This window comes from Nicotiana sylvestris, chromosome 8 (assembly GCF_000393655.2).
Source record: "Nicotiana sylvestris chromosome 8, ASM39365v2, whole genome shotgun sequence".
Classification (NCBI taxonomy): Eukaryota; Viridiplantae; Streptophyta; class Magnoliopsida; order Solanales; family Solanaceae; genus Nicotiana; species Nicotiana sylvestris.
Genome location: NC_091064.1, coordinates 44,487,075 through 44,559,163, shown reverse-complemented (window position 1 = coordinate 44,559,163; position 72,089 = coordinate 44,487,075). Strand labels below are relative to the sequence as shown.

The window sequence follows — 72,089 nt, the reverse complement described above, 5'->3', positions numbered from 1 at the left end:
TAGTGCTACGACGATCTACCTATAGGTGTTTTACCTCTTCATCTTTGGCATCTTTTAACATTGTTGATGACCCTTACTCGCCTTGCGGTAATCTTTTGCACCAAGTCTAACAAAATTCCTTACTCACGAGGGTGACACCTATTGTAACTGGCACACATAGTCCTTTAAGCTTAACTTTGCTCACATTGCTTGCTTTAGGGAAACATCTTTCTGAATGACCTTTAAAGGTTATTCTTCCATTGTCCATCCTTTTATTGCCAAAATGTGATCTCCGAAATTCTCACGATGCCGAATACTATCAGATCACTCAGTCCTTAATTCATGTTTAATTTATCTTGTTCACCAGTCCATACTAATTTCTATTACTCTGGGGTCTAACTTTTTCTTTTCGGTAATCACGTTGGAGTCACAAACTTATTTCTTGAAATGAGGATATGATTTTATGGCCTATACTTTTTTGTTGTCTCAAGTCCTGTCACCTCTCATCTTTTCCTTCACTTGACTATAGACTCTGTAATACTATCATTTGTTTCTATCTACCATTGTCATCCATGTATCACATCTTTTTCAAAATACTTCATTAACTCTCTTCTTATTTCCCTGCTAATATTTCTATCTATCACGTTATTATGAAAACTTCAACAAGAGATTCTTTTGCTTTTAGCTCCCCTTGCTCCATCTACTGGCTCTTCAGGTTGCCTAACATTCTCTCTCTACTAGGGACGTGAGCCATACTAAGGTAATATTTATCCTTTCCAGGATTCTAGTTCCTATCTTTGTAAATATTTTTTTGAACATTCTAGTATTTATATCTAGCTGTACTATTCTAGAGTGCACCATCTGGGTATCTCACAATGAGATCTATTAACACTTTTTAATATCTTTCGAAAATATCAACTAACGCAAACAATCCATTCACCATTTTGGGTTACTCTAACTCCAACAGGATCCTGATATCCCGTCCTTCTCTTAAACTACACCTGTTAGCCCCCTTAGGGCATAACTAAGACGGGTGTGGCCGATTGTACATGCATCTGTTACTGTTGAAGGTAACTCAAAATGCTTATATTTCTCTGCCTGAATTATAAATACTGATAATCTTCATTAACTGGGTGTCTCGTACCCTTCTTCACCTTGCTTCTCTTACTTGTTGAAACTTGTATCTACCTTCTGAATCTCTCATTTCTTTTCACCATATGGGTAGACAGATATTCTTGCCTTAAGGATCCTTATCAAGAAGCTTACACGTCTTAGTACACACATGATCTGCTGAAGACCTCACATTTACTCATCATAAGCATGATGCAAAATTGAGTTCCTCTGACTCAACTCTTCCACAACCACATTCAATCTCTTACCAACTGTCTTTTTGGATGTAGGTATTGTTATATTACAAATAGAATAGAATTTAGGAATTTGAATTTCTACAACTAAGCTCTACCACACGATCTAGAGTAAGAAGAAAATGTGATAATCCTAAATGCCCTATAGCTTCCTGCATATAAGTGGGGTACACAGCACAACCATAAACAACACTCTACTAGACACGACTTGTAGACTCCCTAGGACAGAACTACTCTGATACCACATTTGTCACAACCCAAACCCTTGGGCCATGACGAGTGTCCGAGTCCTATCTGTCGAACACCCCTAAGCATACGTCTAAGATATAAACATGAATTAAGGGTAGGTCATGAATAACATCTATCAATAAACTATTGAATCACGTGAATAACATATATGAGGAAAACATGTCCAAAAGACATGTATACATATACATGTGGAAAATGGTAGAGCGAGCCGACAAGGCTGCTATAAACAACTATATATCCAAAACTGAAAGCCGACAAGGACACATACTATCCAACTTTACATGACTATCTATAGCCTCTAACAGAGTGTACAACTATATAAAGGATGGGACTGGGCCCCGTCGTACCCATATCTACATACAAAAATAGCGTACAAAATGTTACATCGCGCATTTTTTTTCGTACGTTAAAGTTTCGTCTTTAGTAAATTGACGTAAACTCGGGATGATATTATTTGGAGGTTAGCATATTTATGTTATTTATATCAAGCGATAAATAAGTATCATGAAAGATAAAGGATGCACGAATTAGAGAAAACGACTTTCGTTGAAAATGGCCAATTTGGGATAAAATATGGATCAAGTAATAATACCCGATACTTATAAACTAGTACCATGCGAGGTACCATATGACCATGGTAGTATAATGTATAAAGTATATATAAAGTATATTAAAAATAAGTAGAATTTTAAGTAATTTGTGATAATTTTTAAATTATGCGGGTAATTGATTAATTACCGGGTAACATAACATTACCCAGTTAACTAATAAGTGGATAAAAAAATTAATAAAATTAACCCCCCTCACCCCAAAAACGTGGCATAAGGCCACTAATTGAGGAAGGTGACTCACTACACATAAGTGTAGGTGTCTATCTAATAACCAAATATGGCTTATGCTTAAAGTGACTAAGACTTGCAAGATCTTATCTAATTAGACAATCTGTTCCTAGATTCAAGTCATATCTTGAAATCAAGAACTTGGAAACTAACATTTCAAAGTTATACAAAAGCAAGCAATTTCATTTATGAGATTTAAAGAAACTTCAAGTAGACAATTCCAATTTCAAACCCAAATGATTCTTCAAGAATCAGGAAAGTTTTTCTTCTTAAAATTTCAAACCAAGAAACGTTGGAACAAGTTTTATGTTTAAATCCATTCTTCAGTTCAAGAACGTTCAAAGCATAACAAATTTGCCCAAGATTTCAAGGAATTCAAGTGTAATTTCGTTCATATTTCGCAGAAACAGGTATGTTAAGGCTAAGCTTTTCCTTCATTTTAGCATGATATCGTAATTACACAAGTTTGATAACGAGGCATAAAGAAAAATTCGTATTCCAAAATTTACGTATATTTTGCTAGTCTCGCAAATTACATATATTTTCCTAGTTTTGTAAGTAACCATATTCTTCTTATCGGGACTGCATATTCAGTTGAGTATTTCCTTCTTCTGGTCAAAAGAGCAGAGAGTTTATATATATACAGTATTAAAAGTATTTTTATTACCATCGAGATAAAGTATTAAAAGTATTTTCATTACCATCGAGCTATAATCGATGGGCAGGCCCCTATAGGGCAACCTCTGATCAGATGGTAAGTTATATACCAAGCCTACTGTGGCCGAGCACCTATGACCGAGCCCAGCTGGTCGAGATATAGAGTCTAGTATGGCCGAGCGCCTATGAGCGAGCCTACTATGACAGAGCAGTTATATATATATATATATATATATATACATACCGATATATACCGAGCCTTATAGGGCCGAACACCTATTTTACTTAGTATATTGAGAGAGTTGAGTCAGTATCAGCAGATGAGCATATCTTCAGATTTTCTTTGACTCCCAGTTGTTTCAGTTATTATATTATCAGTTCAGTTTCAACTTCAGTATATTGCCTTACATACTCGGTACATTATTTCGTACTGACGTCCCTTTCTTGGGGTGCTGCATTTCATGTGTGCAGGTTCAGACAGACAGACGGGTAGACCTCCTCAGTAGGTGTTGTCCGAGTTCAGCTTTATCGGTAAGCTCCCCTTCTTTCGGAGTTGCCGAGTCTAGCGGTGTGATGTATATATTGTGTATATATGTAGATAGGTTATGGGTAGATCAGGGCCCTGTTCCGATCACAGTACATCTATCAGTAGAGGCTTGTAGACATATCCTGTCGGTTAGTGCAGTATGTTGGGTTTGTAGGCCCTGTACGTATATTTTGTTGGCTTGTAAGTTGTAGTAATTATGACGGCCTTCCCGGCCCAGCTTTATGTTGACATTAGTCAGCGTTAGTCTATATTTAGTTTTATATTTTGTATCTCACATTATCTTGTAATGTGGCCCATAGCCAAAGTATGACATTACATGTTCAGAGTCTCTTAGTCGCAAGTGGTACACAAGGATAGATGAGGCACTAGGTACCGGTCTCGCCCTCGGGCTCAGGGCGTGACACCAAAACTAATAACAACTCCGAATCAAGTGGAGCACACCAACTCTCACTGATCAAGGATCCTAAAAAGGGGTACCGTCAGCCTATCTACCAGCACCCACGGGCATGAAATGCAGGATCTGGAAAATAAGGTCATCAATACGAATAATGTATCGAGTATGTAAGACATGAAAATTAGTACATAAAAGAAATAAAAGAAACATGGATTAAAGGACTCAACCTGTAAGTCTGAATAGCTCTGTGAATTATGAAACATTTATAATGTCATGCATATGTGTATAAATGTCATACCATGCATAGGTATATGCGTACATAACATCATCAATCCCCTGAGGGCATCCATCATATCATCTCGGCTACTGTGGGCAAAATCATCAACGTCTACCAGCTGATCAGGTGGTGATGCATATATAACGCCATAACCTTTCCCCATACCCCATATACATATAATATACGCGTATATAAAAAGCCATATAGTTATGGGTCAATGTACATGTATAAATGAATGCACATAAATAAGATCTCTTAGCTTGGAATGTCATAAGGTCATTATGCCTTTGATTAATATCATGAAATAAACTTTATCAACTTACATATTTTTTGAGACCCATGAACAGATGATAGAATAATAAGACACATGGGTAATCAAGAACATAGGAACCCCTAGTACTTTTAAGAATAAAGTTATCTGTGAAAGTTGTGTGTTTGCTTGTTTCGTGTGTATCATATGGATCATGCCAAAAGGAAAGACGGGATAGCCTTAATATACCTGAGCCGATTCTCTTGACAATCACTCTAACACACATCAATCGAGACAAAACATGTAATTGTGAGATTGAAGTAGGGGAAAATCCGTATGATATTCTTGAGAAAGATTGTACCGTACTCCCTTAGAATTTGCAATTCACGCTACAATAACATTATAGGGGTTCATATGAATTCCTTTTGAGAATTCCCATATGTTACTAGCAAGCATATATATTTTCCTTTAATGATGTATAGAGGTAATTTTTATCATAGTGAGTGGGCCCTACTTTAGGTGATGACTTAGCCAACAAATTCCCTAAATATGCCACCTAGTACATAAACCAAAGAGTCATTGTTTGGTCTTGACAAATAGTACCCCTTGCTTCCACGTTGAGGGTGATGTTTCTACCAAATAATTATCCACCAATTTCTATTGATTTGTTCACTTCCCACTTAAATCAATAATTAACCCATTACCAACATAATTAGGTAATATCCTAATTTAATTAAAATACTAATCACTTTTAACCTACTTTATACACCTTACTATAATGGTCATGTGGTATATTACTAGTCCATAAATACGAGTATTATAGCTTGGACCGTATTTTATCTCAAAATGTTAAACTTCGACAAAATTCATTTTCTTCGATTCGCTTACCCTCTCACCTTCACAAATTTTCTTATCACTTGTTTCAAATAGCATAATAGTTATAACCTCAAAATAATCTTGTCCTTGAAATGATGTCAATTATCTTATGACAAATCCAACATACAATACTACGGGGTGTAACATCGTCGTAATACTGTGGAGTATAACATTGACGTAATACCGCGGAGTGGAACACTTGTCCATACACATCTCTCAAAATGAGGTAGCGGAAAGGAAGAATATGCATCTCATTGAGATTTCTTTTACCCTACTCATATAATCTCATGTTCCGTTACGTTTTTGGGGAGATGCAGTTGTCACATCTTGATATATTATTAGTTGTATGCCATCCTTAGCTATTCAGAATCATGTTCTATTCTCCGTGTTGTTTCCTCACTCACCCTTTTTCTCTCTTACACCTCATGTCTTTGGGAGCACATGCTTTGTTCATAACCTTACTTCATAAAAAGATAAGATAAGTTAGCTCCCCGTGCTCTTAAGTGTGTATTTTTAGGTTACTCGACAACACAAAAGGGGTATCGATGCTACTCACTTAACCTCCAGCAATGCCTTATTTCTGCTGATGTTATCTTCTTTGAAACTCAACCATACTTCACAGGCCTAGGTGGTCACTTAAAGATTTTTGAGGTGCTACCAGTTCTATCTTTTGGAGATTCAGTCAATATTTCCCTTTCACCTTCCTCCGCTGCTCCATTACCTACAACCCCAACCCTAGCTCCAGCTTTACCACCTATAGCTCCTCCTACATCCTCAATCACATAAGTTTTAACAGTTGAGGAATGCTCCTATTAGATTCCCAGCAATAGGAATACCACTCTTCACGTATCATCGTCGTAAACGCCCATTATCAGGCTCAGATGATTCATGTCCTGCACCTGACCCTGCTTCTACTTCGGACTTGTCTCATCCTAGTCTTTTGATTGAACTTTGGAAAGGTATACGGTCGACACTTAATCATAATCCTCATTATGTAGGTTTAGGTTGTCATCATTTTTCGTCACTTCATTATGCGTTTCTATCATCTTTGTAATCTGTTTCCATCCCTAAGTCTACAGGTGAAGCATTGTCTCATCCAATATGGCAACATGTTATGATTGACGAGATGTCTGCTTTACATATGAGTGGTACTTGGGATCTTGTTGCTCTTCCTTTAGGTAAATCTACTGTTGATTGTCGTTGGGTACATGCAATCAAAGTTGATCTAGATAGCCAGATTGATCAACTTAAGGCTCATCTTGTTGCCAAAGGATATATTCAGATATTTGGGCTCGACTACAGTGATACTTTCTCTCCTGTGGATAAAATAGCACCATGGCTGATGTTCGCCATTGGCCTCTCTATTAGGTGGACAATAAGAATACTTTTATTCCTGGTGACCTTGAGGATGAAGTTTATATGGAGCAATCACCTGATTTTATTGCTCAAGAAAATCTTAGTGGCCTTGTATGTCAGTTGCGTTGGTCCCTCTATGGTCTAAAGTAGTCTCCTCGATCCTGATTTGGTAAGTTCAACACAATTATTCAAGAGTTTGGTATGACTCATAGTGAAGATGATCACTCTATATTTTATCAGCATTCTGCGTTAAATCTCTGTATTTATCTGGTGGTTTATGTTGACAATATCATTACTACCGGCAATTATCATAATAGTATTACTAAGTTGAAGCAACATCTCTTTTAGCACTTTCTGACTAAGGATCTAAGCATATTAAAATATTTTTCTAGGTATTGAGGTTGCTCAGTCTAGCTTAGGAACTGAGATCTCACAACGAAAGTATGCCTTGGACATTCTTGAGGAGACAGGAATGATAGGTTGTAGACTTGTTGACACTCCTATGGAATCAACTCCTAAACTTCTTCCAGGATCGGGGAGCCGCTTAGCATCCTGCAAGATATAGGCAACTGATTGGTGAATAAAATTACTCCCTTCGTTTCATATTAAATGAGGTAGTTTGACTCGACATGGAGTTTAAGAAAAAAGAAGAATACTTTTGAAACTTGTGGTCTTAAAAGCTTAATGTGTAAAAGGTTTGTGGGGTCATGATATTTGTGTGACTATAAAAGCTTCTCATTAAGGGTAAATGGGTAAAATGAAGAGTTTAAAGTTGAATTATTTCCAAATTTAGAAATGTGTCATTTGTTTTGGAACATACTAAAAAGGAAAGTACCTCATTTAATATGAAACGGAGGGAGTACCTCACAGTGACTAGAGCTGATAGTTTCTTTCCTACGAGTATTGTCAGTCAGTATATGGATTCTCCTTGTGATAGTTATCAGGATGTAGTTGTCCGCGTTGTTTGGTATGTAAGATTAGCTCCAGGCAAATGATTATTGTTTAAGAATCGAGGCCATTAGCAGATCGTTGGATACTCAGATGCTGATTAGGAAGGATCATCTTCTGATAGATGTTCTATGTCTGGATATTGTATTTTAGTAGGAGGTAATTTGATATCTTAGAAGTGCAAGAAACAGAATGTGGTTGCTCGGTCTAGTGCAGAAGCAGAATATCGAGCAATTGCTATATCAACATGTGAGCTAGTTTGGATCAAACAGTTGCTCAAGGAGATGAAATTTGGTGAGGTTAGCAAGATAGAACTTGTGTGTGATAATCAAGCTGCCCTTCATATTGCATCAAATCCTGTGTTCCATGAGAGAGCTAAACACATTGATATTGATTGTCACTTCATCATAGAAAAGATACTCTTAGGAGATATTGCTACAAAGTTTGTGAAGTCGAATGATCAGCTTGCAAATATTTTCAACAAGTCCCTTACTAATCCTCATATCATTTACATATATAAAAAGCTCGGTACATATGATTTGTATGCATCGGTTTGAGGGGGAGTCTTAGATAGTTATGTAAATAATATGAATTGGTTCTAGTCCCACATAAAATAAGAGTAGAATATGTGTTGTATAAATAAGGCTCATTGTTTTATAATTGATCATAGCAATAATATATTTTTCTCCGGTGCTTTCTCACAAGTTCTTTGTTTATCTACTAAGTCCTTCATTATTCGCTGAGCTTTAGCCACATTTTGTTTATATATCCAAACACCTCATCCTTTTGGAGCAAAAATTGTTCCACAAGATCACTACAATTTCTGCCCAAAAAATATCTAGCAATTATTGGTGGTTCTCTTCCATAAAGAGCTCGAAAATGGGTCTTGACAGCTGATTTTTGAAGTGACGTATTGTACCAGTTCTCAGCCCATGGCAACATGGACACCCATTCTGAAGGATTATCTTCCACAACACATCGATTGTCCATCAGTTTGCAGGTGATAAGCTGTACTCATAACAATAGTGGTACCTTGTATTTTGCTAGCCTCTTTCCAAAAATAATGGATGAATTGAGGATCAAGATCAATCACTATAGTTCTCGGAGGACCATGTAATATGATAACACCAACTACAAAATCCCTAGGAACTGTACGAGCAGAAAAAAGGGATGGTAAGGGTATAATATGATTAAACTTTATGGGTCGATCAAACCACTGTCATTATGGTGGTTATTTTCCTTGGAACTAAGTAAGAAAGTAACAAAGTCCATGGATATATCCTTAAACACCACATCTGGGAATGGTAGAGGCTATAAGAGACCTACATGATGATGATGAATGTCTTTCATTTGCTGGAAGATCTGACAAATGGACACAAAAGGCTGCACATCTTTCTTTATGTTTCTCCGATAAAAATTAGAGACCATATGGTGATAGGTCCTAACAACGCCAACATTTCCACCAACTATAGAAGCATGAAATTCTGAGTCTTGTTCATGTTGGTCAATAAGTCTTGTAAATTTGCGTCCAAGTAAATATTGCCTCCATTAATCAACTGCCTAGCTGATAGCAAACATCTCTCGGTGGTAAGTAGAAGCTTAATGCATACAGGAGTTTAACTTTTGGCTAAAAAAGCCACATGATGGCCCCTCTGATATAGGATTATGCCTATCCATACACCAGACGCATTAATTTCTAGCTGAAATTCCTGACTGAGATTAGGAAGTGCAAGAACATGAGTCGAACTTAGACACTTCTCAAGTTTCGAATGCTTCATATGGTTGCTCTTTCCATTGAAAGGCATCTTTACGCAGTAGGGTGGTCAAAGGAGCTGCAATAGAAGTATAATGATAGATGAATCTCCGATAATGTCCAGCAAGCCCCAAAAAGTACAAAAATCCTTCACAATAGTAGGAGGTGGCCATTGTTCGATGGCAATAATTTTAGTCAGATCGACTGCCAAACATTGATGAGAGAGTATGTAACCAAGATAATCGATGGTTTGTTGGTCGAATAAACATTTTCTCATTTTGGCCACTAAGTGGTGATGTCAGAGTAGCTGTAGAACCAATTGAAGTGGTCTAAATGAGCAATCCAGTCAGGACTATAGACGAGTATATCATCAAATAAAACCAACATGAAACATCTTAAATAATGTCGAAAGATGTTATTGATGGTGGATTGAAATGTTGAGGGAGAATTGGATAACCCAAATTGCATAGCCGAAAAATCACAATAGCCATCATGAGTCCTAAATGTTGTTTTCTCAATATCTTCTGTTCGAACACGTATCTTATGGTACTCATAAAGTAATTCCAGCTTAGAGAAGTAAAGAGCCCCATGTAATTCATCAAAAACTCATCTATCGTAGGAATTAAGAAGCGATCAAGCACAATCAGGGCATTGAGGGCATGATAATCTACGCAGAATTGCCATGTTCCATCCTTCTTGTGAACTAGTAGCACTGGCTAGCTGCTCCATTACCTGCTTTTAAAAATAAAAATACAGATATAGTTTGACATTAACAGGACCTATATGTGGTTGTAAGTGAATAGCATAATCTTGGGATCATTATGGAGGTAGAACTTGAGGTTTCTGAAAGACATCATCAAATGAATTGAGTATTTCCTTAAGGTCAACCAGTGTGTTTCAAAGGTCACTGTGTCCTCTTGCACCAACTCCAAAAAAAGGACGATATGGCATCAAGAGCTGTTAGACGGCGTAAAATGTGTAGTTGAACTAGTTGGACCCTCGTAGGTGATTCTTGTTGCCAACAATAACTTGTTCTTTGGAAAGAAAACTAAAATATGCGAGTAGAATAATCTTTGACCATTGGACCTAATGTAGCAATCCAAGAAGCTCCTAGAACCATATTAGCTCAGTGTAGTGCGAGGACATAAAAATCAAGGCAAAGCTCACATCTTTGAACACTAAGAGAAACCTGACGCACTAGGCCATTGTAACGTAGGCTATGCTGTGACGACTTGATCGATCGTTTTGAGTATTTTATCCCTGATTCCCCTATTTGATATTTTGCATATGTGTATTTGTGGTTACGCGACTTGTCGGGGTGATTGGTTTGTTTTCGGGTGAGATTTGGGACACTAAGTCCCGTGATTGAAAGTCTTAGTTGTAAGAGTTTACCGGAGTTTGACTTTTATGTAGATGACTCCAGAATGGTATTTTTATGTATCCAGTATCTTCGTATGATGGATTTTAAATTAGGAGTATGTCCGGATGTGAATTTGGAGGTCCGTAGCGCATTTTGGCGAAAGTTGAAAAGCTGAAGTTTTAGAATATTGATAGATTTGACTGAGGGTTGACTTATTGATATCGGGCTCTGATTTTGACCTTGGGAGTTGGTATATGTTCGTGGATCATGGAATTGCATGCAGAATTTGAGGTCATTCTGAGCTGATTAGGCTTGTTCGGTGCAAGTTTTGAATTTGGAAATGTTCATTAAGCTTGTATTGGGGTGCGATTCGTAGTTTTGATGTTTTTTGGTGTGATTTAAGGCCTTGAGTAGGTTCGTGTTATGTTTTGGGACTTGATGGTATGCTTGGACGGGGTCTTTGGGGCCTTAGGTGTGTTTCGGATTGGCTTTGGCATGTTTGGAGACTTAGAGGAATTCATCTGCAGAGATATGGTGCTTTCATACCTGCGATGTTTAGGCCGAAGGTGCTGTGCAGAAAAAGCGGCTGATTGGCCATAGATGCCAGTTTGGGATAGGGGAGTCGGGTCCATAGGTTCAGACAAGGATGCATAGGTGCGCAACTGCAGAAGCGGAAATACTCCGCAGAAGCAGATTTTGGGCTGGTTGGCGAGGGACCACAGGTGCAGTTCTTTTTTCGCAGAAGCGGAAGCATAGGTGCGCTTTTAGTTCTGCAAAAGTGGAATTGCTGGGTCTTGAGTGGAGGCCACATCTACGATACATTTTTCACAGATGCGACTGCTGGACCGCAGAAGCGAAAAGCCTGGGTAGATTATATCTTGCACGAGGGTTTTATTTCATTTATGACATTTTGAGTTAGAGAACTTGGTTTGGGCGATTTTACAGGGGATTTTAAAGATTTGGATCGAGGTAAGTGTTTTAACTCGGATTTGTCCATTATTCATGATTTCATCCTTATTTTTATCATTTAATTGGTGATTTGAATTGGAGAAATTGAGGATTTTTGCAAAAACATTTCTAAACCATGATTTGAGGATTTGAAGGTCGATTTGAGGTCGGAATTGTATAATTTTGGTATGGTTGGACTCATATCGGAATGAAGGTTCGGGATTTGTGAGTTTGGTCAGGTTCCGAGGTGCGAGCTCGGGGTTGACTTTTTGAATTTTATTAAAAATCGAATCTTTATTATCCATAATTGCTTCCTATAGATTTTATTTATGATATTAAGTTATTTTTGCTAGATTCGAGCCGTCTGGAGTTGGATTTACACGGGCAGGGCTTATTAGTGGATTGACTTGGCATGTTTAAGATAAGTGTCTTGTCTAACTTTGTGTGGGGGAACTTCCCCTTAGGATTTGAGTTGATTGTGCTTTTTGAACTATGTAAAAGACGTGTATATGAGGTGACGAGTATGTACACCGGCTTATATGTATAAATTTACCGGTTTAGATTCTTAGGTTACTTATAAGTATTTAATTGAAGTTGTTATTCATTTTTCTATATTTCGTTGTCAATTTTATTCTTACATGCTTTAATTGAAGTTTTTATTACATTTTCTACTTTCTATTGTCAAGGTTTTCCTTATATCCATTTATTAGTAGTTGTTGTTACATGCTATTCTTTTCATTGGTGTGTTATACTCATGTATTTAGTCGTAGTTTCTCTTTCATTCTATCTCTTTTATTGTTAAGCTTATGTTATGCATTAGAACTAGAAGATGCTATTTCATGGAAATACTTTCATTGTTGAGTTTTAGAAATTGTAGTTGTTGAAAGCTATTAACACGGTTGTGGGTGAAATTGTTGGTTATTGGGATACCTTTCCTTGTTGAATTATTTCTCGTTCATTTTTTGTTATTGAGATCTTTGCACACATTGTGGTTGATCCGCATGATATGTGTTGTAGTAATATTGCTATTGTTGATTTTGGAAATATTATGGCATATGGGCACGTGCAGTACGAGTTGCTTATTGTATTGTGATATTGATGCACATGCGGTGGTATAAGGGTAGGAGTTGATGCGCATGCGGAGAGATAAGGTGGGATTTATACGCGTATTGCTAGTAAGGGAGTTATTTGAAGTCATGTGGTGAGATAAGGGAGCTAAAGCGCGTGTAGCTATTTCGAAAAAAATATTTTTAAAATAAATGCAAGGCTCACGTGGAGACATAAGAAAGATTATGTTTGTGACTTGTGACATGTGAATATGAAGTGTGGTACCTCAGTTGTGATTTTTGTTGTACATTTTATGTTGAAAAGGCTCGTTGATTTGAAAGGTTATTGTTTTTCCTTTATTTGTTTTACTTATATCCTTATTGTATTTGATCACTTGTTGTTCTTATCATATGTTCACTCTTTGTTGCTTTTATTGCCTTAATTTCCGTTGTTAGCTTTATATCATCGTACTGTTTGGTTGTCATTTATTTCTTTGCTTCTTGTTATTAGACTATATTAATATTTTGCACAAGTTTCTATGTCTAGTAGGTGTTATGACCTGGCCTCGTCACTACACCACTGAGGTTAGGCTTGATACTTACTGAGTACTGTTGTGGTGTACTCATGTTACGTTTCTACATATTTTTGTGCAGATCCAGGTACTTCTACCTGTGTTGGACGCCAATGAGTTGATCCAGATATTGCTATTGTGGTTTTCATGCAACTTAAATATTATATGTGAAGACCTGGTCTATTTGTAATTTCTTTCTAATTCAAACTTAGTCTTATCCAAATTCTCTTGAAACACTCTAGCCTTTTTAGATTCAGCTTGAAAATTGGTGTTAACTCTCGTTAGTTCACTTTCTAGTTTTTCCTGAATATTTGTGGCTATGTCCTTATCCTTGGTGGGCGCATCAAATAATTTTTTATTCTCAATTTCTACGGCTGCTTTCTCATCTTCAAGTATAACAACCTGGTTCTTTAGACCAGTAACGAAAATTTTCAGGTTCTCCTTACTTAGTTCTAGGTCATTATTATCAAACCTAAATGATGCATAATCATTCATTAGTCATTCCTTTTCAGTAGAAATCTTTTGATATGTGTACACGGTGAAATCTGGGAGACTGATTTCTCCTCGACTGAACACTTCGAAGGGTGATCCCGGGAGCCAGGGATCTTGGGCCGGTCACTTTCTGCAAGATCGAGTGGCACTCCGCCAAGCATAATGTCGGCCAAAGCCTCAACGAATGCAGGTATCTCTCAAAGAATGCACCCGGGGTCGATAAGGATTATTTAAGTAGCTCGGTATCAGCCCACGCACACATCGCGGAGTTAGTCAGTTGTCCCATACTATTTCCTGCATCACGCAACGTATCTTGTACTAAGATTGGACACCCCCCTTTTTTTCTATAAAAGGGGAGTCACTAACACCCTGTAAAGGCAGAGCTCCAACTATTCTACAAAAGTGCAATAATATTTTCTCTCTCCTTCTCCTCTCTAATTCGCTTGTCCTCACTGGCTCGAAGTCATTTAGCTTTACTATCTTCTTGTTTATTCTTTGTTTGTCACATGATATTGACCCGAAGCCACCTCGAGATTCATCGATTCTTACTTGTTCTTCGTCATATAACTTAGTATTGGCCATAAAGAGCCTTGTTTAATTATATCTTCAACTGTTATCCCATCCCCGACTATCCCCGATAGCTCGAGCTCGACCCCGACGTCGACCCCGAGGTCCTTCATCGATCAGTCCTACGTCCAAGCAGCAGGCCCTGCGGTTCGATTATCATCTCATTTTAGCTTGTATTTAATCTTTAAACTCCATTTTATTAGCATCAACTGCTCTAACAACTAGCTCGGGAATAGATCACATATTTTTAGAATCCCATTTACAAATTTAATTGTTGTTACCATTTTCACGGTAAACAGTTTGGCGCCCACCGTGGGGCTAAAAATAATAGTGATTATCTTCTTGCTAGTTTCATTGCACAAACGCGCCCCACTTATCGGAATACAACTTCTGCGTCGACGTTTCAGACATCGTGTTCGCCATCAGCAAGATCAGAGATGCCAAGTGGCCCAAACCAATACAGTCAGACCCTTCGCAGAGAAATTACAACTTAGTATGCGAATTCCATAACACGCACGGTCACATGACCGAGGATTGCCATCAGCTACGGGAGGAAGTGGCTCAATTGCTCAACAAAGGGCACTTCTGGGAATTCCTCAGCGATCGGGCCAAAAATCAATTCCGAGAGGGAAGCAACCAAGAAAAACAAGGCAAACAAGCCACAACACGTCATCCACATGATCATGGGGGGCACCGATACCCCGCAGGAACCCGTAATAAGAAGGACAAAAATATCCATCACCATAGAAAAACAGACTCGGGGATATATCCTCGAAGACGCCCTCACGTTCAGCGAAGAGGACATCGAGGCCCTGTCTCAACCCCACAACGACGCCCTGGTAATCTCCTTTCTTGTAAATTCTTTTCAGATAAAACGTGTACTCGTGGATCCAGGTAGCTCGGCCAATATCATCAGGTCGAGGGTGATAGAACAACTCGAACTGCTCGAACAAATCGTTCCCGCCACCCGGGTCCTCAATAGATTCAACATGGCGAGCGAAACGACGAAAGGTGAAATCGTCCTTCCGGTTACCGTGGCTGGCACAACCAAGACACCAAATTCCATGTCATTGAGGGGGATATGAGGTATAACACCTTGTTTGGATGATCTTGGATACACTGCATGAGAGCAGTACCATCCACCCTCCACCAGGCGATAAAATTCCCGACAAAGGATGGGGTCAAAACCATCTACGGGGAATAACACGCAGCAAGGGAAATGTTCGCTATACACGACGCAGTACCAACGCTCATGCCTCCACCCCCGAATGAAACAACAAGCAAACCGGGTCTCGTCCCTAGTCGAACTTGACAAAACAGAGTAAAGATTCGTGCCGCATCTCCTCCCCCAGGCAGTTATAATAGATCGATCCCAAGGCATCGCCGACATACCTCATTTCAAGGTACAACCATTCTTCTTTTTATTATTATTATTCAGAATTAACCTTCGTGCAGGCACCCGATCAGAGCTACCGAGACAATAGTGCTATTGCAAGACCTCGAGGCCCCAAAGGCGCACCCGTTGCACTCTTTTCCTTCGATCGAATTTTTATCCCAGAAGAAGGATTTTTACCGGCAAGGTTTTTAACGAGGCAACGTCTGCAAGCCGCTTCAGGGGAACTCCGCAAAAATATTCAAGATTATCCCAGCGGCCGACTTTTGAATAGGCGAGGGGCATTCCCCCCAAAAAACTGCCGGCTTGACGGAGTTCTGAAAACCGCCAAATGAGGTTTCCTGTGGGAAAATGATGTGTCAGACCAGACGGCCGATATAGTCAGGCCCCATTGGCAAAAACATGTACTATTCTATCGAGCAATCAAAAAATGCCTTTTATCAAAAAAGAAAAGGGGAAGGGAAATCCTTCTCCGAACAGGGCAACAAATCCTTTTGCCAGAAATGCCCTGAAGAACTTGGGAAAGGATGCTAGCAGTTCAAACGCCCCTAACGACCTCCGGCTCAAGGCTCTGAAATCACAAAAAATTTCAGGTACGACAAACCTCCAAGGATCGGCTTTGACCCGATATAGGTCAACTCATCACAACAAATTATATCACGACGATGTATGTCTACACCAAGCGATAAAAGGGTATCTATTCAACACCTTATTCTCCGAAAAAGGAAATCTTAAGTATATCCCCGACAGGGGCCTCTCCACCAAACGCATCCTGAGATACTCGGAGACTTAGCGTCAGCACCCGCGTGACCCCAGGGTCAGAACTCCGCGCTTACAAAGCCCCTACAAGGCAACTCCGAGCTCATGAAAAGCGGTCTTCACGCTTAAACAAATTCGATCACTCGGAGACTGTCATTCATCGCCAATTGCCATGCGCTGGGAAACCCGAAACTGTAAGACCCCAAGAGGGCAGACTCGGCGTAACCAGATCTATTCTACATTACAAAAATTGTAAGACCTCAATAGGCATAACAAACTGTAAGACCTCAATAGGCATGACAAACTATAAGACCTCAACAAGCATGAAAAATCCCGAAGTTCAGGCTATACGTCACATTTGTAAGAATCCCGAAAGGGCATACCCTCGGTGTAGACGTCTGAACTGTCACTCGGGATCAAAAATGACTCCGGCCAAACACATATGACTACAGTCAAAGCGGTTGATACAACCATACTAACGCGACTCGGGGATGCCCGGCCGTCTCTAAACAAAAATCGCAGGCCACTACTTGGAATATATTTCGGAAAGAACCGATTAAAACAGGTTTCCCTCAACTGACAAAAACGAGCTTCAACCATGTCAGCTCCAAATCACAAAGGCTTCGACCTACTCAGCCTACGAGCTATGAACCTTCCTAGGTACTCAAATATCGCCGATAACTACTTGAAATCGAGGTTCTCCGGAACGGACGACGGGTCAGGCAAAAATCTTTCAAAAGACCTTAATGAGCGGAAAACAAAGCCTACAAAAAGCCCATGGGCAAAAACAGCGTAAGAGCCATTGTCACCAGCTAAGCAAGCCTACGGGCCACATATTAAAAGGTCTCAATGACCAAACATCATAAGAGCCATCGCCGCCACCTAAAATATTGACAACTTGAGGATTAAAGTGATCTCGAATCATAACCCGATTCAGAGACAGGATCCAAAATAGTTAACTATGCAAGCTTCCGAGCCACATATTAAAAGGTCTCAACAACCAAAACAGCGTAAGAGCCATTGTCGCCAGCTAAGCAAGCCTACGGGCCACATATTAAAAGGTCTCAATGACCAAACAACGTAAGAGCCATCGTCGCCAGCTAAAAAATTGACAACTTAAGGGTCAATTAAAGCTCGAATCGCAATGCAACTCGGAGACTGGACCCAAAATGGCTAAAGGCACGACATAAATGCCACTGTCAACCTACCGAGTGAGCCTCCGGGCCACATATGGAAAGGTCTCGACGACCAAAAAGAAGGCACAAAAGGCCATCGCCATCCGCCCATGCAGGTGGAAGAGAACTTAAGGGTCAATTAAAGCTCGAATCGCAACGCGACTCGGAGACTGTACCCGAAATGGCTACAATTACAATATGCCTAAGGGCATGGCATAAATGCCACTATCGCCAGTCGAGTGAGCCTTCGGGCCACCCACCTGGAAGTTCGCTTCGACCAAAAGCATGAAAGGCCATCACCATCCGCCCATGCAGGCAGGAAAGAGCTAAAGGTCAATTGAAGCACAAATCGCAATGCGACTCGGAGACTGGACCCGAAACGGCTAAACTACAATATGCCTAAGGACACGACATAAATGCCAGCCACCATCGCCAGCTCAAACAAACACAAAACTCAAAGGTAAATTAAGCTCGAGTCGGGTCCTGACTCGGAGACTGAACCCTAAGACAGTTATAGCACGCAAGCTTAAGAGCAAATCCGGGATCAAATCGACCCAATTTGAAACTCCAACGAGCAGAAATACAGAAGATACAAGTTGCGGGGTTTACCCTCTTATTGATACATAATAACGACGAAGCGCAACCTCAGCCTGCGTCATATAATGAAAGCTATGTATATACACAACAAAGAAGGCAGGGAATGATCATTTCGCTTTTTTCGGCAGTTATAGCCGGGCGGTTTCCTCCGCATTGTCCTCCACATCGTAAAGTAGGAACTTGGAATTGTACCCTTCTACTCTAGCTCGCTCGATCTCCCCCGAGAGATCAAAGTCCCTAGCGTGAATCTTCTCAAGGATTTTCCTCTGGGATCTACACACATACTCCTTGCCGTTATTGACATGATCGAGGGTCTTCTGCAATTCAGCTTTAGCAATGTCAGCACTCCTCGAATAAACCACCATTTTCTGTCTCCGCCTTGGTATTATTAATCACCACCTCGGCCCGAACAATCACTACCGCGATTTTCGCCCTTGAAAGCTCGGATGAGAGTATCCCAATCATCTTTGCCCGAGCAGAATCATTCGTACGGGCAGCCTAAATTTTCATCTTCGCCCGAGCAGAATCATTCGTACGGGTAGCCTAAATTTGCGCCCAAGAGTAGAAGCCCTGGCCTGAGCCCCCTCTTTTGCCTCAGAATGGGCATCACATACGCCTGCGGCTCGATAAATTCACGTTTGGTTTTGCCAAACTTGCCTCAGAGTTTTTCCAGCTCATCCACCTTGTCTTTCAGCTGAAACAATGAAATACCCGAGGGAAAAAAGTGAAGACAATCACCATCCGCCCACATGGGCACAAAAGAATAAAGTGCAGGCAAGCTGAGATAAAGGCCTGACTCAGAGACCAAGCCTAAAATAGCTGGGAAACATGTAGAATTCTCAAAACCTGCTCATAGTAAGGATCGCGCTTGGAAGCCCCTGGGCCTGCCTGATCGATTCCGAACCCACAAAGATCCGGCCAAAACGCGGAAGCCAGCCTGCCGGATCAAAGGCAAGACTGGAAGAGATACAAAGGAGGTAAAACTTCAAGATTTCTCTCATTCTATATCTATCTATCTATCTATCTATATATATATATATATGCGTGAAAGGTGCGCTCTCCATCTACAAGCATGCTCTATAAACAGCAAAATACAAAGTGGCAAAATCTATGCTCCACCCCAAAAGGGTTACAGCCTACCAGCCCCAGCCTCGTTCTTCGTGGCATCGACAATAAAACTTGGTATCGCGCCCGACTACCTTCACTCAACCAAATCCTTCTAGAAGTACGGAACCCTGTGCATGGGTCTCTCCAAACGCCTGTCCCGAAGATCTACGACGAACGTATTCCTCGAAAGTCCGCTTCGACCCAGCTCAATCATCGGCAATAAGTCGCCACTCCTTTATCATCCTATGTCCAAGCTCAGTACTATGCCAGTCCAGGCGTCGGTTATTCCCAATCCAGACTTTTGAGAAATCAAGCTACAACTTCACAATTATATCCATTCAGATCAAAGACAACCTTGCGACTGCATACGGAAAAGGCCGAAACGAGTCAACGCCAATCAAAGACACCGGTCATCAGCACCGCCTCCGGTTTTGAGGTAATGCTCAACCCCGAAGACCTCCGCCATAGCAAAGCAGCACCCTAGCAGACCAACAATGCCTTTACCAAATTGGCGTTCAGCCTCAAGAAGCCTCTGCTAAAGAAGGCCAGTTTACGAAGAGATGGGTGTCCCTAACAAACACTCGGGCAAAACAGATTTTGGGTAATGACCAGGGCGGCCCGAGACACGGCCAGGCCTTCATTCAGAGATTACTTCCAGAAAGTCACCAGCGTCCCAAGATCGCGAATCCTTAGGAAAGCCTCTCCTCAAAGGCCATTATGGGGCCCGAAGATGTTATCCACGCCTTCACGAAGGGAAAAGGTCCGGCGGCCCAAGGTTATTGGCCTAATTCAGGTCCAGTTCGAGAAATCACAAAAGACCCTATAAGAAGCCATTTCATCAAAGACTGGAGAAAATACACAAAGCCAATGTCACAGACGACGAAACATGATCATGCACTCAAAGCCGCCAAAAATATAAAGAAATACAACAAGTATCGAAGGAAGAAATCAAGAAAATATCTTTGTGTTTATACAAGTATTTGCTTACAACGACCCTCGAGGGGTCCTTACATATAGTTACATTACATATGATTACAAAAGCTCGCAGAAAATCCTTACGAAAAAGTGAAGAAGTACAAATGATACGCATATAGCAGGAGCCTAAGGATCTAGCCTATTCATGCTGCATCTCCGTCGTCATCCTCTTAGGCATATGAACTCAAAGACAATATCTTCCAAAAGGCCGACCCCCTCGAGGACCACATCCCAAGCCTCCCGGAATGGCATCTTTAAAAGGAAGGCAGCGGAGAAGAGCAAAATGACGAAGGAAAAGCCGGAAGAATGCGAGAAGTGGCTGGGTGAAAAGTTTGTCTAGTACGAGCTCCGCCAGTACTGTCGTTTTGAAGCCACTTCCTGAGACGTTGCCTTGGCCTGGAAGGCAACAGCTGGCAGAGACTGCCGACACCCTCCCGGAATCCAAAAGGGGTGTAACACGCCAAGCCAGGGGAGGAGGGTGAGCAACGGTGTATAATTCGAGTCCCCTCTTAAGCAGCAGTGCATAATCCAAAGTACCCCCAGGGGTAGAGGAAATAGATCCTCTACCTCATCACCCCGGGCCAATGACAACAACAACAACAATAAAAACAACGGCATCGCATCGGCACAACTTTGCCCTATCGAAAGAGAACTGAGGGTTGGGCCACGATATACATAGCACAATATCTTGAGGCCACAGGCTCCAGATACGACAAGATGGCAGAAATTCAAGATAGCGGGAAAGGAAGGAAAGATGGATACCAAAGGAAATTTGGATAAAAGGCCAACCATGAAAAGCCCCATTTATAGGGAGAGAAAAGTAACCGACGACGCTATTACCGCCCTCGAAAGGCGCAATTAATGCGTCCATAAAAGCTAAACCGATATCAACAAAAGATCAAAGAATCACAACATTTTGGGTAATCCTAGAGAAGCGGGAAGGAAGAATGCCTCGACACTATAAGAAGAGGGAAGGATGCACCGTCATTGCGATGTCGTTATCGAGATTGAAAAATGGGGTGTCAAAATTATTTCTTATCACTTCCCTCTAAGAAACGCGAAGACTATCTATACACGGTGAAATCTGGGAGACTGATTTCTCCTTGGCTGAACACTTCGAAGGGTGATCCTAAGAGCCCGGGATCTCGGGCCGGTCACTTACTACAAGATCGAGCGACACTTCGCCAAGGATAATGTCGGCCAAAGCCTCAAAGAATGTAGGTATCTCTCAAAGAATGCACCCAGGGTCAATCAGGATTATTCAAGCAGCTCGGTATCAGCCCACACACATATCGCAGAGTTAGTCGATTGTCCCATCCTATTTCCTGCATCACACAATGTATCTTGTACTAAGATTGGACTACCCCTTTTTTCTATAAAAATGGAGTTACTAACACCCTGTAAAGGCAGAGCTCCAACTATTCTACAAAAGTGCAATAATATCTTCTCTCTCTCCTTCTTCTCTCTAATTCGCTTGTCCTCACTGGCTCGAAGTCATTTAGATTTGCTATCCTCTTGTCTATTCTTTGTTTGTCACGTGATATTGACCTGAAGCCACCTCGAGATTCATCGCTTTCTTACTTGTTCTTTGTCATATAACTTAGTATTGGCCATAAAGAGCCTTGTTTAATTATATCTTCAACTGTTATACCATCCCCGACTATCCCCAATAGCTCGAGCTCGACCCCGAGGTCCTTCATCGATCAGACCTACGTCTGGGCAGCAGGCCCTGCGGTTCAATTATCATCCTGTTTTAGCTTGTATTTAATCTTTAAACTCCATATTATTAGCATCAACTGCTCTAACAACTAGCTCGGGAATAGATCACGTATTTTTAGAATCCCATTTATAAATTTAATTATTGTTACCATTTTCACGGTAAATAATATGTATCAATCAACTAGACAAAAAAATCAATTTCTCTTTAGAGTAAGTATGAATTTTGTCTTTGATGTCAAGAAAGCTTACCTTAGGTTCTTTTTCATCATCAACATCAGAGTCTAAGTTTGCCATTAATGCCAGGAGATCTTCAGGTTCTAAATCACTGTCTTCTTTGGCCATCAATGACTGACCATCTTTATCACTTTCTTCTTCATCATCAGACTCATCAGTTGAGATTACGTAGTAGCCATAACCCTTTTTATAATTTTGTCTATATCCTTATTGTCATCCTATGTCTAGGAACCAGGTCTCTTTTTGTTCCTATTTTACCCAGTTTTTCATAATCGGAAATCCTTGATGAAGTGATCTTTTTTTCACACTTATAACATCCATCAATATTATTTTTCTTTGTAACCTTAGGTATGGATGAACTACCTTTTTTAGAAAATTGCCCTTCCTGATTACTCAGTGAAAATGTCTAGTAAGCAGTGCCATATTATTTTCTTCAATCCTGCTTCTGAGTAGTCTTAAGAAACAAGTTATTGGGCTTGCAGGGTTCAACAGACCGTCGATCTAGACGATCTTGATTTAGCTTTAACTCATATGTCTCTAGGTTACCAATAAGATCATAAAGAGTCATTGCATTCAGATTTCTTGCTTCAGTGATTGCATTAACCTTGCTATCTTATGAGGTGGCAGTACGCTCAGTATTTTTCTTACAATTTTGTTTCATGGGATAATTTCTCCATCTTGATTATTGATGTAAGCCTTGTATGCATCTCCAGAATTATTTCCCCACTTTCATATTAAATAGTTCATATTGCCTAGTCAATATGTCGATCATTAACTGTTTAACTTGAGACGTACCTTCATGTGCACATGGCAAGGCATCCCATATGGATTTTGCATCTCTAAACACTAAGATTATATTATATTCAACTGGACCAATACCACAAATTAAAATATTTTTGGCTTTAACATTCTTTTGAACTCATTGGACATTTTCTTTAGAATGATTTTCTCTTGGTTTTGGTCTTGTGATACTTTAGTCATCAACCAACATGGGATCTTTGATCCTTTTTCAACAATATGCCAAAGTTCCAGGTCTTCTCTTCCCAGGAAGTCTTGCATCCTTTCCTTTAACCAACTATAGTATTTTTTGTTAAACAAGGGTGGCCTAACAGTTGATTGTCCTTTTTGAGCGTCTAATGGTACAACTATTGTAGATTCTTTTAAGGTGTTAGCCCCTTATGAAAGAACCTGTACCGATACCAATTGTTATTTAAGAGTTGAATTAGACATAAAAAGGGAGGGTTGAATTGTGTCTTACCCAATTTTCATGATATCAAAGAACCTGGTTCTTTGAACTAAACAGATGGACACAAACAGAAATAAAGTGCATAAATTAAACAACACAAAAAGTTTTATGTAGAAAACCTCCTTGCTTAAGGGATTAAAAACACGGACCTATCCCAATCGTATTTGCCTCAAACTTCTCTTAACTTCAATGAGCAATTTTATGTTATAACTCTATAATCAAGGGGACTAACTTTAGTACCCTAACCCCGACAATGAACTCAATTATAGCTACCCCTTCCTAAACTAACTCTAGTCTAGGAAGCTAACAAAAATTCAAAGTTTTTGGACTAACCTATGATTACACTTATTAAAAGCAAATAAGTTACAATTTAGAATACTTGACTTAACATAAACAACTAAAGAACTTCAACAACTTCGAATTCAGGAACATGTTCTTAGGTTGAGCAGCTTCATTCTCCAAGAGAACCTTTCTACTGATAATTGCTATCCTTTAATAAATTTAATGCCTTTTCGTACGAATAGAATTAGTCTTGAATAGAAACAAAAAGATTCTTTTTGTAGTTGTAAAGTTGGCTGAATATCTTCTTCAATTAAAGCTCCAAAACCTAGAATAGTTCGGTTAAGGAAAACCTCTCTTATTTTGATTTGGTTCCATTATTTATTTCCAACTTTTCAATATTTTATTTCTATTCAAGTTTTTCCTTATTCACAAAATCCTTTTTGACGCAAACTTCTCCAATTAATGCTTTCCTTGTAGAGCATGAACAAATATATTTAAGGGATCCAACTTGCACAAGTATTATGAATTTCTGTGTCTGATCAACACTCTACACTCGTCTGCTACGACCCGATTCTTACATTACCCTCATCACGTCTACACATTAGTCCAGAAGCATAGCAACCTATTCATAAAACTTGGTTCTCTCAACATAAATATGCCAGGTTTGTTAATCATCAAAATATAATACGTGCTTAGATCATTAACTGAGATATTCAGAGTTGGTTCAATTGGAAACTGCAATATTTTCGCAACACGGACCTAGATAAAATTATGTGTACTTTCCCTATCAAGCAAAACCTAAACTGGAGAACCATTGACATGGCTAGTGAAGTGAATAGTATGGGAAGCACGCCCTCCAGCCAATACATAATAAGAAATAAATAAATGTTCCAGAACCTCTAAACATTGGAGATCCTCTACCAAGGCTTCATCAATGGGGTTCCACTATTAAAGTTTCCCCTTTGTTCTCATCAACCAAAAAAATAATTGAAGGAGATATTTGCCTTTATGAGAAGCAAAATACTTCTCGTTACAATAACAACAAAGGTTGTTCGCACAATGATTTTGAATTTCGGCCGGGGATAGGCGTTTAAGAGGGAGATAACTGGGGTTTGTATGTGGTTTTGGAGTTGAGAGGGCCAAAAGGGTGGAGCGAGAATTAAGGTGGAAGAGAAAGCCGACGGTGATGAGGTGGTGGTGGGCAACAAAGGTTGGGTTTTAAGAAAAACATGTCAGGACAACCTTTTTTCAGCAGCTATTCTTTGCTCACGTAATTGAGCCACCTTAATGGCCTCATCTAAAGTTTTATGCTCATGTATTAAGACAAATGAATTTATATCATTACGCAGTCTAGCAGTAAAACAACGAACTAGAAACTGCTTTGATAAGACCGTTGACTCATTGGCAATTGTCTCAAATCGATGTTGAAACTCCTCAATTGTTGATGATTGGAACATCTTAGATAAACAACCCTCCGGCATTTCCAAATGACGAGTGTGAAAAAGCAACAGAAGTTTCTCCGTAAAATAAGTCAAGTCACTTAGTTGTTTATTTTGAAGTAATAGTCTGTACTAAATTAGAGCCGCACCATCGAGAAAAAATGAGGTCAAGGACAAGCATTGTTCGTCAACAATGTCATAAAACTCAAAGTAACGTTCTAGTTGAAATATCCAACTCTCAGGATCGATACCAAAGAAATGGCCAAGTTCCACACAAGTCGGTTTATGATGTGCATGTTGCAATGCCTGTTCACCAATAGGACATGGATGAGATCCTTTAATTTGATGAAACCAAGACCCAGAACTACCTTGGCCAAAGCACGTTTACTCGTCCAGTTATCCCACCAGAAACTAGAGTTGCCTGCTTGAATTATCCAAATGATATTTGGTTTAGCTTTGATCCTTGCCTTCATCAAATCTCTCCAAATGTGAGAGTCAGAGGGGGTAGGAACTTTGGTAACCAAGTGAGTTCTTTTGCAATATTTAGCTTTAAGAAAAGTGGCCAAAAGAGATGGTTGAGTCTTGAATCTCCACCATCTTTTCAGAGAGAGCGTTTCTATGGTATCTTCCATTCTCCTAACCCCCACACCACCCTCATCTTAGGTAGGCAAAGATTATTCCAAGTGGACCAGTGATAGTTATTTTTTCCTTTAGAAGACCCTCAGAAGAAATTATTGAAGTGTTTTTCCATAAGCTTGATGATGCCTTTGGGTGGATTCATAGCAAATAAAATATAGGTAGGCAGGGATTGGAGGACATGTTTGATTAAGGTTATCTTCCCTCCGTAGGAAAGAATCTTCCCTTGCCAACCATTGAGTCTTTTTACAAGTTTGGCTAGCATGCCATCAAAAATGCAAATTATTTTCCTGCCATTATAGATTGGACATCCGAGATAATTGAAAGGAAAGGGCTTGTCCATATAGCCAAAATTTCTTCTGATTCTATTAGTTCTACTAGCAGAGGTGTTTGGAGCAGTAACAAAGAAATTCTTGTCGTTGTTCACTTTTTGACCTGATGCTTTTTCATACCTTCTTATCTGACTCTTTAATGAGTTTTATCGAGTTCTTATCTCCTCCAGTGAATATTATTATGTCATCAGCATAAGCAAGGTGTATAATGATAGGACCTCTATGGTCCATGGAGAATGGGGTGAAGTTGTTGTGAGTAGAAAGATTGTTTAAGGACCTGGACAGTACCTCATCTCCAATAATGAACAGAAAAGGAGATAGCAAATCACCTTGTTTGAGACCTTGCGAAGATGTGAAGAAGCCTTTTCTAGATCCATTAATAATGATAGAATACCACACATAACTAACCAATCTCTAAATCATATCAATCCAAGCTTCTGAAAAACCAAATTTTCTCATGACGACCATTAGAAAATTCCAAGACATTCTATCGTAGGCTTTAGCCATATCCTGCTTGATAACCACTTTACCCCCGTTGTTGTTGTGCCGTATGTTGTGGACAATTTCTTGTGCTAATTGCACATTGTCAGTAATCATCCTGCTCTTGACGAAACCACTTTTATTAATTGAAATTATTTTCTCAAGCATAGGGTTCAGTCTTCTAGAAAGAATCTTAGAAATGATTTTGCTAGTGAAGTTGCTCAGACCAATAGGCCTGAACTCAAAAAAGTTGGTTGGGGAATCGACTTTGGGAATTAGAATCAGACATGTATGATCATAGAATTTGGTCATGCCCTTGCCATTGAAAAAGTTCTGCACAAATCTACAATATCATACTTGATGATATTCCAACACTTTTGATAGAAAGTGCCATTAAATCCATCCGGTCCCGCTGCACTTGAAGCAATCATACTAAATACGGCATCTCTAATCTCTTCGTCATCAGTAATAACATTGAGCAGATCATTATCTTCCTCAGTGATACATCTAGGAATATAGTTGAGGATCTCATGATCACGAAATTGATGCTGAAGGTTGAATAGATGCACAACCACCTTTGAAATATTTTCATCCCCTTGGACGCATGAGCCATTTTGATCCTTGATTGTGTGAAGATGAAGCCTACATCTCCGGTTTCTAATTAAGCTATGAAATTATTGGTGTTGCTATCCCCTTCTTCATACCATTTCTGCTGAGCTTTCTGTCTAAGGATAACATCTTTCATACCTAACCACTTGATGTATTCTGCCTGCCCTTGATTGAGCTCTTCTCGGGATTGATCGGGGTTGTTAAGAGTATCAATCTCTTCCAGGTTTACCATTTTTGCTTCCCATATGTTAACTTGTTCAAAAACATTCCCAATCTTCTCTTTCGACCATCTAGTGAGATCCTTACTAAGAAGTTTTAATTTTTGTTGTAGCCTCCACATGGGGTTTCCAGGAACTTGAGTGCTCTAAACCTCTTCTACCAGGTTCATGAATGATGGCTGCTCAGCCTCGTAATCTAGGAATTTGAAGTATTTGATGCCATCTTGAGGCTCCTTTTGACATTTGATGAGGAGTGGCTTATGATCTGAGCCAGTTCTAGCTAGGTGTTTGACTATATCAATCTGGAAAAGTTGGGTCCATAGGTCATTAACAAAGACTCTGTCGAGTCTTTTCCAAATCCTTTTTCTAGCTCTCCAGTTGTTGCACCACATGAATTTAGGGCCTACAAACCCCAAATCCACCACCTCGCAATTGTCCATACAGCTACTGAACTCAAAGCTTCTGTGTATTCTGTGAGGATTGCCCCTTTTTTGCATCTGGATCCAATATTAATGCACCAAGGACCTTTGATATGTGTGTGAATGTCTTCCAAACTGCTCCAAAGCTCTCTCCTTTCATTTGCAGTACATTTGACATATACTGTTATGAGATATAGATCACAGTTAGCGGGGGTGCAATGTATCTTAATGATAAGCTGCTGCTCCTTATTGTCGACCACACTGGTTTGATAGTTCCCTGACCAAAGAAACCAAATCTGACCATTCGTGTTGGGCATACAGTGTTGAAAGCCAAGGAATTTCATATACTTGTCAATTTTATTAATGCTAACAAAAGGTTCAAAAATTGCTACAAGCTCCACTTTGTACATGTTGATGAGTTTTTTTAAACCCGTGAATGACTTTTTTTTTTATTTCACACCTCTAATATTCCAAAAGATGGAATTAATCATGAAGCTGGGGGAAGATTAGTTTGTACTCCCTTCCACATTGGAAGAGTTCTGTTTATCTTTAGTTTTCTTTCCCATCTTTTTGCTTATGCTCTTGGTCTTTTGGACCAGTGAGAATCCCTCATTGTCTTCTTGGTTGCTTTGGACATTTTGTATTTGGTCTTCAATAATCCTCACCGTAACCTTATTGGCAAATTCACCTCTATCTGTTGATCAAATTTCTTTGTAGAGTGAGGTTTATTTGTCGATGATTGTGGAGATTCTAGGTCTAGTTGGACCACCATATTAATCCCCGACATTGCTTTGATCTCTGAAGGTATGCTGACTGATCCCTCATTAGTTGTGAGGTATTTGGTTAGGTCATGTTGAGCTTATTGAATGTTGGTATGCTTACTAATCCCTTCCTTTTCATAAGCCATATTTCCTTGAATATTAGAAGATTCTTGCACCACCTGTTCTGACCCTTCAAAATTTCTATTTGCTAGAATGGATTTACTACACTCTTTGGAGTCGTTGCTAGAGTCGTTGTCCATGTTATCATTCTTATTTTCTATATCAAGGTTCACACCAGTGTTACTGCTTTCATCCTTCTTTCCTTGCTCTTGTTGTTGTCGATTGGCTTGATCCACCTTGCCTTTGTTAAACCTTTTGCTGCCGCTGACTTGACACCATATTGGCTTAAATGACACTTTGGATTTATTTTGGGAGAGTTTTTTTTTGCTGATTTTCCTCTTATTTTTAGAAGTTCTGATTTTAATATCATTGATTTTTTCCGCCTGTTTTTTGTGTTGAATGGCCATATTGTTTTGGAGATTATCATTCTGCTGAAAATTTTGCTTCTCAGCAGCTTGTTTAGTAGCCTCCTTCTCAGCAACTTGTTTGGTAGCATCATTTTGCAGAAGCTTTGGCTTTTGCTCTATTCCTTTGAATCTGCTGCCATCCATAATTCCCCGAGCCTTTCCATTCTCATTGATTGAGGTAAGTTCTGCTTCAATAGCCTCTTTATTTCTCTTGATCTTAGCCTCTTTCTCCTCCGCTGCTTTCTTTCTTTCAATGGCCCGACAATTTAGCAAATTGTGTCCTAGTTTTCTGCAGTTGGTTCAATTGGCAACTGCAATATTTTAGCAACACGGACCTAGATAAAATTATGTGTGCTTTCCCTATCAAGCAAAACCTGAACTGGAGAACCATTGACATGGCTAGTGAAGTGAATAGTATGGGATGCATACCCTCAAGCCAATACATGATAAGAAACAAATGAATGTTCCTGAACCTCTAAATATTGGAGTTCCTCTACCAAGGCTTCATCAGTGGGGTTCCACTACCAAAGTTTCCCCTTTGTTCTCATCAACCAGAAAAATGATTGAAGGAGAGATTTGCCTTTATGAGAAGCAGAATACTTCTCGTTACAATAACATCAAAGGTCGTTCTCATTGGCAATTGCCTCAAAACGATGTTGAAACTCCTAAACTGTTAATGAGTGGAACATCTTAGATAAACGACCCTCCGGCGTTTCCAAATGACGAGTACAAAAAAGCAACAGAAGTTTCTCCGTAAAAGAAGTCAAGTCAATTAGTTGTTTATTTTGAAATAGCAGTCGGTACTAAATTAGAGCGGCACTGTCGAGAAAAAATTAAACGAGGACAAGGACAAGCATTGTTCTAGCCTGTTTGGCCAAGATTCTTTTTGGCCAAAAGCACTTTTGACCAAAAATTGAGGTGTTTGGCCAAACTTTTGGAATGAAAAAAAGTGCTTTTGAGGAGAAGAAGCGTCAACAATGTCATAGAACTCAAAGTAACGTTCTGCTTGAAATATCCAACTCTCAGGATGGACACCAAAGAAACGGCCAAGTTCCACACAAGCCGGTTTATGATGTGCATGTTGCAATGCCCGTTCACCAATAGGACATGGATGAGATCCTTTAATTTGATGAAACTGAAAGCTGACAATTAAGTTGTTTTATATCATAAAGGAGGAAACTAATGTTATCGAAATATAACAAAGGAAGAAGGGTTAACAATTAACTTGAGTTGGATGATTAAGGAGGGGAAAATAATATTGTTAGAAGCACCGTTCCTTTCTGGCATAAAGCAGCTTGAGTACTGCCCGGCGAAGATTTGTGGGTGATAAAGAAGAAGAGGAAGAAAGTGGAGCGGTAGATGGGAGGGGGTTGGGCGGCAAGTAAAGCAGAGAGGGAGAGCTTCTCATTTATTAAATACAACATATATATATATATATATATATATATATATATATATATATATATATATATATAACTGGGCATAGAAAATGTGATGTGTCACCTCTCTATGGCCAGCAATTGCGTTTTTCTTTTTTCTCTTTTTTTTTTTGAATTTTTCCTCCATTAATCCTCTACTTCACTCTATTTAATTTGTTAATTTTCACCTTCTCCTTAAAGTCTTCCTTATTGTAACTGTGGAGAAATCATTGAAAGAGGTACCTAAGCGTTTGTAAAACGGATTCATGATATTAAAAGGGCATTAAGTATACAAAATGACTTAACAACTTCTTAGAGGTTGAAACTACACTATAAAACTCGATCTTCCAATTATTCCTACGTATAAACAAGAACATGGGTTTCCAGATAGGGGAGAGAAAGGCCAGCGATAGTGAAAATCCCGACAAGGAAGATAGGGAAATGGAAGAGGGGTTTGGATACTTCTGAGTCGGGAAAGAACAAAGTTGACGGGTTAGGTTGCTTCTTTCCTTTGTATCTCTTTCTTCTTTTATTTCTTTTGTTTTCTTCAAACAAATAAAATAATGAAAATGTTCATTTAGAAAATATTTCACCGGAATTTGGTGGATTTTCACGGCATCTTATTTTTATTTGGTTAATTTTCATGTCTGTGATTATCTATTTCAACTATCGTCACCCTATTGAATATCATTTCTTTTCTTACCTTTTCGCATGACAAACAATTACCTTTTCAAGTGAAGAAGAAAAAGAAGAAGCTGTTATAATATAAAAGCAATGCAGTAAAATGTAAATAAGAAGAGATAGAAAGAAGGGAGAAATGTTTTCTTCTTTCACTTTGGTGTATCTTTCCGTTGCAATTACATGACCTTTTATAGACATAAAAAGTAAAGATGATGGACATAAAGTAGGAGATTTAATCTTTAAGTTATTCACAACATGGACATCCAATGTACAAACTATTCATAACATTCCCCCTTGGATGTCCATGTAAGATAATGTGCCTCATTAAGAACTTACAAAAAAAAATATTGGGATGTACATAGTTATTTATAATATGCATTACTTGCTGCCTCATTAAAAACCTTACCAGGAAAACCCAGTGGGACAAAACATTGGTTAAGGAAAAGAGCGCAGCGTGTAGTTACTCCCCCTGATGAAAAATCACTTAATGTCTCGAAGACGACGCATTCCAATCTTATATATCAGCTTTTCAAATATTGAGGTTAGTAATGCCTTAGTGAACATATCAGCCAAATTATCACTTGAACGAACTTGTTGTACATCTATTTCACCATTCTTCTGAAGATCATGAGTGAAAAAGAATTTCGGTGAAATGTGTTTTGTTATATCTCCCTTGATATATCCTCCTTTCAATTGAGCTATGCATGCAACATTGTCTTCATACAATATTGTTGGAATATTCTCTTTCGAAGAAAAACCACATGTTTGTTGAATGTATTGAGTTATTGATCTTAACCAAACGCATTCTCGACTTGCTTCGTGAATGGCTATTATCTCTGCATGATTTGAAGAAGTAGCAACCATAGTTTGTTTTGTCGAACGCCATGATATGACTCTACCTCTACTTGTAAATAAATAGCCTGTCTGAGATCGACCTTTGTGTGGATCAGACAAATATCCTGCATCTGTATAACCAATCAATGATGGCTTGGATTCATTTGAATAAAATAAACCCATATCAATAGTCCCTTGGAGGTATCTTAATATATGTTTAATACCATTCCAGTGTCTTTGTGTTGGCGAAGAACTAAATCTTGCCAATAAGATTACTGAGACAGCTATATCTGGTCGGGAATTATTGGCAAGATACATTAATGTCCCTTGTAGCACCACATTTGAAGAGTGAAAAGTAGAAAATATTTTTTCCAATAAGTCCTCATCTGTGATAGTGTCTCCACATAATTTTAATAGAGAACTTACTTTAAAGATAGCAGAATAATACTCACTTACGGTTTTAAAGTCTTGCAACCTTAAATGTATCCACTCATACCGAGTTTTTGGTAATACCGTAAGTTTTAGGTGGTCATACCGATCCGTCAAATTAATCCATAATTCAAGTGGATCTTTTATGGTTAAATATTCAGTTTTTAACCCTTCATGTAGATGATGACGAAGGAAAATCATGGCCTTCGCTTTATCCTGATTTGATGCTTCATTTTCTTGTATAATAGTATTTCCAAGACCTTTAGCGTCAAGGTGAATTTCAGCATCAAGGACCATGATAAATAGTTCCTCCCGGTGATGTCAAGTGCCACAAATTCAAGTTTTGATAAATTTGACATAGTGAAAACTATCATAAAAGATAAATAAGTTAGAGAAATAATTATAATAATAAACAATTAATGAAAATAGAACGATTAAGGTAAAAGAAATGAAAATAGAGCTATATCATATTAACAATCTACTATTTCATTTTATTCTTGCCATAAAGTAGAAATTACATACTTGTTTCATTTCACTTTATATTATTGATATATATATATATCATTTCACTTTATATTATTGATATATATGTGTTAATAGAATCGAACGTGACTAACATTATTTATATGTTCCAATAAATATAAAGTAATTAAACTATAAAATTATTGCTTGTCAATTCATTTCTCACAGTTCTTCAAAATGCCTTAAAGATATATTTTGATCCAGGGAGTGCATGAATATTATAAGTATGACATTAGTGCATAGCTAGTTTGATGACTTTGAGGTCCTCTAAGAGTTGAGCACGGAAGAAAATAGTTATTTTATCACTGCAATTTACTTAAACTATTTAAGATACCCAAACGCACAAGTAATCTGCAAACAGTGCGCATATGATATGTACTGCCATAAATAAAATGATTATAATAATACATACCTTAATAAAATATGACTCAACTTAGCGGGAGTTAAGAATAAAATTAGAGCTTCGTGCTGATAACGTGTTATAAAATAAAAGCAATACACCAAAGTGAAAGAAGAAAACACTTCTCCCTTCTTTCTATCTCTTCTTATTTACATTTTACTGCATTGCTTTTATTTTATAACAGAAGCATATAAAAATCAGTTTTCTATCTATCTTCAATATACAATGTTCCACACAAAGTTATATATCAAAATACATGTATAAAAGGAAGTAAGCAAATACATATGTACATTACACAAAATGAGCTCTGCATCATTTTCGTTTTCTTAAACTTTATCCTACAGATCTGAAGATAGTTTCAAAATATAATTCTTGGCATTGTTTTCACTTTGTTAGGGATGCAATGGCTTATCTACGAAGTGTAAGTGTAAATTTTTAGTCTTCATTTGTATGTTCGTCTCTTTTCTCATTATCATCTATTCAATGTTGAAAAGTACCTAATTCTTATATTTCTTTCCTCCAATTATTTTCTCATTATTATAAGTGTATGTCCTTGAGGTTGTTGTACTTAGTGATATGAATGATCAATTGACCCTTCAAATTTATTATGGTAGTTATGTCGCCATTCTTAAGGTCATAACTTTAAGAATTGTATCCCTCTTAGTTACGAAAAAAAGAAAGAACTGTATCTCGCTTATCTTTTACACTGCTTATTTGATATTGATCAGTTTAGGTTAAAGAAAAAAAGAAAGTATTCTTCCTCCCTTCATTTTATAGTCGCTTCATTTATTACGTAATATATGAATGAGTATATATAAGGAAGAGGTAGGATTACATGTAAGGAAATTAACGAGAAGAAAACGATAAAAAAAAGGTACATTTTCAAGAAAAAATAACAAAAAGGGAAAAAGGGATTTCAAAAATTTAAAAAGTAATGAGAAAGATCAAATGACAAACTCTTTTTTGCTTTCCTTTATAAAATTCCTAAGATCGTGAAAATAGTTTTTAAGAATATATACTGAATCTTACGGAAATAATTGTGAGAGAGTCAAAATTAAGTGTAAATAACCTTTCCATTTTAGCTAAAAATGTGTAAAATTTTGTGTGAAGAAGTAGATTAAAAATATTAGATATAAGTGATTTTCGTAATAAAAAAAGGTGACTAAATCGATAGCATTATTTTACCATTCACTTATTAAAAAAACACACTATATATTGTTACTATAATCGCGCTTAAATTCACTAGTTTGGCAAATAAAACAAGTATTACTTGGCATGTCTCACTTAGAATAAAGCTAGAGTCAATATTACCAGGACCCAGATCAAGTAACAAATTTTAGAACAAGAAATTCCAAAAATACTTACCAAAATAAATCCAAACGATACAGAGACTTTTGTACAGTGAGGCTAATGGATAATGCTAATTTTTGTTATATGTATAGCCAACTCATAAGTTATGGAGATGAGTCCTCTCTATCTGCATTTAATCTTGAGACCATATATCACACACCACAACGATCAATTTTTGGCGAGCATATTATATTGTAAAGACTCATCTATTGTAGGAGGTTCAGTTTTATACCCACTCCTTCATGTCACCTTTTGGTTATTTATTTACATGGTAAGATTCTATGCCAAACTCTCCCCCTCCTGCCACCACAAGGGGATTAATTAATTTTAAAAAATGAGTTGCTAAGATTAGATAGTTTCCAATAAGCAAAAACGCGTCATTCTTTTTTGAGACAAACTAAAAAAACGAGTGTGTCACATACTTTTATATATATGGAACGGTGGGAGTAATTATATGTTGACATTTTCAGGGTGCCAGAAAATATGTAGTAACAGATTAAGACAATAACAATCTTTTATAGTGTGCAATCTGATAAGAAAAATAAGATCTAGTTCCAAACTCTTGCTAATTAGAGCAAACTTATTCCTTTTCAATTACTTCGAATTTGAAATCATGTCAGTTACGTTGTCGAAGAAATTACTTTGAGAGTAATGTGAAACTAAAAGGGTATCATCAATGATCACAAACTATACAAGAAAAGAACTTGGAAGCAAAGGATTTGGATTTTCTTGGAGCTCTCTCAGCTGGTCTTGGTATTAAGATAGTAGACTCGTGTGCACCACTTTGTATGGCCTTTTCACCTTCATCCAAGAATTTCTTGAATGCATTATGAACATAATCAGCTGCCTTAGCAACAGTCATTCCCTCCACAAGCTTGTTGGGATAAGACTTCTTCATATAATCTCCGCATAATACTGCTGACATTTGTACCATTTCTGCTTGAAACTCTGTTAACTTTGCATCTTCTTGTGCTTCTGCCTCTCTCATTCTAACTGGATCTGGTAAAGTTTCTGCAATGATAATCAAGTAGTTAGCACGTTACTGGGACAAAAAAGACCATCTGGGTATTCGGAACCCACTGGCCACTAATCCAGATGTAACCTTTTCCCATGTGGCCAAGAACTCCTAGAAATTAACATAATTGATTGTTTGCTCTAAAGTGGTATTGGAGCATGTACGTAACGCCTATACAGTCATATCTCTCCATAACATCATCCCTATATAACAACACTTTACTATAAAAGCTAAGCTTTTTCGGAACCAAATTTCATGTTTTGTTATAATATATGTTCTCTATAACAGCACTTCGTTATAACATCCAAAAATATTCGGAACAAACGAGGTTGTTATAGAGAGGTTTGACGGTACTTTTACTATTTTATATTTATGAGAGCATCTTAAGCTTATGATTGACAGAAATATTAAGTACATTAATTATGTCAACATATATATTGATTATGTTGTATTTTCTGGTCAGGAATTGGCTCGAGCTTTGGAAAATAAAGTGTTAATAATAACGATACCCAGGCTAGGTTAGTTCAAATATACCAATTCGTAATCAATATCCATAATTACCGACACGTTAGATGAATGCAACTGCATCCTGTTATTCACAATAAAGATAAGGAGTTGATGATTTCACTATATAGAGCTCCACAAAAATTAGAAAAGAACTTGTAATGTAAGGATACTACATTAAAGAAAAGTATATTGTTATTGTTTATAAACTAAATATTTTTGGAGAGAGAAGAGGCGCAGACCCACATGGGATCAAAAGGGTTTATATGAACCAGCTTCGTCGAAAAGTATAGGTATATTTTGGTTTCTTCGAAAAGTATACTGTCTATAAAATATATATTGACTTTGCTTGGAGCAAATGTATAGTCCACCCCACTGGCAAAGTGGGTTCAAAGTTGGCAAAACACACCTGAGTTAGAGTCCGGTCAGCAGCAAATGTATTGGCGCATTTTGTTTTTTGCTGCTTAGGACACATAAATGTTTCTTTTCACTTTTTGGACTAGAAAAGCTTACTTTTCTCTCTCTCTGTATATAACATAATATAGTGAAGGAAAACTGCACCATATTTTTTTTTTTTTGCATAATCTAAAATCTGAAAATTATAAAAAAAAGGTATGTTTCAATAATGTATTTTAATTTTTTAATAAAAAATTATTTTGTGGACTTCTTTGTATATTTACTTCTTTATGTTGAATCCGCTTGATGAAAATCAATGATAATAGCTAAAGTGGAAAAAAAGTTACCAGGGCAGTCTGTTCTTGGGGTTGATCTGGCTATGACAGTCTCAAAGGTACCAGCCCATGCATCACGTTTAGTTAGGAACTCATCCAAATTAAAAATCTTCTTAACAGTTGCAGGAACTGAAGAATGCTCAAATTCAGAAGTAGCATATGGTCCTAATGGCTTATGCAACACTGCATTCATATAAGAACCATATATGCATTAATAAGAATTTCAACAAAACGAACACCATATTCTGTAGAATAAGACGCAATACCCGCTCTTTGCGAAATAGTTCATGAGTTTTACACGTTCATAAAATAAAAATAAAGCACAAATAACAATCTTAAAGTTGGATTTTTTTTTTATATCGTAGAAGATAAATAAATTATTATAAAACGATATTTGGTCAAAGAAAATTTTGTTCAACTTTCAAAATGGGGCAGTATGGAAAGAAAAAATGTGAATATATATATATATATATATATATATATATATAATTTGTTTTTTCTTCTTTGGTTAAAAAAGAACATAGATATATAGGAGCGCCTAATGGTGTGACAAAATGCTAGTGAAGTGTAAAAAATTATGTAAGACCGGGATCTAAATTTAGTAATGATAAAAATACTAGGGTATGTTTGATATGATGGAAGTCATATTTTTCAAGAACTTTTTTTCCATGAGTTAAGTGACAAAATGAAGCCTTAGATGATTTGAAATATTATGAGAGCATTAATTAACTGAAGTATTTCAATTTCATTGAATTAAAATGTAACAAAATAGAGACAGCACTTTGTCCATAAATGTGTTATGAACTTATGGATATGCAAGAGTTTAGGGTTTATCCACGCAATGAGAATAGTTTGGTAAATATAAATATTTGGTAGGAAAAAATGGGGCTTCAACTTCTGCTTCCAAAGAAACGTGGCTCTTTTCCAGCTTCTTTGCCATTGCAGAAAAGCAAGTCCGGCTACCACTAGAAACGTACTTAATTTTCACTAAAGTTTGGTCAAATATTTTAACCCTGAAACTGAAATATATATAAGCACTTCTAGTTTTCAAAAAAAAATTGGCCAAACAGTAGTTAAGTAAGGCTAGAATTACCTGTTCCTCTTTCAATCCATGGAGAAATCATGATAGCCGGAACCCTAACACCGAGGCGATCAAACTGAAAGTTATAAGGTGCAGTAGTACCAACAATACCGTCGGGGCTAGGAACTCCGGTGATCGGAGTTGGCACATGGTCAAAGAAACCACCGTGTTCATCGTATATTATTATGAAAAGCATTTCATTCCATTGAGGGCTTGATCTCAATGCCTCGTACACTTCTTTCACTAATTTTTGCCCTTCAAATACATCGTGCGATGGGTGATCATCATTCCCTGGCAATACTTTTAAGTCAAAAAATCTTTGTTCAATTACTACATAATTTGGTAGCTTTCCCTCCTTGCAGTGATTTTTGAAGCTTAGATCGAACGGATGAAAATTCTTTATGTATTTCAGTTTCCTAAGATTCCTGAATAAGCAAATATTTCCATCTCAGCATAAAAGCAGTTTGAAACACTTGAGAAAATAATACATACTATTAGAACAAATAGTGAAAAAACGTAGATTATAGTGTTTGGTGTGAAGGATGAAAATATTTTCATGGAAAATAAGTATCTTGTTTTACTTATTTTTGGTGTTTGGTTAGATAACATATTTTTTTTTTTTGCAATAATATATAATTTAGGCGAACAATATTCATATGATGTTAGAAAAAGGCAAAGGAACAGATAATCAAGGAGTGGATTTATGTCAACGTTCTTCAAATATTAATAGGACTGAAGTTATATATATTGCCAATGTAATTATGTTTTTTACACTATTAAGAGAATATTAAAACGTGAGAGCATGTTACCTCAGCTATGACTATTAATTACTTAACATAAAATGAGGATTGGAATTACGCATACTGACAATGTAAATATGTTTTATTATTATATAGCTATGACTATCAATTACTTATCATAAAATCTCATGGCCATTGATTATCTTATAAGTGACTTGATTGTGTAGCTATATTTTTTAGTGCATGTCATAAACTCATATGAATATAAGGGTAGATTTTTGTCTAATTATTTATTTTAAAAAGGAGGGGCGTAACAGCAAAAGGACCAGTTGGACATATCCCAAGAGAGAGATATCAGCATTAGGAGAATATGCAGTTGAGAGTAACGTAACATAATATCCCTTGACATTATCTGTTGGATATTGATGAGATGATGGGCTTCCATGAAGTTCGCCATTCGTGACGGCAGCGTCAATCCCTTTTAAATTTGTCAATCTAAAATTCTAGTATTGGTGCATTTCGATTTTTTTCTCGACAACCGGTAAAACTGTTTTTTTTTTTTAAAATTTTTTTAGGATATCCAATTTAAACTAGGAGTTAGAAGATTCTTTTGTTATAACGAAGAAAATGATTCAAAATACTTACAAAAACAAAAGAAGATGTAACTTTTTCTTTTGTAATTCCAAGTACAGATCTAATCAATCTTAAAATTCCTCCATCACAATCAATCTCTTTCTCAAAATTAAAAAACGAATAAAAAATTGCATCTATAGATGGAATCTAATATAGTACTCATTTTTTAGGTTTACGTGATATTATTTTTTTATTAGTATGTAATAAAAGAAATAACACTTTTTATATTTGAAAATAAATAAACGTACACTTCTTATATTGCGTTTTATTTGAAGGTTCGTTTTACAATCACACAAATATATTGACATGTTTAAAGCTATAAATTAAAAAGTTTTATAACCACACAGATACACTATGACATACTTAAAATAACAAATCTTTAAGATTTTTATTAAGTATATTTTTAAACTCCATGTCAAGTCACGCTATGTCATATAAATTGAAACGGAGGGAGTAAACCGTTAAAATTATAGTTTGCTTGTTTATGATCCTTTTTATCGTTTTACCATACACAGCTAAATAGACTCATATTCCTTTATTTCTTTTGATAATTTAGATGCTAATTTAATGTTCCTATAGAATGTAGGAAAGATATTTAATGGCAGGATCATTCATCCCTTTTTTCTTTGGGTATAAATCTATTATTAATTACGTACCTTTTTGTAGGAATCTTGCTTATCAAACTTAAGCAAATTCGCTTTGGACAATGTTAGTAATTGATGATTAACGATTAAGGAAATAACTATTCAGTTCTTAATATGTTGATGAAATGGTTTCCCACCCGGTGTTTGTATTCGTATTGGAGTTCGACTATATTCGAATTTGTGCCGCGTAAGGCTACATCGGGAGAAGCGCTCTCTACCAAGAATTTTTTCATGTCTAGGGCTCGAACCCAAAATTTCTGATTAAGGAAAAAGTAACCCCGTACGTTGCACCACATCCTTTGGTGGTTGTTGATAAGATGGTTGAGTAACAGCTAGTACGTAGTTGTGGGACATTTAAACACGCAAAGAAAATGATAATATTATGTCGAAAAATGTAATAAAGAACAAATTCCGTACCTGTAAAAAAGTGTGGACGGAGGGTATTGATAGTAAATCCCAAAAGAATAGCCAGCCTCATCCATTGAATCAAATATAGTCTTCTGAGGTAATCCATGAATCAACAGCTTTGTATCATTACTCGTAAGCCCATGTGACGTCGCCGAATGCACAAACAACCTATTCGCCAAAATGCGGACGTACGTACATAGAGAGTGTTAATTAGGTGCGAGTTCTAATCTGAACCATCTTTTTTATCATAAATCAGAGGTATGTATATTTGAAAATTAGTACGAATATTTAGGTACGAATTCATATCTTCAAAGAATTCAGAACCTAAAAACCATTAAATATAAAAGATTTTTCACACGTCATCACCTAACATGAAACCATCCATAATGTGATATTATTACTTGAAAATAAGGTTAATAATACTCCCTCTGACCCACAAAGTGACCATTTTATCTTTTTATTTTGATCCAAAATAAGTGTTCATTTACATAATTAAGAAGAAATTAATTTTATTTTTCCAAAATTTGCTCTTATTTTCATATTTCAATGTGTCAAGGTAACAATTAATTAAGGTAAATTAGTGAATACATTTTTTTCTTTAGGAATTCGTATTTCCTTAATAAGTGTGCCAAATATAAAATGATCACTTATTGTTGACCGAAGAGAATAGTAAATATTTTTTACAATATTAGTGTGTATAAGTTAAACCCCTAAATTTGAATTCTGAATTCGTCTCTACCTACCTGTTGGGTTGCGTTGATGCCGGAACTGACGCGAACCAGCGATCACAAACGGCGAACTCCGTCACAAGCTCTTTGTAAACAGGCACGGCATCAGGTTTAAACCCGTTCATAACAGTTTCCGCCATACCCTTTTGATTTCTCTCTGCATTTTGAGCAAACCCTTTCATGGCGGGTTCAAGTTTCTTGTTAGCCAAGTCTTGACTCCATGGGACCCCAAAAATTTGTTCATAAATGTCTTGGATTGAATGGCCTGGATCTTGGTCGACGTAAAGGGAATTGTTTCCGAAGAAAACGAGACTGGAATTTTGGTTCGAGGTGGATATTGGGTTGGATTCTTTTCCTGTTGTTGGGCCAGTGATTTCTGGGTTTAGGGTATTCATCCAACCTAACATGTGATCAAATGAGCGGTTTTCTTGAACTAAAACTACTACTGTTTTAATGGGAAATGAAGGTTTTGAAGATGCCATTTTCGGTTTTTGAGTTTTTTGCTAAGTTAATTTGAGTGTAGAGATGTGACTCTTGCTCTTTTATATATAAGGAGAAATGGCAAAGGGAGGTCTATTTCTTTCAAAGCCAAAAGATCTACTTATTTGTTACGTTGAGTATGTTTTCTTGAAGAAGCGGAAACCTATCAAATCCTAAAAGAGCGTGCAGTGATATATCAGCTGTTTCTTTTTTCGGATGTAAAGATTTTACATAATAACTAAATGAAAGAGATTCGCATTCATAAGATAATTCTTTCTTCTTTACCATTTTTTGGGAAACATACGTAGAAAAGTATCCAACTTAGTTGCGTATTTATTGAATCCCACGAAACTTCCCTTTATGATACATTTGTTATATATCCTCACGTTATGATATGAGAATATAATCACGCGTTAATACCTTATACAATTAAAGAATTGACTTTAAGGAATTTAGTATATAAGACATATGTTCCTTTGGGGATAAGAGGATATGCGATGGTATATGGCATTGTTTACCCTCAAAATCGGATTTAAATTTGTAAGTGGTTTTAAGGATATGCGGATAAATTTAAAACAAAGTGATAAATTGAGTTAGATTGAATAAACAAAGATAAAATGAATTTAAACCACACGAGGAGAATAGTTCCAGTCATAGTGAAATATTCACCGTCAATTCGGACTTGTAATGGCCAACAGTGATGAACAAGAAAAATAGCTAATAACGGAGAAAAATAATAATATACTCCGTATTACTTTGGAATGTGTGTGTGATGACCCAAAAGGTCATCACTTGCTTTAAATTAAATTCTGTGTTCTGATGCCTTGAAAACCTCATTAAGAGTCACCTCGATTTGCATGCGCAGTCCGGACGCGTAACCGGAAAGCTTAAATATGAAATTCTGTGAAAAATGATAAAATTTGGTTATAAAATGAGTTAATTTGACTTCGCTCAATATTTGGGGTAAACGGACCTGGACCCGTAATTTGACGATCCTGGAGGGTCCGTAGGAAAATATGGGACTTGGGCGTATGCCCGGAATTGAATTCCGAGGTCCCAAGCCCGAGAAATGAATTTTTTAAAAGAAATTGTTTAAGGAAAATTGAAATGAAATTTGCTTAGAACATGATGGAATCGGGCCCGTGTTTTGGTTCCGGCACTCTGTACAGGTCTTATATATGATTTAAGATATTTTTGTGAAATTTGGTGAAAAACGGAGTTTATTTGACGTGAATTGGACTTCTGGTTGAGGAGTTATGGACTTTGAGAGTTCTTGATGAAAATGTTAAGTTTTGAGGTTTAATTCATGATTTTACATGTTGTTTTGATGATATGATCGCACGAGTAGATCCATATGATGTTTTGAGTTAGTATGCACACTTGGTTTGGATTTTCGAGGGCTCGGGTGAGTTTCAGGATGTTTTAGGCTTAAAACCAGAAGTTGCAGGTCTCTAAACCCACCAGTGCGGTCCGCGGTTGACCTTGTGCGGTGCCGGTGGAGGCTGTGCGGCCGCAGTCGACTTTGTGCGGTTCACACAAGGCGCTGCTGTGCGGCCGCAGTCGACCTTGTGCGGTCCGCACAGGGCACTGGACCGCAGTACCCTCAGGAAGGCCTGTGCGGCCGCAGTCCATTTTGTGCGGTCCACACAGGGGGTCTAAGAGGGGTATAAATAGACGGGATTTTCAGTCATTTTTCAAAACCCCAAAAACCTAAGAGGCGATTTTTCAAACAACCTTTCTTTTCCAAATCAATTGTAAGTCATTTTGAACTAGTTTTCTTCAATCATTAACATCTTTTAATATGATTTCAACTTCAAATCAATGATTTTCATGGCAGAAATTGGGTGTTTTGGGTAGAACCTAGGTTTTTCAAATTGGGGATTTGGACCTCGATTTGAGGTCCGATTTCAAAACAAATTATATATTTGAGTTTGTGGGGGAATGGGTGATTGGGTTTTGGTTCGAACCTCGGGTTTTGACCATGTGGGCCCGGGGCGATTTTGATTTTTGGGTAAAACTTTGGAAACTCCATTTTCATGCATTCAAATTGATTCATTTAGCATTTATTAATATAATTAAGCAACTTGTGGCTAGATACGAGCAAGTTGGTGGTGGAATCAAGAGGTAAAGCGATAGTTGAGACTTGAATTGCGTTCGTGACATCGAGGTAAGTGTTCGGTCTAACCTTAGCTTGAGGGATTAGGAGTTGAGATCTATTTGCTATTTGCTTCTTGTTGAGTACGACGTATAGGCATGGTGGCGAGTATCTATACGTTGGTGTCAAGCATGACCGTGAGTCTTAAATTGATACTTGTTGTATTCTTGAATGTTACTATGGTTGAAATAGTGAGTAAATCCTTGATATTGAGCAAAGACTTAGTTTGTTTATCGTGGAATCTATTTATGATTGAGAAATGGTGGTAATTAAGACGAGTAGGAGTTGAGTTAAGATTGGTTATAGTTGATTCTCCCTTTCCGGGATGTATATACTTGTACTGCTGAGTTCTCTTGCCGGGATAGTGTAGTCTATTGTTGATCCCTTGCCGGGACGGTTAATTATGATTATTGTTGACTGTATAGTTGGAACGGGTTGCATGCTGCAACAAATATTATATTGGATCGGGTTGCACGCCGCAATAGATATTATATTGGATCGGGTTGCACACCGCAACAGATATTATATCGGATCGGATTGCACGCCGCAATAGATATTATATTGAATCGGGTTGCACACCGCAATAAATATTATATTGGATCGGGTTGCACACCGCAACAGCTATATATATGTGGATCGGGTTGCACGCTGCAACAATGTTAATTGATAAGGGATCGGGTTGCGTGCCGCAGTAGTATTGTTATTGTATTGTTGTAGATATTGAGCTTTCCTTTCATATTTTATTAAGTTTCTGTTGGTCTTGATATGTTTCCCCGAAGCATGTACCGCCTCCCATTTTAAATTGCTTATTCCTATTTATTTTCCGCCATTTATTATATAACTGCACAGGTTTATCTGAAGTCTGGTCTTAGCCTCGTCACTACCTCGCCGGGGTTAGGCCAGACACTTACAAGCTCTTGGGGTCGGTTGTGCTGATACTACACTCTGCACTCTATGCAGATATCAGAGCGGCACTTGATCACCAGCAGTAGGGGAGCCAGCCTTCAGTCCACCGAGACACCGAGGTAGCCTTGCAGGCGTCCGCAGGCCCAACGTCTCCTCTATCTTTTATTATGTTCTGTTATCTCATATATCCGAGACAAACATTGTTATTTTTCCTTCAAACTGTTGTATGTAGTACTCTTAGTAGTCCGTGGATATTATGACACCAGTTTCTGGGTAGAGGCATGTGTTGACTTTCGAAATATTTTGATTTTATATTTATTTAAGACTTCTGCTTAAATATCATATTCCGCTGTCATTTAGATGTTTATCACTTGTTAACATAAGTTGTAAAAAAGGATTAAAACAGAAGAGTTAAAGATTTCTAAGTTCGTGGCTTGCCTAGCTTCTACGAGTAGGCGCCATCATGACTCCCGAGGGTGGGAATTCCGGGTCGTGACAAGTTGGTATCAAAGTTCTAGGCTATATAGGTTTCACAATTCACGGACAAGCTTAGTAGAGTCTGAGGGATCAGTACAGAGACGTCTGTATTTATCCTCCAGAGGCTACAGAGTTAGGAAAACTTCACATTTGTTCTTTCCTGTCGTGTGGTTTTGTTTCTCAATGCTAATTGAATTTCTACTCTATTCTTTCGCAGATGGTGAGAACACGCGCTTCTTCATCTACCGCTCAGCAGCCCGAACACCCAACAACAGCTCCAACGAGGGGTAGAGGGCGAGGCTGAGGCCGTGCTAGAGGTAGAGCTCAGCCCCGAGCAGCAACACCAGTGACAGAGCCTCAAGTTGATTTTGATGAAGAGGTTACGACCCCAGCAGCTCTGGTGGGCCCAGCGCAGGTCCAAGAAGGGTTTATTGCTACCCCAGTTCGTTAGGATGCTCTTGTCTGATTAGTGGGCCTCATGGAGAGTGTCACCCCGAGCGGGCTTGCTTTCTGTAGCACTAGCCGTCTCTCAGGTTGGAAGAGGGGCTCAGACTCCTGCTACTCGCACTCCGGAGCAGGTAGCTCCTCAGATTCAGACTCTAGCGGTTCAGCCAGTTGGAGTAGTTCAACCGGGTGTTGTAGCTCAGACCGACAAAGGAGCAGCTATGTCTGCCGATGCTTTGTGGAGGCTGGATAGGTTCACCAAGCTCTTCACTTCTACTTTCAGCGATACATCTACTGAGTGTCCCCAAGATTATCTAGATAGTTGCCACGAGGTTCTTAGGAACATGGGTATTGTTGAGACCAATGGGGTCGATTTTGCTACATTTTGCTTGTCTGGATCTGCCAAGACTTGGTGGAGAGATTATTGCTTGGCCAGGCCAGCCGGATCGCCATCTTTGACTTGGGAGCCGTTTACAGTGTTGTTTATGGAGAAGTTTCTCCCCATTACTCAGAGAGAGGCCTACCGGAGGTAGTTTGAGCATCTCTAGTAGGGTTCCATGATGGTTACCCAGTATGAGACCAGATTCATCGACTTGGCTTGCCATGCCCTTGTCATCTTTCCTACCGAGAGGGAGAGAGAGAGGGTGATGAGGTTTATTAATAGTCTTATTCAGACGATTCTTCTTCAGATGGCTAGAGAGGCTGGGAGTGAGATTACTTTTTAGAAGGCGGCCAATGTGGCCAGGAGAGTGGAGATGGTTCTATCACAGGGAGGTGCTCATGGGTCGGATAAGAGGCCCCTTCATTCAGGAAGATTCAGTGGTGCCTCGTCTGGAGGGAGAGATTCATATGGTAGAGGCCATCCTCCTAGGCCCTTTCAGTTACCTCTTCAGGTTTCTCACGGTGCTTCAGGTAGTCGTGGTCCGCAAATGCAGTATTCTGATCAGCAGTCCTACAGTACACTACCAGCTCCTATCAGTGCACCGCCGCTCTAGAGTTTTTGGGGTGGTCATTCGGGTAGCCAAGGTCAGTTTCAGTTTCCTCAGCCATAGCACTCAGGTGGATGTTTTGAGTGTGGTAAGTATGGTCATATCAGGAGGACTTGTTTGAGGTTAGTGGGTACTCAGTCGCAGCAGTAGGGTTCCCACGCTATGGTTCAGGCCCCAGGTGTTCCATAGACCGCCCAACCAGCTAAAGGTGGGGAAAGAGGTGCTAGAGGTGGAGGTAGAGGTGCTAGAGGTAGAGCTTAGGCCGCTAGAGGTAGAGGCCAGCCAGCTGCAGGCCGTCCCAAAGATGTAGTTCAGGGTGGTCCAGCTAGGCCCGAGGCTGAGGCTTCAGATGCAGTTATCACAGGTATGGTTCTAGTTTGTGATAACGATACTTTAGTGTTGTTTGATCCAGGGTCTACATACTCGTATGTGTCATCTTATTTTGCACCGTATTTGATCATGCCTAGTGATTCATTGAGTGTTCCTGTTTATGTGTCTACACCGGTGGGTGATTCTATTGTGGTTGATCGAGTCCATCATTCTTGTGTTGTGGTGATTGGGGGGCTTGAGACTCGTGTAGATTTGTTGCTTTTAGACATGGTCAATTTCGATGTTATATTGGGGATGGACTGGTTATAACCTTACCACGCTACCTTGGACTGTCATGCCAAGACTGTGACCTTAGCTTTACCGGGTATGCCTCGTTTAGAGTGGAGAGGGACTCTTGGTCATTCTAACCGCAATGTTATCTTGTATGTGAAGGCTCGGCGTATGGTCGAGACGGGGTGTTTGGCCTATGTTTGCGATTCCAATGCTGAGGTTTCATCTATTGATTCTGTGCCCATTGTTCGTGAGTTCCCTGAGGTATTCCCTTCAGACCTGCCGGGAATGCCACCCGACAAGGATATTGACTTTTGCATTAATTTGACTCCGGGCACTCAACCCATTTCTATCCTGCCGTATCGTATGGCCCGCCTGAGTTGAAAGAGTTGAAGGAGAGTTGTAAGACTTGCTTGAGAAAGGTTTCATTAGACCCAGTGTTTCGCCTTGGGGTGCGCTGGTGTTGTTTATTAAGAAGAAGGACGGATCAATGAGAATGTGTATTGATTACCGGTAGTTGAACAAGGTTACAATCAAGAATAAGTATCCATTGCCGAGGATTGATGATTTGTTTGATCAGCTTCAGGGTGCCAAGGTGTTTTCGAAGATTGACTTGAGATCTGGCTACCATCAGTTGAGGATTAAGGCATTCGATGTCCCTAAGATAGCTTTCCGCACTCGGTATAGGCATTATGAGTTCTTGGTTATGTCATTCGGGTTAACAAATACCCCAACAACTTTTATGGATTTGATGAACCGAGTGTTCAGGCCTTATTTGGATTCGTTCGTGATAGTCTTTATTGATGATATTTTGATATATTCCCGCAGCCAGGTGGAGCACGAGCAACATCTTAGAGTGGTTCTTCAGACTCTGAGGGATAGTCAGCCATATGCTAAGTTCTCGATGTGTGATTTTTGGATGAGTTCAGTTGCATTCCTGGGTCATGTTATATCAGCAGAGGGTATTCAGGTGGATCCGAAGAAGATTGAGGCAGTCAAGAACTGGCCTAGGCTAGCATCAGCTACAGAGATTCAGAGTTTCTTGGGATTGGCAGGCTACTATCGTCGGTTCGTGGAAGTGTTTTCATCCATTGCAGCTCGGATGACCAGTTTGACCCAGAAGGGTGCCCAGTTTAGATGGTCGGATGAGTGTGAGGCGAGCTTTCAGAAGCTCAAGACAACTCTGACTACGACACCGGTGTTGGTTTTGCCCACAGGTTCAGGGCCTTATACAGTTTATTGTGATGCTTCTCGTATTGGACTTGGTGCAGTGTTGATGCAGGATGGCAAGGTCATTGCCTATGCTTCGCGACAATTGAAGATTTATGAGAAGAACTATCTAGTTCATGATTTAGAGTTGGCAGCCATAGTTCACGCATTGAAGATTTGGAGGCATTATCTGTATGGCGTGGCATGTGAGGTATTCACGGATCACAAGAGTCTTCAGTATTTGTTCAAGCAAAAAGAGTTGAATTTGAGGCAGAGGAGGTGGTTGGAGTTGTTGAAAGATTATGATATCACTATCTTATATCACTCGGGAAAGGCCAATGTGGTGGTCGATGCCTTGAGTAGGAAGTCAGCCAGTATGGGCAGTCTTGCTTATATTCCGGTCGGTGAGAGACCGCTTGCTTTGGATGTTCAGGATTTGGCCAATCAGTTCGTGAGGTTGGATGTCTCTGAGCCCAGCTGTGTGCTAGCTTGCACAGTCGCTCGTTCTTCGTTATTGGAGCGTATCCGTGATGGGTAGTATGATGATCCCCATTTGTATGTCCTTAGAGACACGGTGCAGCGCGGAGGCGCCAAGCAGGTTGTTTTAGATGATGATGAAGTTTTGAGATTGCAAGGGTCGAGTTTTGTGCCTAATGTGGATGGACTCCGAGAGTTGATCTTAGAGGAGGCCCATAGTTCCCGGTACTCTATTCATCCTAGCGCCACGAAGATGTATCAGGATTTGCGACAACATTATTGGTGGCGTAGAATGAAGAAGGGCATTGTTGCATATGTGGCTCGGTATTTGAATTGTCAGCAGGTTAAGTATGAGCATCAGAGGTCTGGTGGTTTATTTTAGAGGATTGAGCTTCCCGAGTGGAAGTGGGAGCGGTTTATTATAGATTTTGTTGTTGGACTCCCGCAGACTCGGAAGAAGTTCGACGCAGTATGGGTCATTGTTGATAGGCTGACCAAGTCAGTGCATTTTATTCCTATGGAAGTCTCCTATTCATCCGAGAGTTTAGCTGAGATCTATATCCGGGAGATTGTTCGTCTTCATAGTATGCCTGTGTCTATCATTTCGGATCGTGGTACGCAGTTTACCTCACATTTCTGGAGAGCAGTTCAGCGAGAGTTGGGCACTCAGGTTAAGTTGAAGTACATCATTTCATCCTCAGACGGACGGGCAGTCCGAGTGGACTATTCAAATTTTGGAGGATATGCTCCGAGCCTGTGTCATCAATTTTGGAGGTTCGTGGGATCAGTTTTTGCCTTTAGCAGAGTTTGCCTACAACAACAACTACCAGTCGAGTATCCAGATGGCTCCTTATGAGGCTTTATATGGTAGGCGGTGTCGATCTCCGGTTGGATGGTTTGAGCTGGGAGAGGCTCGGTTGTTGGGTACGGATCTGGTTCAGGAGGCATTGGACAAGGTCAGGATTATTCAGGATGGGCTTCGTACAGCTCAGTCCAGGCAAAAGAGTTATGCAGATCGCAAGGTTCGAGATGTGGCTTTTATGGTGGATGAGCAGGTATTGCTTTGAGTGTCGCCTATGAAGGGCGTGATAAGATTTGGTAAGAAGGGCAAGTTTAGCCCTAGGTTCATTGGTCCGTTTGAGATTCTTGATCGAGTGGGAGAGGTGGCTTATAGACTTGCATTGCCACCGAGCTTATCAGCCGTGCATCCAGTGTTTCATATGTCCATGCTTCGGAAGTATCACGCTGATCCATCTCACGTGTTAGATTTCAGCACTGTCTAGTTGGACAAAGACTTGTCTGATGAGGAAGAGCCGGTAGCCATTCTAGACCGCAGGTTCGTCAGTTGAGGTCGAAGAGTTTTTCTTCTGTTCGTGTTCAGTGGAGTGATAAGCCTCCTGAGGCATCGACCTGGGAGTCCGAGTCCGATATGCGGAGCCGTTATCCCCATTTTTTCCCCGACTCAAGTACTTCCTTCTTCTGTCCGTTTGAGGACAAACAGTTGTTTTAGAGGTGGAGAATGTGATGACCCAAAAGGTCATCACTTGCTTTAAATTAAATTCTGTGTTCTGAGGCCTTGAAAACCTCATTTAGAGTTACCTCGATTTGAGTGCGCAGTCCGGGCGCGTAGCCGGAAAGTTTAAATATGAAATTCTGTGAAAAATGATAAAATTTGGTTATAAAATGAGTTAATTTGACTTCGGCCAATGTTTTGGGTAAACAGACCCAGACCCATAATTTGACGGTCCCGGAGGGTCCGTTGGAAAATATGGGACCCGAAATCGAATTCCGAGGTCCCAAACCCGAGAAATGAATTTTTTTAAAAGAAATTGTTTTCTGAAACTGTTTAAGGAAAATTAAAATGAAATTTTCTTAGAACATGATGGTATCGGGCCTGCATTTTGGTTCCGGCGCCTGGTACATGTCTTATATATGATTTAAGACGTTTCTGTGAAATTTGGTGGAAAACGGAGTTTATTTGACGTGAATTGGACTTCCGGTTGAGGAGTTATGAACTTTGAAAGTTCTTGATGAAAATGTTAAGTTTTGAGGTTTAATTCATGATTTTACACGTTATTTTGATGATATGATCGCACGAGTAGGTCCATATGATGTTTTGAGTTAGTATGCACACTTGGTTTGGAGTTCCGAGGGCTCGGGTGAGTTTCGGGATATTTTAGGCTTAAAACCAGAAGATGCAGGTCTCCGAACCCACCAGTGCGGTCCGCGGTCGACCTTGCGTGGTGCGCAGTAGAGGCTGTGCGGCCGCAGTTAACTTTGTGTGGTCCGCACAGGGCGCTGCTGTGCGGTCGCAGTTGACCTTGTGCTGTCCGCACAGGGCACTGGACCGCAGTACCCTCAGGAAGGCCTGTGCGGCCGCAGTCCATTTTGTGCGGTCTGTACAGGGGGTCTGAGAGGGGTATAAATAGACGGGATTTTCAGTCATTTTTCATTTTTCAAAACCCCAAAAACATAAGAGGCGATTTTTCAAACAGCTTTTCTTTTTCAAATCAATTGTAAGTCATTTTGAACTAGTTTTCTTCAATCATTAACATCTTTTAATATGATTTCAACTTCAAATCAATGATTTTCATGGCGGAAATTGGGTGTTTTGGGTAGAACCTAGGTTTTTCAAATTTGGGATTTGGACCTTGATTTGGGGTTCGATTTCAAAACAAATTATATATTTGAGTTCGTAGGGGAATGGGTGATCGGGTTTTGGTTCGAACCTCGGGTTTTGACCATGTGGGCCCGAGAGCGATTTTGACTTTTTGGTAAAACTTTGGAAACTCCATTTTCATGCATTCAAATTGATTCATTTAGCATTTATTAATATAATTAAGTAACTTGTGGTTAGAGACAAACGAGTTGGTGGTGGAATCAAGAGGTAAAGCGATATCGAGGTAAGTGTTCGGTCTAACCTTAGCTTGAGGGATTAGGAGTTGAGTCCTATTTGCTATTTGCTTCTTGTTGAGTACGACGTATAGGCATGGTGACGAGTATCTATACGTTGGTGTCAAGCATGACCGTGACTCTTAAATTGATACTTGTTGCATTCTTGAATGTTACTATGGTTGAAATAGTGAGTAAATCCTTGATATTAATCAAAGACTTAGTTTGTTTATCGTGGAATCTACTTATGATTGAGAAATGGTGGTAATTGAGACGAGTAGGAGTTGAGTTAAGATTGGTTATAGCTGATTCTCCCTTTCTGGGGCATATATACTTGTACTGCTGAGTTCCCTTGCCAGGATAGTGTAGTCTATTGTTGATCCCTTGCCGGGACGGTTAATTATGATTATTATTGACTGTATAGTTGGATCGGGTTGCACACCGCAACAGATATTATATCCGAACGGGTTGCACACCGCAACAGATATTATATTGGTTCGGATTGCACGCCGCAACAGATATTATATTCGATCGGGTTGCATGCCGCAACAGATATTATATCAGATCGGGTTGCACGCCACAACAGATATTATATTGGATCGGGTTGCACGCCGCAACAAATATTATATTGGATCGGGTTGCATGCCGCAACAGCTATATATTTGTGGATCGGGTTGCACGCCGCAACAATGTTAAATGATAAGGGATCGGGTTGCGCGCCGCAACAGTATTGTTGTAGATATTGAGCTGTCCTTTCATATTTTATTAAGTTTCTGTTGGTCTTGATATGTTTCCCTAAATCATGTACCCCCTCCCATTTTAAATTGCTTATTCTTATTTATTTTCCGCCATATATTATATAACTGCACTGGTTTATCTGGAGTCCGGTCCTAGCCTCGTCACTACCTCATCGGGGTTAGGCCAGACACTTACCAGCACATGGGGTCGGTTGTGCTGATACTACACTCTGCACTTTGTGTAGATACCGGAGCGGCACTTGATCACCAGCAGTAGGGGAGCCAGCTTTCAGTCCACCGAGACACCGAGGTAGCCTTGCAGGCGTCCGCATGCCCGACGTCTCCTCTATCTTTTATTATGTTCTGTTATCTCATGTATCTGAGACAAACAATGTTATTTTTCCTTCAAAATTGTTGTATGTAGTACTCTTAATAGTCTGTGGATATTGTGACTCCAGTTTCTAGGTAGAGGCATGTGTTGAATTTCGAAACATTTTGGTTTTATATTTATTTAAGACTTTCGCTTAAATCTTATATTCCGTTGTCATTTAGATGTTTATCACTTGTTAACATAAGTTGTAAAAAAAGTATTAAAACAAAAGAGTTAAAGATTTCTAAGTTCGTGGCTTGCCTAGTTTCTACAAGTAGGCGCCATCACGACTCCCGAGGGTGGCAATTCCGGGTCGTGACAGTGTGTTACAATGTGTGTTATGAATTATCATACCCCTTTTATATAGTAGGTGAGTCTTACTCTAGGGTCAGGTTCTTTTAGGGATAAACTTGTGAAGATCCTAATTAGTATATATAATTTATCATCAAATATATCTATTAGTAAATTGATTCATCGACTTATAACTTGCTTAGATGCATCATTGAATATTTGTCACGACCCGAATTTCTCACCCTCGGGAGTCGTGATGGCGCCTCCTATTGAAAGCTAGGCAAGCCAAACGTTTGAATAATTTAACTGTTTTTCCCATTTTTAATCCTTTTACAATTATGAAACAACAGTTTGTAAACAACGAAATTTAAACAAGCGGAATAAACCATAAAACCATTTTAATATGTCTGATACAATCTCTTAAACAAAGACTACCCAGAACTGGTGTCACACTTCTCAGACGGTCTAGGAATACTACAAACAAAGTCTAAAAAATAAATAATACACTGTTTCTGAAATACGTAAATGAAACAAGATGAAGGGATAGAGGGAGACGCCAAAGCCTGCGAATGCCTGCAGGACTACCTTGGATCTGCGTGTGGACTGAAGGCAGCCACCCAAGATAAGGTAAGGCTGTATTATGGACCGGGACCGCGAGACCACGAGCCAAATGGGCCGGTTCACACGGTCCGGTCCCAAACGGTCCTTGGACCTTACTGTGGGTCGGTCCTCCAGGTTGAGACTACGAGCCCAGGACCGGCAGTCGGGCCTGGGCTGGTTCAACCAGGCCTAACGGCTATTTTTCAAAAAACAAAATTTAAAAAAATGACCAACTGTTGGAAGTTTAAAACCTAGCTGTTGGCCTGCCATTTTAGCCGTTTGACTTTTTAAAAAATAGCCATTTGGCTCCCAAACTTTGTTTTACCCCCAAACTTTTTATAATTACACTTTTTCCCTATTCTCAACTATAAATACCCCTCATTCTTTCATTTTTACTCACAAAATTATCAATATCTCTCAATCTCTCTCTAATTTTCTTCTATAATTGCTTACTTTATTATTGCAATTTGTGAAAAATTGTGAAGTTGGTGAATTGAAGTCTTCAAGTCTTCAACGATATACAATTTTCAAGAAGTTGTTCGTCAATTCGGTAAACTCGTTCCAACTCTTAAGTTTTAATATTATAGTTTTGTTTGTTTTAGTTTGTATAATTATAATTAATATGGACTTTTCTTTGAAAAAAATATTTGGTGGTAAGGGTAAATCTAGTCGCCAAGCTACTACTCCTCCCCCGGCTCCCCGACCCAGACCTGTTACCCGTCCTCCTCCACTGGTTATTGGATCAGTACTATTCAGAGATTGGATCCGTTTGGAAAGAAGAAATTTTGGACTTGCTGAATCACAACCGGAAATAGACGAAGTTTATGAAGAAATGCTAGCGGAACTTGCGCAGGATGCTGCTTCGCCCGGAAGTGGTGATGAACAAGCTTCTTTTCCACCACCACCAATGGAAATTCCTCCGGACCTTGAAGGATATATGAAATTTATTAGAGATAATACATATACTAATATGTAACTTGTATTTTGGCACATCTTCATTAGTTTTTTTTCCTTTTAATGATGGTAATAGTACCTTGTTGTGCTCTTTCCATTGGGGGGGGGGGTGGAAGACTAAGAAAGATATCGCCATTTTTTGTTAATGTCGTAATAATAAAAATTATAAGGCATTCCCTTGAATATTTCTTTGCAATTTATTTTGTGTTTAAATTTGAATTAGAAGATTTAAGTCATAATTATATAATATAATTTACAATATATATATATATACATGTATATATACCGACAACCTTTAAAGGTACTAAACAACTAGATCTGGATGGCCAACTCAATTTTGTGGATGGCGATCCGATCCTGGTGCAAAATGGTATCAGTGCCTAGGAACTTTCAGGGTAAATATGTAACAGATCTGAACTATTCTCATTTTGCACCAGGATCGGGTCGGCCGTCCACAAAGTTGAGTTGGCCATCCAGATCTAGCTGTTTAGTACCTTTAAAGGTTGCCGGTAGTCCGCACGACCAGTAAAGATTCGAAATATACAAAAATTTTATTATAGCTTTAATGACTGTATGGAAGGATCTATCCTTTTACCCAAGCAAGGGGCCTGTCTAAATCTAATACATACTTTTATTGAGTCCATGTGTCTAGCTGTTCTAACTGTGAAAGAGAATGCCCTTTTAACAACTTCAGCGGGCTTTAGTGTCACAACTGGCTAGACGGAGCCACTAAGGCAAAGCCAATAAGAGTAGTACTAGATTTGACTGTACCACCATCTTGGAACCAATCCAAGAAGCTATATTAAAATTCTTTTATATTTTGATAGAGTCTGGATCTTTCATGGTTAATATGCAAGAGAAGTTAGACATTCAACATAGATATGAGTATGTTTCGCCGGACATAGTCGCGGCTGGAGAGAAATGAAATATTAAATAAAATAAAATAAATACCTCTTAAGGCTTAATGTGGGTCTCGCTTAACATAGGGGTTTTCTCGCTTGCTCGCCCTATGAGTGAAGGCTTATACTTAAAAAAAAATAAAAAAACATAAAAAAATTATGTACAGTAAAGTGGGTCCCTTAATAAATGTATTTATTATATATACAGTGTATCTGCTGTGTTAAACAGTGTATCTACTATGTATACAGTATATCTACTGTTGTAGTGGGGTCCTTAGTAGCTTTTCTGTTGATCACAGCCCTCTTTCATTTAATCTTTTCATCTGTTGGAGGAAATCTCCCGCCTTGTCTATGGCTTTACCAGATAATATTTCTTCTGGTTGCATAGGCTGGGAATCATCTTCCGAGATATCCTCGCCGCTTGTTTCACTTCGCATTGAAGTGTCAGATCTCTCATATTGATTTAGAGACTAAAGTAAATTTCTTTTTACTTCTTTTAAATATTGATTTATCATTTCATTTTTGTCTCCTTCTTGCACTGATATCCTTCTGGCAATGTGTTTGACCGAGTTATCATCGATCATCTTCTTCTGAGGACTAGTTGAATATTCTTGGATTTTTACTTTAATAGAGTCCAAAAGTTCTATATATATATAGCAATTTATATAGTATATATATATATATAGTTTACAAGAAATTGCCTTAGATAAATTTTTTTTTAAAAAAATAGCCCGGAACACTTAGACTCGTTTAGGCCCGTGGGCCCGACCCATTTAGCCCGAGACCATGTGGGCTTAGGCCCACAGTGGGCCGGTTCTACCCATCAGGACCGTTAAGCCCAGGACTGTTTGGCACGGGACCGCCAGAGACTGGCCCGCCAAAGCCCGGGACCGTTAGGCTCGACCCGTTTAGCCCATTTAGGCCTGGGCCCAGCCCAGAAAACAGCCTTAAGCTAAGGTCCAAAAGCTATTGCGCTGGGATCTGCACATAGTGCAGAGTGTAATATCAGCACAACCAACCCCATGTGCTGGTAAGTTCCTAGCCTAACCTCAGCGAAAAGTGACGAGGCTAGGACCAAACTACCAAACAAACCTGTTCAGTTAAATCATTTACAGTGGAAAATAGAAACATGAATGTACAATTAATAATGGGAGGGGAAACATCAATTATGAATAAGAAGACATCAAGTAAATACGAGGAACACCGCATCTAAATTTTCAACAAGAACCAGAAATCAAACAAGTGCACGATATCAGCCTTCATGTTTTTACTCTCGTCCTCACCATAAGAATCAATATCAACTGCACGGCATCACCCTTCGTGTTTTTACTCTCGTCGTCACCATAAAATCAATACAATCGGCATAGAATTGTACATCGTGCGACACAACATCACCCTTCTGCGTTACACTCTTCCTCATAAAATCATACACGACATCACCCTTCATGCTTTAACACTCTCTCACCAAAACAATACACGGCATCACCCTTCGTGCTTTAACATTCTTCCTCACCCAAGCAACAATCACAAGCAATAAGGCAAGAAAATGAATAAAATTGCAATAAAATCCCGGCAAGGGAATAATAATTTAACAATCAAATCCCGGCAAGAGAAAAATATCAAAAGCATCAACATCCTGGAAAGGTAGATAATATTAAAAGAAATAACATCTCGGCAAGGGAGACAATATAATAATTCTCTTCTCTCTTCACTTTTACTTCACAACTCACTTCACAACTTGAGTCAATGCTCTATAAGGTTCAAATGCCAATTATATTTCCACAATTCATTATACAACTTGAGCCAACACTCTTCAATACTCAAATACCATCACTACTTCCACAAACTTTACTGAATAATAGAAATCATCACAAAAGTCATGAACAATACAAACGAAGTCATAAAAATCACAATATAAGACTCACGAGCATGCTTGACACCAACGTATAGATACTCGTCACCATGCCTATACGTCGTACTTAACAAATAACACGTAGCAAATAAGACACAACTCCTAATCCCTCAAGCTAAGGTTAGACCTGTCACGACCCTAAATCCGGACCCGGTCATAATGGCGCCTCTCGTGAAGACAAGGCCAACCGACCCTTCCCATTTCAATTTTTAACAGTTAAACCATAAGAAATAAGTCTAAGGCATAATAAATAGAATCTCATAGCAGCAGATAATAGCATAATTTGCGGAATACAACCCAACACAACCCGATACCAGGGTGTCACTAGTCATGAGCATATATCAATCCTAATACAAGTATGAAGAGTTTATAAGCTATTACAAAGTGTCTGATAAATGATAGAAACAATAAAGGGGAAGAAACACGGGACTGCGAATGCCAAACAGCTACCTCGTGGACTCCAAAGTCTGCCGGGAGCTCTCAACTCGCACTGGCAGGATCAACAATGCTTGAATCTGCACACGGGGTGCAGAGAATAAAGTGAGTATTCCAAATCAGTGAGTAATAATCATAAATAAAGATTGAAAGCAGCAAATCACGTAAGGCACATTACGAGCTATAATGAAGCAGTAAAACCAGTAAAAAAACTATAAATCAATGGTGATATATGAAAGACATTTTAGTTCAACTTAACTTCGTGAAAAACCCTTTCAACAATTAAGCAGGTAAATGACATGCAATTAAGGAAGAATAAACACATAAAGGTTCGCCCCTCGGGCACAGTATCAACAAATCCACCCCTCGGGCAATATCTCACAACAATACCAGCCCCTCGGGCTATATCTCATATCACAATGGATACCCGTGCTCACTGGGGGTGTGCAGACTCCTGGAGGGGCCCCTTACGGCCCAAGCACAATATCAAGTCATCTCGTGGCGTCATCACTAGGCTCTCGGCCTCATATCAACAAACCACCTTGTGGCGTACATATCTCAGACCCTCAGCCTCAAATCATGATCAATGTTTCCTCACAACATAGGCCCTCGGCCTTCCTCAGTCAAAAATCCATACAAGCCACTCAACAGTAGTAAAACATGATTCTCAGCCCAATTATCATTTAAGTGTTAAAACATAGTAAACATGGCTGAGTATGAAAACAGTGACATATAATATGACTGAGTTCAAGTATAAAGTCAAAATAGTGAGGAAATATCTATAAAAATCCCCGAAGGGTTCAAATAGTTGGCACGAGCCCCAAATATGGTATTCAACCCAAATAATGATGATAGCAAATAGATTTCAGTCAAATACGTGGTAAAATAGTCATTCGGGACGGACTAAGTCACAATCCCCATCAGTGCACGACCCCACGTTAGTCATCAAGTGTGTGCGTCACCTCAATATAGCACAACGATGTGAAATCCGAGGTTTCATACCCTCAGAACATCATTTACAATCATTACTCACCTCAATCTAGTCAACTCTCTAGCCCGCGATGCCTTTGCCCCTCAAATCGGCCTCCACTCTCGTCGAATCTATCCAAAATCAGAATTACAGCGTCAAAATATGCTAAGGGAACGAAACCCAAGCGAAAATAATCAATATACGACACAAATCCCGAAATTACCAAAACCCGACCCCCGGGCCCACGTCTCGAAATTCGATAAAATTTACATCAATGGATTCCTTATCTCCCCACGAGTTCATACATATCAAAAGTACCAAAATCCGACTACAATAGGTCCCTCAAATCCTCAAGTCTAGGTCTCCAATACCAAGCCCTAGTTTCCCAAATTTGAACCATTAAATTCCATTAATTATTGCTCTATTCCGTGAAATAATACCATAGGAACGAGTTTTAGGTCCAAAATCCTTACCTCAATGAAGTCCCCTTGAAATCCCTCTTCGAAATCGTCCACAAAGCTCCAAAGTAGACTTAAAAATGGTGAAATAGCTCAAAAATTGGGAAGGAACAATTTATACCTTCTAGCCCAGGCATTTTCGCATCTGTGGCCATATACCCATTTCTACGATACCGCATTTGCGGCCAAAGAACCACTTTTGCGGTTTTCACTTATTCTGCCCCGATCTGCATCTACAATGCACTAGCCGTACCTGTGCCATCGCAGGTGCGGTCCACTAACCGCTTCTGCGTTTTCCTGCCTCCCTAGCTCCATTCCGCTTCTGCGGCTCCCTTCCATGCATTTGCGAGATCGCACCTGCAGTCCCCAATCCGTAGGTGTGGAAATACCAGAAGCAGAAAAATCTGCAGCTCCAACAAAATCTCAAAATCTCCGTCAACCATCCGAAATCACCTCGAGGCCCCAGGAACCTCAACCAAAAGCACCAACATATTTCAAAACCTTATTCAAACTTATACCAATCTTCAAAACACCTCAAACAACATCGAATCAACCAAAACACATTGGATTCAAGCCTAAGTTTCCAAAATCTTTCGAATTCCGCTTTTAATGAAAAACCAAACCAAACCACGTCCGAATGACTTGAAATTTTGCACAAACATCCCAAATTATACAGCGGAACTACTGCATCTCTCGGAATTTCATTCCGACCCCTATATCAAAATCTCACCTACCAACCAAAATCACCAAAACAACAACTTCACCAATTCAAGCCTAAATATACTCCGAACCTCCAAAACTCATTGCGATCACGCTCCTAAGTTCCAAATCACCTCCGAAGCTATCCGAGCCATCGGAACTTACATCCGAGCCCTCTAACATACAAGTCAACATCTGGTTGACTTTTCCAACTTAAGCTTCCTCAAAAGAGACTAAGTGTCTCAAACCTTACCAAATCCTTTCCGAACACGAGCCAACCAACCCTATCACTTATAGAACCGATAGACAAAGCAATAAGAAGCAGAAATGGGGGAAACATAGCGGTAACCATGAGACGACTGGCCGGTTCGTCACATCCTCCCCAACTTAAACAAACATTCGTCCTCGAACGAGTCAAGAAACATACATGAAGCCTCAAACAGGTGAGGATATCTGCTCCACATCTTCCGCTCGGTCTCCCAGGTAGCCTCCTCCACGGGGCGACCTCTCCACTGCACTTTCACTGAAGCTATATCCTTTGACCTCAACTTTCGAACCCGATGCTCCAAAATAGTTGCTGGATCTACCTCATAAGTCAAGTCACCATCCAACTGAACCGTGTTGAAATCCAGAACATGAGACGGATCCCCAATATACTTCCGGAGCATAGAAACATAAATACCGGGTGCATACTCGCCAAGCTGGGTGGCAAAGCAAGCTCATAAGCCACCTCCCCAATCCTCCGAAGCACCTTAAAATGCCCAATGAATCGCGGACTCAATTTCCCTTTCTTCCCAAATCTCATAACACCCTTCATGGGCGAAACCTTCAACAGAACATTCTCACCAAGCATGTAGGACACATCTCGAACCTTCCTATCATCATAACTCTTCTGTCTTGACTGTGCTGTATGAAGCCTCTCCTGAATCACCTTCACCTTTTCTAAGGCATCCAGCACCAAGTCTGTCCCTAATAGCCTAACCTCACCCGGCTCAAACCAACCAATTGGAGATCTACAGCGCCTCACATATAAAGCCTCATATGGAGCTATCTGAATACTCGACTGGTAGCTGTTGTTATAAGCAAACTCTGCAAGTGGTAGAAAATGATCCCATGACCCTCCAAAATCAATGACACAAGCACACAACATGTCCTCCAATATCTAAATAGTGTGCTCGGGCTGCCCCTCCGTCTAAGGGTGAAAAGTTGTGATTAACTCAACCTGAGTACCCAACTCTCGCTGCACAGACCTCCAAAACTGCGAAGTAAACTGAGTGCCCCTATCTAAAATGATGGAAACTGGGACACCATGCAAACGAACAATCTCCCGGATATAGATCTCTGCCAACCACTCTGAAGAATAGGTAGTACATACAAGAATGAAGTGCGCGGACTTGGTCAGCCGATCCACAATCACCCAAATAGCATCGAACTTCTTCAATCCGTGGAAATCCAACTATAAAGTCCATAGTGATCCTCTCCCACTTCCACTACGGAATATCCATCCGCTGAAGCAAGCCACCCGGTCTTTGATGCTCATATTTCACCTACTGACAATTGAGACACCAAGCTACAAATCCCACATTGTCCTTCTTCATTCTTCTTCACCAATAATGCTGCCTCAAATCCTGATACATCTTCGTGGCACCCAGATGAATGGAATACAGTGAGCTTTAAGCCTCCTCTAGAATCAACTCCCGAAGCCCATCCACATTGGGCACACATATCCGGCCCCGCATCCTCAACACCCCATCATCACCAATGGTCACATCTCTAGCATCATCATGTTGAACTCTGTCCTTAAGGACAAGCAAATCCGGATCACCATACGGGCGCTCTCTAATGCAATCATATTGTGAGCACGTGATTTTTGCCTCACATGAATTACTCCTACAGAACTCCCAAAATTAGATTTTTCCTTTAGTTATTTGTTATTTAAGAATTGTTGTAGAAATTTTTCTGTTTGTTTGTATTTTGTATGCATGTTTAATTTTATTTAAATCATAAAAAATACAAAAATACATTGCATTTGCATTTAGGATTTAATTTTATATTTTTTTAGATTAATTAGTAAATTAGTATGTTTTACAAAAAAAATCACAAAAAGAACTCTTTTTTGCATATTTAATTTTTAGCTTCGAATTTTATAGTTTTTCTTTTAATTTGGTTTTTTAATTGATCGTGGTAATAATTATTTAGAGTTAATTAATTTAATTTGGTAGGATAATTTGGTTTAGGGATTAATTTAGGTTTATTTTCAATTTTTGAAAAGAAAAAGTTTTTTGAAATAACAATTGAAAGAGAAAAGAAAAGGAAATAAAACAGGTCTGGTTTTGGGCCATTCTAGTTAAATGTCACCAGGACCATATAAATTATCCCCAATACCCATACAAACCCGTTCAAAACCGGCCCACATCCATTCCCTTACTCGGTTTGCCCCATTCAGAACCAAAACGACGCCGTTTTAATTACCCCTTGATCAGGACCGTCGATCTTACTTGATCGGACGGTCCGGAACTGAGCCCTATTTTATATAAAACTGTCTGATTGACCCCCCTACCCCCTAACTCATCTCCTTTGTCTCTTTCACCTTCAGAGATGCCCAGAAACCCTAGAGCCGACTAATTTCCCACCGACTCAAGCCGCCGCCGCCGCCTCCAATCCACCCCAAATCTACACCACAGACCCCCTTAATCTCCCCGTTCTGAATCCTCACTCCTTTTCCCTCGAATCTTGCCAGAACCTCTCGAATCTTAAATCTAAGTTCGAACCCTAAAAGTTCAAAATCAATTTCCATTGAATCCGGTGGTATGCATCGACCCATGCCTTTGTTTTTCACGATTAGAAGGATCATTCACTACAAAAATGATGTTGTTCGTTTGTTCTTGACAAAGAACAAGTGATTAGCATCAGTTTCGTGTAAGTCAGTGTATCGAATGGGATTTCAAGTTTAGTCGGTGAGTTCTCTCCATCTTTCTGTCCATTTTTTGTTTTTATTTTTACCTCTTATTCATCTTTTTTTCTTCTCCTCTCCTTCGGTTATGTTTTCACCAAAATTGAAACTCGACCAAATTTCTGAGCCTAGAATTGAGTTTGTGTTCGTTTGTTCTATTTGTTTCTCTTTTTCACACCATTAAAGTTTTTCTCGGATTTTTGGTCTGTTTAGTTTTATTAATGTCATAGTTAAACTTCTGATTTCGCCCTGTTATTTTAGTCTCATAGTTTAGTTTAATTAGGTTTATTTCGATTTAATAACTTAGTTAATTTCATGCTCATTTGTGATTAGTAATTAGTCATTTTTGTTTAGGTTTAGTTTTGAAATCATCTCAATGGCTTTTTATTTTCTTCTGCCTTCCGTAGAATACAGATTTTAGTTTGGGCTTTGGGTCGTTTCTGACCCATTTGCAAAAGGCAACCCATGCATTTTGGTTTAAGCCATAGGGTCAATTTGATCCATGATCCATGAGTTTTCTAAAGTAAATAGCAGGGGTTCAAGGGGTAGTCTAGGAATTCTAGGTGAGGGAATCTTTAATAACTGAATGGGAAGTTGCCTAGAAGGTGGGGGTTGGGACTTATTTGAAAAAACTGATTTTTAAGCTAGGGATTGAACAACAAAAATGAAATTTTCAAAAAGGGGTAAAAAAGCAATAACTGAATTCACCCTGCTGCCCTAAAAAGCTTGCGTATAAAGGCACCCTTTCTTCAGGCTCAAGGCAGATTGGAGAGAGAGGAGAGACTAAAGAAAATCCTGAAAAAAAAATTAAAACAGCTAGTCTTGGAAAAACCCTGAAAAACATTGAAATCCCTGCAATCCTTTGTTGAAAACTACCAAAAATTCTGCTTGTTTTGGATTTCTGATTCTCTTTGTTAGCTAAAACTCTCAAAAAATTCCATAGTTATACTTCTGGTTTGAGAAATGGTTTGAGTTTTTGTTTGAAGTTGGGTTTTGATTTGTTGTTCTTCCACTGTTCCATCGACTGTTCTTGAGCTGGTTTTACCGTGTTATTGCTGAATCTGGGCTTTGTTCTGCTGTTGCTGTCTACTGATTCCTCACTTCTTTCTGCTTCCTTCTTATTCCCAGGTATTTTCCAAACCATTGTCAACAAGTGACTAAGAACATGTGTTTCGAGTTTGAGGCCTGACTGAATACAAGTTGTTTTGAATCCCATTTCATTTGTGTCCCTCTATTTCTTTAATGGTTCTGTAAATAAACCATGTAATATACATGCTATTTCATCTGTCTTATGTCATTGGAATGCTGTAGAAATGGATTTGTGCTCTTTAAGAGTTTTTTTGTTGATGTTTGTTTTCAAGTAAATGGTGTTAATTCCTTAGACTTTGTTGCTGCTGGAAGAGTTAATTGAATTTAAGTCCAAGTTTTGTTTGTAAGTTTAACCTAGGATTGAATTCAAGCATGAATCTTTGTGTAGTTTGAGGTCGGGCATGTGTTCTTAATAGCATTTGAATATTCTTTGTGTCCCAGTTATTGTGTAATGATGAGATTTATCAGTTTGTTGTTTGGGTGTAACTGGGAATTTACTTTGGTATGGACTCGATAGAGTCTAGATCCTCAGCTTTGTTCTTTGCAAGGTTTGGGTTCATTGGGCCTTAGATTCTCAGGTCATTGGCAAAGAAATTGCTATTTGGGCTTGTTTCTTGAGCCCAGTAGTTCATTCGTTTGGCTGCTGGATTATTCTCATAGCAAATTTGACCCAAAAATGCATGAAAGATAAAATTAGAAATTTAGCTAGTTAATTTTGTGTTAAATGGTTAAAATTCAGAAGTAAAATGTTAGTTCAACTTCATGTTTCATATAGTTCTTGTTTGATTGGTATTTAATTCATTTTGTACAATTGTTGGTTCTAAAAGTTTGGGCTTAAAGCTGGCCCAATTAATGGACGTTTAATTCCCGATTTAATAGCACGTTCAGTGTCCTTGGACGTCCGCTCCTCACTAAGAATCGGGCTCATTTAGGCCCAAGCCTGAAGGCATTTTAAATGGGTTCATGTATTTGCTATTTGCTGGAGAAATTTTTCTTTAAGTTAATTGGTTTAAATACTGTGCCTATTAGTTAATAAGTAAGGCCGAATTCTTAGTTAAAAATGATTAGAATTCTATGAAGCCTTCCTTAATTAGTTAGACTCTTAAAATAAATCAAGGTGCGCCGTGCAAAATAAATCTAAAAAATGCATGGCCCTCATTTAATTAATTTTAATCCTTAGAAATCGAGGTATACCATTTAGTTGAATTTTCCATGGCTCTCGCAAATTTGAAAGTACGTAGTTGCTTTAGGCGCGCTGTTTAAAAAATTACTTTCCTAAACTCGGGTGTGCATTTCATGTGACCCAAATCCAAATCTCAATAACGTTAAATAAAATGTGTCTCGGACTACGGGTGCATTTCATGTGGCGTGGTCCAAAGACGTGTTTTAGATGACGTTGAAATCTTCCTTAAAATAATTGAAAGTGGTCTAACAAGTTTAAAATATACCATAGGTTAAAACATGCATTAAAATCAGATAAATAGGCCAATTGTAATAGTTTAAGCGACCGTGCTAGAACCACGGAATCCGGGGGTGCCTAACGCCTTCCCTCGGGTTAACAGAATTCCTTATTCAGAATTTTTGGTTCGCAGACTTCAAAAGGAAAGTTGAATTTTCCTCGATTTGGGATTTTAAAATAAACCGGTGACTTGGACACCAGAAAACAAACCATCCCAAGTGGCGACTCTGAATAAAAAATGAATAAATAATCCCATTTCGAATAATGTCACTTAAATTGGAAAAACTCCCTTGTACTACCTTCGGGTAGTGTAAAAAGGAGGTGTGACACATATAAGGAAGATCGACAAACTACACAAGCCAATACCCGACTGGGCTCCGAAATATCTAACCTCCGAACCGATTGGCCAAGGTCTGAACATCAACTGCAAGAGGTCTCTCCCCAACTGGAATATATGCCAAACTCCCCATACTCACTGCCTTTCGTCTCAAAACATCGGCCACCATATTGGCCTTTCCCGGATGGTACAATATAGTGATATCATAATCCTTTAGCAACTCCAACCATCTCCGCTGCCTCAAATTAAGATCCTTCTACTTGAATAAGTGTTGAAGGCTACGATGATCAGTAAACACCTCACAAGACACACCATATAAGTAATGCCTCCAAATCTTCAAAGCATGAACTATGGCAGCCAACTCTAAATCATGAACGGGTTAGTTCTTCTCATGGGGCTTAAACTGACGAGAAGCATAAGCAATAATTTTACCCTCCTGCATCAAAACACAACTAATACCAACTCTCGAAGCATCACAATACACGATATATGAACCTAAAGCTGATGGCAAAACTAACATTGGAGCTGTGGTCAAAACTATCTTAAGCTTCTGAAAGCTCTCCTCGCACTCGTCCGACCATACAAATGAAGCACCCTTCTGAGTCAACTTGGCCAAGGGCGATGTGATAGATGAGAATCCTTGAACAAACCGACGATAATATCCCGACAAACCAAGAAAGCTACGAATCTCTATGGCTGAGGACGGTTTGAGCCAACTCTGAACCACCTCTATCTTCTTTGGATCAACCTGAATACCCTCGCTGGACACCACGTGCCCCAAGAAAGCCACTAAACTGAGCCAAATCTCACACTTGGAGAATTTTTCATAAAGCTTCTCCTCCCTCAATCTCTGCAACACAACTCTCAAATGCTCCGCGTGCTCCTCCTGACTATGCGAATACACCAGAATATCATTGATGAAGACAATGACAAACAAGTCTAGATAAGGCCGGAACACGCTGTTCATCAAATGCATGAATGTTGCTGGGGCATTGGTCAACCCAAAAGACATCACCAAGAACTCATAATGACCATATCGGGTCCTGAAAGTCGTCTTAAGAATATCTGAGTCCCTGATCTTCAACTGGTGATAACCTGAACGGAGATCAATCTTGGAGAACACTCTCGCTCCCTGAAGCTGGTCGAATAAATCATCAATGCGAGGCAAACCAAACATGCACATCAACTTAGAAACATCATACAGACTTGCTCGTGCATTCAAATCACCAAAATAACATCAACAACTATGAATTTAACATCAAAATCACGAAATCACTTAAGAACTTCAAATTTTCCAATTTTCTCAAGTAAGGTCCGATTCACGTCATTTCAAGTCCATTTCTTACCAAATTTCATTGACTCAACTTAAATCACATATAACATCTATACCAGGCTCCGGAACCAGAATACGAGTCCGATACCATAAAATTTCAAACACATTTCATTTCTAAAAACTCATAAATATTCTAGAAAATAATTTTCTTTAAAAATTCATTTCTCGGGCTTGGGACCTCGGAATTCGATTCCGGGCATACGCCCAAGTCCCATATTTTCCTACGCACCATCCGGGACCATCAAATCACGGGTCCGAGTCCGTTTACCCAAAATGTTGACCGAAGTCAACTTAAATTCGTTTTAAAGGCAAAATCCATCATTTTTCACAGTTTTCACATAATGGCTTTCCGGCTATGCGCCCGGACTGCGCACGTGAATCGAGGTAATATTGAAAGAGGTTTTTAAGGCCACATAATTTATTTCTAAAACAAGTGATGACCTTTCGGGTCATCACAATATTAAAATCAAAACGTTTGACCTATATATATTAATTGTTAAAACAAAATGTCTCAACCTATATCGGTTAATCTATGTCATGCATTATTAGTGATGAATGAATGAAAAATAGAAGAATTAATACTAAACATATTTGACATATATATATATATATATATATATATATATATATATATATATATATATATATAGATCACAAATTAAAATAATGAAAGAAGTTTTCAGTATTAAGTAAACGAGTTAAATTAATAGGTCAAACATGGTTAAACTTTTAATTTGAATCACATTAATATTTACTATCTAAATAATATAAATGTAATCCGTTAACACTTTTGTAATACAAATAATGAATACACTAACATATACCATAACATGCTATATATGTAGTTAAAGTAGTACAACGAAGTGTGTGTGTTATATATACACACACACTAACATATACTATTACAAGCTATATATATAGTTAAAGTATTAAAATGAAGTGTGTGTGTGTGTGTGTGTGTGTATAGGTATAGCCGTATATATATATATATAAGAACACGAAGCGCTAGGAATACAAGGTCGAGTTCTTTTAGGGATAGATCACTTGTGAAGATCCTAATTAGTATATATATTTTATCATCAAATATATCTATTTGTAAATTGATTAATCGACTTATAACTTATTTAGATGCATTGAAGAATATTAAAAACAAAACGTTTTGACCTATAATGATTAATATAAAAACCAAAACATCTCGACCTAAAATAGAATAATATTATAGTATTGGTTTATCAATTGATAAATTATTTGTACGTAGTAATGTGAAGATTGATCATTAATTACAATATAGTGTATGTGTGTGTGTGAAATTACTCATATACTTAAAGATAACTTAAAATATTTACTTAGATAGATGTTATTATAATCTATTAAAAGTAATTACCTAGTTAATATAATTTTTTGTAAAGATTATGCTTATAGTTTATAATTATTTATAATAATTGTATAGTTAAATAAAATAAATGTTTATAGTTAATAATAATTGTTTTATAGTTTATAATAATTTTTTATAGCTTATAATGTTTTAAGAAATAAAAACAAAAAAACAATTTTTTTTGAAAAATAACCGACCAAAGTTGGTCGATATTTGGTCAAACGGTCAACACTTACTGTACCGACCAAAATACCGACCAACTTTGGTCGGTAAGTCTGAAAACAGACCTGAAATATACGGGATTCCCCCCATTTTTTCATACCTCTCTTCTCAAAATTCCCTTAACTCCCACTCAATACCTTCCCCTCTCCTTCTCTATTTTCCTCACACAAATCTCATTCCCCACCCCGTATCGCTACTGCCTAGCTGCTGCCGCGCAGTCGCCGCTGCCGCTGCCACTGCCACTGCCGCGCCTGTCCTTCTCCACCTCCTAAAAATTCTAGGTTTGAATTACAACTTATTTCTTTTGTGTATAAATTTAATGTTTTGTTTATTAGCTATGAATTAGTTTCAATTGATTAGTGTTTCAATTGATTATTTAACATTGTATTTTATAAAAATCTAGGGTTTAGGTCTTGTTTTAATTGAATTGATTACATATGGTATAAATTGAATGTTTGAGTTTGTATTATCTTGAATAGTTTAGTTAGAATTGAATTATTAACTTTGTATTGTCTTGAATAGTTAAGTTAGAATCTAGGGTTTAGGATTTCTTCTTGTGAATTGAACTTTTAGGGTATGAGTTGAATTTTTAGGATATAATCCGAACTTTTAGCTTATGTTTAAACTCGTAAGATATAAATTGAACTTTTAGTTTATGTTTAAACTTGTAGGATATGAATTGAACTTTTAGTTTTTAGGTTTTGTTCTTGTGAATTGAACTTTTAGGATATGAATTGAACTTGTAGGATATAAATTGAACCTTTTGGGTATGGGTTGAATTAAGATATAAATTGAACTTTTAGTTTATGTTTAAACTCATAGGATATGAATTGAACTTTTAGTTTTTAGGATTTGTTTTTGTGAATTAAACTTTTAGGATATAAATTGAACCTTTTGGATATGAATTGAACTTTTTAGGATATAGATTGAAATTTTAGTTTATAATTAATTATATTTAATATAATTTAATTTTTGGTATAATTTGGATAAAATAATTATCTTGAATTAACTAAAAAAAGATATATATATATATATATATATAAAGTTAAGACAATAAAAGATGAGGTGACACCTCTCTTGGGTCAAAGATTCCATTTATCTATTTTCTCCCTTTTTGATCATTTCTCTCACTTTTCGTGTCAAATACTCTATTTTTCCCATCCATTTGCAAGTAATAAATTTGTACAATTAATACGATAACTGGAAAATACTCACCACTTAATTATATGAAAATTGAAACGGCAGATCATATTAAATCTCTTTTTGTAACCGAGACACTAATCCTTCAAATGCAGTCCTTATTAATATTGTATTGTCGAATTCCTCGCTTTCATATAACAACAGTGGGACAACCATCTCTGCGGAGAATTGCTCTCAAGGGAGGTGAAGCCGCTTTTCAATTTTTTACTAGCCATTCCTATATCTAATAGGTTTCTATGACAATTACATGTTGTTTCATTTCATATTTCCAGTTTAGAATTATTAAGTGAAGATATATTCCAGTCTTTTGTGTCCTTATTTATTTCTTAAATTTTCTTTTCACTTTTTTGCTATAATTCTTTTTATGTTCTAAGAAGTTTTTTATTTTCTAACTAGCAACAAAACGGCTTGCTCTCATCAAGGTAAGTTTTAATTATCTCCTCCTCAAATACACATGTGGCTGTAGGTTACATGATCATTAGTTTCAGAATTGAATGTTACAAATTTTATTCTAATTCAAATTTATCAAATGCCTAACTGATTCCTTCATTAGTAAATATAAGGAATGTTGATTTGTGTAACACAAGTTATGCTGCATTTTTGTTTGTACAAGAGCAAATGTAACTATGGAAATAATATTTTAGCTTTGTTAAATTGTATTCGAAAACTCAGATTTTTCTTTTCTTCTCTATTTTTTCGTGCAGTAAGAAGTTTTGTTGATGTATCATGATTCTTTGTGATTGTCCATTAACCCTTTAGAATATGAAATTTCAAAGGGTATAATATCCACTATATACATAGACCTATTCTACAACATGGTCTACCCATATTTCCTCTATTATTTCAAGAAAAGAAGATAATCACAGTGTTGGTTATCAAAATATTCTGTGAAATGTTAGCTCAGATAAAGAAGACATCTCATATTCACCAGCATAATTGTATTCTTTTGCTGGGGGTTTCCCTCATAGTTAATAATGAACGAGAAGAGCTTTCCTTACGTAATAGTATAAACAAAATTCAAAAACATCTTGTTATAAATTCACTGATGATATCTTTTATGTCTGCGTGAAACACATGCAACTTCACTAATTAATTTATAATTGAAGAATAAATTAATTTGTTCTTGTTTTATTTGTATAGATGGAACATCGTACTTGGATGTACAATAAGAATTATCCTAATTGGCAGGGATTACGGGAGGATTTTATAAAAGGGGTTGATGACTTTATTAGACATGCAATGTCACTTCCACCATACCAAAATGAACGAGTAATTAGGTGCCCTTGTGTCAAGCACGATTGTATGAAGTTTAAAAAATCAGAGGAAGTTAAGCGTCATCTTTATAGGAAGGGGTTTATAGAGAATTACTTTGTGTGGACTAATCATGGAGAGATCGATGGTAGCTGTGGGATATTTCATAACATGGTTGTTGATGAAAGTAATAGGTCGGTGGAGAATACAAATCTTGATTCTAGAATTCAGGATATGGTTGTGGATGCTTTTGGGATGCACTTCGGCGGTGGGCCCAATAAAAATGTTGAACAAACTCCTAATGATGACGCAAAATATTTTTATGAACAGTAAGAGGAAGCTAGTTGTCCACTACGTGACGAAAGTCTGCACTCTGAGTGATCTGTTGTAGTTAGATTACTAAGTATCAAAACTAA

General features: G+C 38.4%; 2 protein-coding genes across 2 annotated transcripts; both read right to left on the bottom strand.

Moving 5' to 3' along the window:
- Window positions 1-28,600: 28,600 nt before the first annotated feature.
- Window positions 28,601-29,779, bottom strand: LOC138874971 (uncharacterized). Its single transcript, XM_070153771.1, has 3 exons — window positions 29,757-29,779; window positions 28,977-29,671; window positions 28,601-28,788 (listed from the first exon to the last, which is right to left on the bottom strand). Exons 1-3 carry the CDS (start codon window positions 29,777-29,779, stop codon window positions 28,601-28,603), a joined length of 906 nt encoding a protein of 301 aa, XP_070009872.1.
- A 5,733-nt stretch (window positions 29,780-35,512) lies between these two features.
- LOC104209959 (non-specific phospholipase C4-like) lies at window positions 35,513-42,142 on the bottom strand. The gene is made up of 5 exons (XM_009758735.2): window positions 41,516-42,142; window positions 40,782-40,940; window positions 38,360-38,772; window positions 37,279-37,449; window positions 35,513-36,027 (listed from the first exon to the last, which is right to left on the bottom strand). Exons 1-5 carry the CDS (start codon window positions 41,980-41,982, stop codon window positions 35,690-35,692), a joined length of 1,548 nt encoding a protein of 515 aa, XP_009757037.1. The 5' UTR covers window positions 41,983-42,142; the 3' UTR covers window positions 35,513-35,689.
- Between the last annotated feature and the right edge of the window lie 29,947 nt (window positions 42,143-72,089).

Bases quoted from the DNA above. Each gene is read 5' to 3' on its own strand.
- LOC138874971 (XM_070153771.1), bottom strand. From the start codon at position 29,779: ATGTCAATGGTTCTCCAGTTCAG. The intron at 29,672-29,756 runs GTTTTGCTTGAT...AACCAACTGCAG, and splicing joins TCAATGGTTCTCCAGTTCAG to AAAACTAGGACACAATTTGC. The intron at 28,789-28,976 runs GTAAGCATACCA...TTTGATCAACAG, and splicing joins TTATGAAAAGGAAGGGATTA to ATAGAGGTGAATTTGCCAAT.
- LOC104209959 (XM_009758735.2), bottom strand. From the start codon at position 41,982: ATGGCATCTTCAAAACCTTCATTTCCCATTAAAACAGTAGTAGTTTTA. The intron at 40,941-41,515 runs GTAGGTAGAGAC...TTTGGCGAATAG, and splicing joins GCATCAACGCAACCCAACAG to GTTGTTTGTGCATTCGGCGA. The intron at 37,450-38,359 runs GTAATTCTAGCC...ATATGAATGCAG, and splicing joins ATGGATTGAAAGAGGAACAG to TGTTGCATAAGCCATTAGGA.